This window comes from Mya arenaria, chromosome 4 (genome assembly GCF_026914265.1).
Source record: "Mya arenaria isolate MELC-2E11 chromosome 4, ASM2691426v1".
Lineage (NCBI taxonomy): Eukaryota > Metazoa > Mollusca > Bivalvia > Myida > Myidae > Mya > Mya arenaria.
Window position 1 is genome coordinate 19,518,951 of NC_069125.1, and position 57,200 is coordinate 19,576,150.

General features: G+C 34.0%; 2 protein-coding genes across 2 annotated transcripts; both read right to left on the bottom strand.

The window, feature by feature from the left end:
* Nucleotides 1-8,793: 8,793 nt before the first annotated feature.
* Nucleotides 8,794-32,621, bottom strand: LOC128231377 (uncharacterized). The gene is made up of 37 exons (XM_052944131.1): nucleotides 32,505-32,621; nucleotides 31,299-31,430; nucleotides 30,919-31,047; nucleotides 29,094-29,312; nucleotides 27,987-28,172; nucleotides 26,888-27,125; nucleotides 25,469-25,589; nucleotides 25,135-25,224; nucleotides 24,223-24,642; nucleotides 23,733-23,839; nucleotides 23,432-23,498; nucleotides 22,331-22,525; nucleotides 21,885-22,129; nucleotides 20,958-21,347; nucleotides 20,135-20,246; nucleotides 19,866-19,967; nucleotides 19,481-19,616; nucleotides 19,144-19,278; nucleotides 18,882-19,001; nucleotides 18,315-18,437; nucleotides 17,776-17,907; nucleotides 17,468-17,590; nucleotides 16,288-16,422; nucleotides 15,781-15,915; nucleotides 15,484-15,594; nucleotides 15,149-15,280; nucleotides 14,731-14,857; nucleotides 14,396-14,522; nucleotides 13,818-13,901; nucleotides 13,321-13,698; nucleotides 12,843-12,925; nucleotides 11,917-11,980; nucleotides 11,288-11,470; nucleotides 10,181-10,428; nucleotides 9,724-10,042; nucleotides 9,483-9,631; nucleotides 8,794-8,928 (listed from the first exon to the last, which is right to left on the bottom strand). Exons 4-36 carry the CDS (start codon nucleotides 29,227-29,229, stop codon nucleotides 9,518-9,520), a joined length of 5,418 nt encoding a protein of 1,805 aa, XP_052800091.1. The 5' UTR covers nucleotides 29,230-29,312; nucleotides 30,919-31,047; nucleotides 31,299-31,430; nucleotides 32,505-32,621; the 3' UTR covers nucleotides 8,794-8,928; nucleotides 9,483-9,517.
* Nucleotides 30,365-42,772, bottom strand: LOC128230680 (uncharacterized). Its single transcript, XM_052943125.1, has 11 exons — nucleotides 42,695-42,772; nucleotides 41,895-41,993; nucleotides 41,721-41,789; nucleotides 41,479-41,586; nucleotides 39,518-39,673; nucleotides 37,567-37,696; nucleotides 37,113-37,250; nucleotides 34,583-34,783; nucleotides 34,179-34,358; nucleotides 32,505-32,621; nucleotides 30,365-30,501 (listed from the first exon to the last, which is right to left on the bottom strand). Exons 5-11 carry the CDS (start codon nucleotides 39,536-39,538, stop codon nucleotides 30,365-30,367), a joined length of 924 nt encoding a protein of 307 aa, XP_052799085.1. The 5' UTR covers nucleotides 39,539-39,673; nucleotides 41,479-41,586; nucleotides 41,721-41,789; nucleotides 41,895-41,993; nucleotides 42,695-42,772.
* Between the last annotated feature and the right edge of the window lie 14,428 nt (nucleotides 42,773-57,200).

Sequence of the window (57,200 nt, forward strand, 5' to 3'; positions counted from 1 at the left end):
TATGTATACAAGCATAAATTGCATCAAGGTTATGTAAACGAAATAAAAGAACACAGAAATTCTATGTCATAATTATTTTTCAGGAATAATATGTACTCGTAGGTATATCGGTAGTATGTTCGTAATGGATGGCTGTTTTAAAGGTGCTAAGGCGAGACCTCGTTTATGCACTCCAGAAGAAGCGTGCACGGATTCCCCTAGAACACTTCATACTTCACCAGGATAACGCTTCTCTACATACGGAGGAAGAGACGAAGCTGTAGATCGGCATCCTTGGCTTTGAAACTGTTAGTCATCTTACACACCTGACTTGGCGCCTTTCGGTTTCGCCGTCTTTCCGACATTGGTAACATACATCAATGGCATTGGTCCCTTCAGGATCGAACTACGAAAGGTACCCAGTAATATTATCGAGCAGAACAATCATCACTGGTTTAAACATATATTTAAGCAATTGGGTTTGTTATGTTATGAAGAACGACTGCATGTGTTCTAACTATTTATTATTGATACATATGATATTGGTGAGGATGGTACAGCTCTGACTGCTAGAGATAAACTGACCGCCTGTGTTGGCTGGCCGGCCTTATCATACAAGGTGAACTATAAATAGCGGGAGGAATTAATTCATTGCCGTATAATGTTACAGGGTTCATCACTGTCATCTATGTATAGACCTTAACATTTCTCGTATACTGTGACGTTCCTACTGGTGTGACGTCAACGGCGTTATTGCATCTATGTAGCGACGGGTAGCTGATAGTGACATTGATCTAACCGCTGTATTTGTGTTTTATCGGTAAACTTCGTTTTCGCAAAACACCATTCGCTCGGGTTGAGATGAACCTATCTTTACGAGCGACTATGGAAGATTATATGTACCTTCCATGGCCGAGAGTGTAAGATAGGTTCATCCGAACCCGAGTGTGGGGTGTTTTGTAGAAATGAGGTTTACCGTGTTTCCACAGAACACCCTGCGCGAGGGTTGGGGGGGGGGGGGGTCTATCTTACACGAGCGGCTATGGTAGATGCTTTTTCGCCCACCGCAGTAAACAAAATAAAGTAAAAAAAATGTATTTTTTCGCTGGAACTCGTTTGTGCGTAGTGAAAATATTATATGTGATAATTGTGGGTTTTATGGATATGCGCACAGTGCTTCAGATTTTGTCAATAACCAACTTGTTAGTTCTGAGGAGAGGGCAGCATTGTTTCTTAAATGGAGCGCGAAAACTTTTTTATGGTGCATTAATCAATTTTGATTTTAAATATTGCCACAAGACAAGGTTTTCATGATGCTACAGACGACGGTCTTCAACAAGGGAGGTAATTGTGTGATTACAATAAAAAAGGATTTCCATGCGGATAATTGTTTTATCTTTGCCCGTGGACTATTACTGTACAAACCCGTCGAAACTATTAATCTTCCATGATCATAATGACCGGAATCAAGGTCCAGTTTGGTAGAAAACAATGCCAAGATACGTGTATTCTTTCAATTGTAGGAATAGGTGCGAATGTAATATACAGAAATACGGAGCTACAGTTTAAAGAATATCCGTATCTTGGCTATATCTTGGTGTATATATACAATTGGCGTCGTTGCCATGCATTCGGTTTTCATGCAAACTCCATGAACAATTAAAAGGTAAACATAATAGAGGCACAAGGTATGGACCCAAAACGCCATTGAACAGGAGACACGAACATATAAATACGACAAACAGACCACACACACATCATGATTTTCGAATATAATTAGCATAATTATATCTGACTCATATATTGCTCGGTCCTTCTTTCGGAAAAAAAAAACAACGATGCTTATCTATGTGATCTACATGGAATTAAGAGACTGGAATTTTGAAAATTACTCCACTGTCATTGACCCATAAATAAGTGCGAACGCCAGCCAATAGGCATTCAGGTGCATGCCGCAAGGACCTTTGATTGGCCGCACCCCGCGCTAGCTGTAAAGTATAGGTATCCATGACATGCAAATAGAAAATAGATTTCTACAAAACAAATTGACGGCACCACCTTCCCAGTGACGGGGCATTGGACAGATCATCGACTGTCACTGACCCAACAAAAAGTGCAAACATCAATTGATCGTAAAAAGGGCCAAGAAATATTTGAGTTAATGCAAGTGATACAGCATAAAACTCCACAAACAGCACTGTGCATATATACTATAATTAAAAAATAGGTATGTTTATCAAGAATTGTTAGGTACCGCCTTGGAACGGTCAGTAAAATGTAAATTTACTGGGGGGGGGGGGGGGTAAACCACAATACGCTTGAAATGCAATTCTCTTGTTGTCGTCCTATCTCCCAAATGCACATACACACCTATTGAGAGAAACTGCTGATTGACAACCCGAGATTATTCAAGTACATTACCGAGTTAATGTCTTTTTGACAAATTGCTCAAGTTTTGAGAATTGGAACAGACAGTGGGTGGAAATTGCGTCAATTTTGAATGTCAGTCACGACAACTTTTCGGATTACTCTTATTTGGGCAGCGAGTACATGGATTATCCTGAATACGGAGCTACACATTACATAAATGATAACACTTTGTATGTCCGGTATAGGTACATCAATTGTTAACATCATAACGCTAGCCTTAGAAGACTTGCTAGCTCTCATAATCACCCTGTTATTCTTAAAACTGACCGAGCTTGGCAACGTTGGCTGACAAGTGATTTTTTCAGTGGGAACAACGGCGTACGAGATACGCTATTTGTGTGTTCGTGCTGATTACGTTTGGAAGCTTCGTCGCTGGCTTGTTTCCGTTATGGGTTAATATAAGAACGATTGCCGGAAACGCATCAGCGTCTGTGTTTTGTTGTAAATGTTCGTGTTCTTTTTTTGCGTTCTGTTCACATTTGAGGAAGCCAGCTAGGAAAACCAAAAGTGAAAGTGCCAACCAAATCGTCGGAAGGCACACTTCAATACATACATCTGGTATAGATTGACCGCGCATTATATGCGCTTTTACGTTTTTCATGTGCATACTAAACGAAAAAAATACTTGTCACCTCATTGGGCAAAATAATACTTCGAACAGTATGTATAGACAAAATTGTCACCAACAAAATAGACAACGACTATTTTTGCATTTATTGTAAGAAAACTCTACATTAAATTAGTCGGATAATTAGTTCACATACTCATAAAAAGGCATTAATAAACCGTAATGCATGACATTTCGTTAATACAATTTTTTTAGTATCATATAATGTTGTTGTTTTTTTATCATAAATTCGCATCAGTTAATTAATGGTAAAAAAACAACATTTTCCAAACATTAAACAATTATGTACCTTTGTTTATGAAAAAACGTAAAATATAGAGGGAATGGAAGAAATATTATGTATTCGAAAATATACACTAGTATTGTATTAAACATTGTCACAGTGGTACATGATTTTAACAAAATATGAGGAAAAACAATATAGGAACGCAGACAAAACATATATACATATACAAGTAAAATATATACACTTTGCAACTTTTCGAATTGGTCAGTTTTCAAACTCCAAAGTAATTGAAGACGTATAAAAATGAAACCAAGGAAACCTAATGACTTTGGTATGTTTTTCATCAAACTTACTGAGTTATAAACACTTATGTGCAAACTATTATTTACGTTCATTTCATTGCAAATTTAGTCCGTTAGTTGAAATATTTTATACAATCATACACAAAAGTACTTTTGTCTGAAAAAAAAGTTTGGTTTAGCCAAAACACAGGAGCAGTGTGAACAAAAACGACGTCATATATCAATCAAATAACTGAATTGTCAAGTATAATTTATATTTTCAATTTAATTGAAAATAGAATAAAAATAAATCATAAAATTAACGTTGTCAGTAAAGTCAGCTCAATTAAACTTTCCACAAAGTAACTCTAGGTCAAGTAACTATCTATCTTCAAATTTTTATATACATTATCATTTAAACGTTAGTGATTTTTATGCATTTAATAGTGCTGTGTTAATATATTATGCTATATTGAAAAATAATTGCAAAACTGTGACATGTCTTTGAAGTGTTGTTCAACTTAGTTCATATTTCATTCGCACCATGCTTTAAAAGTTTTATTTTCAGAAAGTGCTTTTATTCATATGCTGCTTTTATACAAATTCAGTCATGGTCTATGCGGTTATCAATTTAATGTTAATGATTCTCATATCATTATAACAATACCATCATGAAAATTCAGCAATATGTTGCAAAGGCATTATTTACCCAAACAAGCTTGATTACCTGAGTTCCATATGTTTTGCTACTTTCATTTCGAAAAAAATGTTAGCTGACACATTGGAAAGATTGTTTGGTGTATTTTAACAATACAATATCCCAATTATAGAATTCCTTTACATAAATGATATTGTTCACGAATGTACAGTTTTCATAACTTACATCACATCACATTATCTTGAATATAAGCAGCAACAGTATTAAGGACAACATAAATTTAAATTATTTACTAATAAAAAATCTAAAACAATCGCGATAAAGTTGCAATCTAAAGAAAGGTTTGTTAATAAACACTAAAATCTGGTAAAACACATACAAAGGTTTGTTTATAAACACTAAAATCTGGTTAAACACCTACACAGGTTAAATAAATAAACACTAAAACCTGGTTAAACGCATACAAAGGTTTACTCAGGGAAAAATCCTCTTGTCAGTCATGTAAACTATAACAAAAGCAATCGTAAAATATGAAAACCAACTTAAATAAAAATGACTTACATAATCAAATTTTTATAAATGCATTTTCTTGAATCTTCCGTAAGATTAAATGCTAACCATCATATTGAAGAAAATAAAATTGGGCGAAAACTTGACTTCTTTTATAAATATGTAGCCAGAATAAACCAGAGAGTTTTTTGAAGAATAAACTTTCTATTATTATTTTTCTCTGAAACGAATTTTAATGTTATTTATGCAGAGGGACAGATGTCTTAAGATGAGGTATTATATTACTATTTTTCTGAGCTTTTTGAAATACCAGAACTTGACGCTGGTGAACAATTTTAAGACATAGGAAAAACTTAACATCTTTCTTGATATGTGCCTTTAGCATAAAATATCCTGTGAAAACTCAATGAAAAAATATATTATATTGTTTAATATGCTTACAATTGTTTTAGTCACGATATAAAGGCCATGTGAATTCATGTTTTGAACTGGAATAAAGTCTTACTGGACAACTTTAAAACATTAGGAATTTTATATATCGCAACGTTTTTTTGACTATTTCCATCATTTATTCTTTAAGAAAAATATATAATAGCATTGACTTCAATTATAATATTGAACATTTGTAAGATATTGTTTTGTTTATAGGATATGCGTAATAAATTTTGAGCTTTTATCGTCGCGTGTTTGTGTTACGCGTCATTTTCATTTATTGACAGAAAACGTTCACTAAAAGCAGAACCGAGTAAGATTTGTGTTGGTATCAGAGTAATTAGAAATATTAATTGACAAACAATTCTAGTAAGATGTTTTGTTTTGTAGATTATATTTTATAATGTAGATAAGTCCTTTTTGTCTTAATCTATTCCTTCATTTAATAAATCATTGTCAATTTTTTGAGAAATTGTAGTTTTCTTAATTTTAAAATGTAGTCGATTAATAAATTATCAACACTATCTTTTTCACTTCATGTCCGACATGTCCACGGAGGATCCAGGCAGAGATTGCTCAACATCATCATTTCCGTAGAATCCCATCGAGTAAGCATTTTTGCGGTTCTTCTCTGCAATGTCAGGGAAGCTACTGAACAAATTCTGCAAGTGATATTCCGTCGATGGGCCGGCCCCTGTATCTTCTGAATCAGATGGATTGGAATCTGCAAATGGCTTATCATATCCTCCGAGCATCGACAACGGAAGTTCTCTTAAGTGGAAGTGCTTGTTTTCATGCTCGTCAAACAAATTGATATCGTCACTATAACGCAAGTAAAATGCAATTAACTATGGGTTTTTTCTTCAAAAATGATATTATTATTATTACAAACATAAACATACAGTTCTCATACAGTAAAATAAACTCATGCATTTGTGCACTGTTATTATCATATTAGTTTTGCCCTTTTTACTGTAAACGTTACTTCTTGTAATGTTTTAAATGCTCGTATAAGCAAAATCTCATATTACAACTAGTTTTGCAATACCTTAAACACCTATCTAAACAACCACATGCATACATGGATCAGAGAAATGCACTAAAACCCAGCCCTACAAACCTCATGGTAACAGCAATCTTTTTCTTGTTGAAAGCCTTGTAGATCACGACACAAACAATAACCCCAACTATTACTGCACACGAGACCGCCAGAGCAACTATCATTACTTTGTTATCAGTCGGAGTTGCTTCTTCGTCTTTCTTACAAACTAAAAGCAGAAAAAAACAAGAGCCGTACGGGTACTATCTTTGCTTAAAAATAAGCGTACATCTTTTATAAAATGTTAATTTCATTTATGTCTAGCCATCGTTAAGCTTGTTATTTAATACCAAGGGTGGATTTTTTTTATACCATTTGTCCATTCGAAGTAAGAGTTTCTCGTAGAGCAGATGTTACAAGTGTCCCCACTGTCTTCGTTTTCTTGGACGCACGTGCCATCGATGTAACAGTAACCAATCTAATTAGGTAATTGAATTAAAATATTTTAAGGTTAAAATTTAATCAAGGGTTTATAGTGTAAGTGATTTGACGATGGTATTAGAAAATACCGAGCAAAACTACGTGTGGCAGTAACAGAAGAAGCAGTGTCGCTCAACGACACTGGCGATATGGAACATGACGTTGACTATATAAAGCACATTCATAGTACAAGCATCATTTTCACAACTTACTTCATAATAAAGGGCAGTCGATGAGACAAAAATAAACTACAAAAGTACATTCGAACTTAATATTTTATTCATGTTTTTTTTTTTTGAATAGTAAAGTATATATAAAAAGCAGAAAAAATATGTCTACGTGCACGCAAAATCGTAATAAAAGATGTATGTTTACATTGTCAACAATGAAATCATGTTTGAAATATTCTGTCGTAAACAAAATCTGCTTATAGTATGAACACAATTGGGACCGTCCAAATTTTTCGTAAAACAATTTGTCTAAAAAACTGTGTTATAACAAAAAATGTCCCAATTATAATGCTGCATACCGTTGCGTTAGTTCATAGATGTTCAACATACATGTAAAAACCCAACATTGATATCATAAAGAACACCGTTGGAGGACAACTTAACGCTGATATAGTTGCTTTATTTGAAAGAAGTTAACGAGAGTTTCTTACCCAATAGCACAATTGCTTATCAATATAACATCTTAAATGTTGTTGGAATTTAAAATTCAACAACTCAAACTAATAGTAAAGCAATACATAATGTTAACCAATCTGCCGCCTACGCACGGAATATTCTACAGAGCAACTAAATTGACCAAACTTCTTAGCATTGCCCATTCTTTTTGTTATTCGGGTAATATACAGACCTTGAGCGTCACCATCGTGGTTCCCATTAAATCCACCAATGTTTCTTGACACGTGGTGTCTAAAATAACCACAGAAGAAGGGATACTGAAGTGGCTACCGTCATTACTGACCGATAACTCAAACATTTCTGAAAATCCGCTTGTTTCATCCGTCCCATTTTGTGAAGAACGCTTCCTCCTTTTGTTCTCTGCTTCCTTGACTGGCGCACATACTTCGTTCAAGTCCAGATAGGAGCATGGCACAGTATACTCATCAAAACGTGAAAATATCCCTGTATTATCAGCCTAATAATAATAATAATAATAATAATAATAATAATAATAATGATAATAATAATAATAATAGAAATTTTAACACTAATAATTGTTATATATATATATATACCATTAAAGTAAAAATGCACATATATCGGATATTTGATATACTATTAAGAACCATCCAATAGTTCCTTTTTTCTTCAAACCACGAAATTAGTAGTCGTTGGCAGTTGCCTTTATTCTCAATTTAAAAGAAAAAGCATATATACTTTGTAATGAATAACTTTGCAGGTGGCGTTTTCAACAAATCCATTGCCGACAATGGGAAGGCAGCTACAGTCACTGTCATCTATGTCACAAGTCCCTTCGTCCCCGGCTTCTTCCAAAATTGGGGCTACAGACAGGGCTATCATACACAGATCCGTTCCGTATCCATCAAAACAATCACAGACACCTTAAATATCGAGATGAGTAGATGCACAAATAGTAGATCATGAATTTATGACAATGGTTATAAATGTGCAGACAACAACAAAAACAACAACAAAAACAACAACGACGACGAATATATTTGCAGAGAGTGGATTCAACCTAATTGTAATCCATTTAATCAATCAAGACTTATAAAATCGTCTGAAAAATCTAAGTTTAGTACACAAGTATGTGTTTCTTTTCAAAGGTATGTATTGTCTTTACAAGTTTATGTTTGGCTGAAATCCTGTTTTAAATAGACTGATGAATTAAGATAAAGCATGAAATATTTATAATGAAAAAAACCCCCTATAGGCCAACTTTTAAAGTTTAATAGAATTAATCTTTGCTGAACAATGACAACATACACACATTTTCGATTATGCCATAGCTATAACCTTGTCCATATTCTTTGTTGTCGTTGTTTCTGTGAATCAAATCAGTTGAAGCACATGATTTCCGAAAACAACCTATTTCTCATTATAAGATACTAGAAATCGACTTACCTTCTATGCATTGCCCATTACTGCTGCAATTTGATCGGCAGGAATTGTTCCTTACAGCAAATACTATGTCGGGGTAAGTGTTAACGAAAGTTTCGTTTTTCTCTATTGTCATTTCAAAATTTTGCGTAGTGGCGTCACAGTGATAAACAACCCATTGGCTCTGTCCGGTCGACTGTTATCAAAAGAACACACACGAGAAAAAGGGAAACTAGTTAGTGTACAATTTGATACAAGTACATTGTATTATGTGCAAAATAGTGAAGTTGAAACCCTACGTCACACGGAAATAAATAGTCCTGTGAAAGGGTGTTGCCGTAATATTGTCCGGTTTATACAGGACTTAGCAACAATATCATGTAATCATAATGTCAAAACGCTTTAAATGAGAATCAGTAAACCGAAAAGATTACTTACAAGTGATTTAAATCTTAACTGAAGCTTCAAAGTGGACTTATATCTTAAGTTTAAAAAGAGTTACACGTGGGAGCTGGAATCATCTCTTATTATGTTGAAAATGGATATAATTTTGAAATGATGCATATCAACAGAACACTATCAGCTTCAAGTTCCTGCATATTACAATAAAATGTTGTTGTAATCGACAAATTTAAAATAATAGTAATCTAATAAACTATTTTGACTGTTATACCATCACATTCATCGAAATTATCTTACATGACAAGGTAATATAATGTTGACATGCATATTCGTAAAGTGATGACGTACCAACACATCCGCTGCACATTCTTGGATTGTTTTGTTTAATCCCGCTTCTGTTTCGTTGTAGAAATGGCTGTTGGGCAGTCCACAAATGCACTCGTGCAAAACTGAACCGCTTCTTCTGTCGTCATGTTTGTACCAAGACTTGTGCTTCTCTGGAGGTAAAGTAACTGTATTATATTCTCCATCAAGACATACCAAACTTTAAACAGTCGTTTAAAATAAATTGGAAAAGATTAGCACTCACCTTCATTCTCTGGACATTGTCAAATGTTTCTCTCCACTGCCTCCGCATTCTTTGCAATCTTTTATTTATTCTATTGTTTGCTGATTTTGAACGTTTATTTCTATTTTTTCGCCTTCCGTCAGAAGCCTCACGAGAAATAATTTCACCCTTTCGTACTATCGGCGTTTTGCAGGAGTCGTCAGAGTGGAGGGTACATATGGAGTCATAGTTTCCATTTGCAGCGTCAGGACAAACGCAATACTTAGTCTCAGGGTTCCAAAGTGAAGGGGTCAAATAATTGTTTTCGCTGAGAAGACTATCGTCAGGTCTGTCTTTAAGCCTGAAAATACACGAATGCAATACTTCCAGAAGATAATCAGTGTCATCTGAATAGTAGAGTTGATTTTTTCACCTCAACTATTTATGTAAATTAAACATCATTTAGCAATTGTCAAGCAAACAGAAATGTCTTACTTACTCCCAAGAAAACGAGAAAGTATCTGGATATACAGCCCAAGACCAGACCCGGTCACTGGAGTCAGTTGGTACCCACAAATCACCGGTGTCTCTGTAAACAAGGTCATCACTCGGGTCGCCGTTGAAATTACCACATAAACCTTCCACTTGTCCAAAATCGTCGGGTGAAGGGTATATGTCAATATTTAAGACGTATTTGCCCCATGGCATTACATAGATTGAAACAATCATTCCAGTGTTGAAAATAACCTGTATTAGGAATATTAAATAATCAGCGTACGCTGTTATAGGTATTTTGTTTCTTTTATACAAGCTCATTACGGAACGCCAAATCTAAATGAACTCAAATATTTGAAAAGCTCTTCAAACACCTTAAGACCTCTACAATACATTTAAAGAGAATTCCAATTGAATTAATGATATCATCAATTGAATAAGATATCTCTCCAAATCATTTGGAGAGCACTACAATTTAATTAAAGATCTCTTTAATAGAGATATATCCAAATCAATAAGAGACCTCGTTTATTCATTTGATAGATAACTCCATACCAAAGTTATATATTGTGTTGTGCAAAATTAAGCCCAATAATAGAATTAAAGAGCAACATTCAATTCATTTATGGATTAGTATGCATTTACTAGAATTGGAGCAATCAACAAATCATTGTTGGCGTCATTAATTGAATTAGAGCTATATTCAGTTCATTTGTAACCCATTTTAATCAATAAGTAAAAGCATCAAATAAATTGTTAAATAATCAATTCTACAAATAATAGAGTTGATGTTCGTTAATCCTTTGTGGCAAAAAATATCTCAATGGTTATTTATAACAGATGAATTAATTTCGGCGTTGATTCCAATAGAAATGGTCAGATTTTGAAAACAGATACAATACCTCAACCAGGATTTTGAGGTCATTTGTAAAAAAATAAACTTTTTGAAGTCAAAACACTTAGTTAAAAGTAAATAAAGGATTAATCTGTTTATTTCTTTTCAATTTTCTAATTACTTCAACAGTATGCCCTTCGGACAAGTACAATGCTCAAATGATCGAACTATTTAAATGTCCTTACCCGTCTTTATACTGATATGCCGCTCGTTTACCTTATAATTTGTCGATCGTTCTCTGTACACCTTCAATGTTCCGTCTAAATTAGATAAGTATTTCGTCACATGACCACCACAGTGGTTTAAGGTAAATATATCTCCTCCCGATTTCATAGTAACGGCACAAGCGCATGTTGGAATTGCACCCCATTGTCCGCAAGGTTCGGTCACCATTTGTACCTAAGGGAATTTGTAAGGGAATAGATAATAAAGGTTTGTAACATTATCACAATGTTATTGTTACGTTTACGATTTTATCAATAAGGTCATATTTTCATTTGAACCGTTATGAGCTTAATGTCGCCTGTTTCAAAGCCGAGACAAAACAAAAAGTGATAACAGAAAACAATTGCGTATTTTCGGTCATTCATAAAGGCAAACACGTTCTTGTTCAAATAGATAAAAGAAAAGTTTGAATAGCACAAAAAACTCCCGTGTCAAACATAAAACATTTATCATAAACTCAATCAAAACTCTTTTCTACATTAGCTGCCCTTTGTATATTTCACCTAGCAAAAAATACAAAGGGCGTAATTATAAGGTTCAAAAATGGTAAACTGTATTTTTTAATTTTAATTCAATGACTGTATACAACTATGAATTTCGTGCATAAATTGGACCCTTACAATTATGGGCAGTCTCGTGTGATTCATCAAGATGAATTCGCCAGTGTTCTGATTCTCAAAATGACTGAAAACAATATGTAGAAATATATCCACCAACATGGTTAATATTAATAAAAAGGAGATGTTACTGAACGCTACTTATACGTGCTCGTTGTGAATTGCTTCTTTTCTATGCATGTGAAGTTCATATACATTTATCGTACACGTTTATATTTGTGGTCTACGTATTACTACTACAAGTAAGCTCGTGATAGATAAACGGCGACATTAGTCTTAAAATCATGATGATAACGATTTATGCAAGGGTCGTTCGGCATATCCGATCACGTGGAAAGGAAAAAATCGCAAACGACGATAACGGTCAACTGCAATTAGTACCCAGAGGCAAGACTTTTATTTTATGCACACATCATTTGTTAAAAACAAATGTACTGTAATATTGCAATGGATATCACATGTACAAACAACCCTAATGCAAATGTAGTGTATATGTTTCATGATTCGAAGATCGATGGCCAAAGCCTAACACCTAATATGCTACAATTAGTTTAATGTTGTTACTATAAATCAATATAATTTAAACATGTTTTAAGTCATTATGTTTCGTCGTTTACAGGATTTAGTCATTATTTGGCATACTGAAACTATTCACCTTACACACATAGCTTATATAAAGCCACACACACGCGCGCGCGCACACACACGCACGCACGCACGCACGCACGCACGCATACACGCACGCACACACACATACCACACGCACGCCACACAAACGCGCATGCGCACGCAAGCACGCACACGCACGCACACATACACACGGAAAAAAGACAATGAATTCTAAATAAGTATAAAATTAAAATGTTTGTGTTAAAAAATAAATAAAGAATAACATTTTAACGAAAGTTGAACAAGTGCTCTTTGCTTACAAGTTATCAAAGGTTCCATGGTGCGGGTCAACATGGGAATAGCAATGTGGTTCTCTCGAAATAGCGTTTTCCTGAACGTCTACCTGCAAATAATGGGAAACTTTTAAAAAGTATTAATCAGCGATTGCTTAAAACAGAACACGATATATACTAGTATAGACATATCAAGATACAATACAAGATCATGTAATATCTGTATTTAGATATTTTTATTATATATTTGAATCTTAAAAAACTTTAACTTAATTGTTCGTTGTTTGAAAACCAAACATGTTTTCTTTTTTAAATGATCTTGATTTCTCACTCTCTATTATGAAATCTATTATGAAATTGTAAAATGATGTTCGTATTTTCTGAAAGTAAGGATAAATTTAAAGCCGAGTATTGAGTGGTTCAGATTAAATAGATAAATATATTTCAAGAATAATTTGCTAATAAATACATGTATGCTACATTTGATAATAAAGCGCATTCGAACCTCTATGCCAGTCGACATCCCTGTCCAAAATGGTTTTGCATTCCCCTTAGGAAGAGTTTTAAGGGTCAACGCAAAACGGTTTTTTAGTTTGTATTGATCGTTGTTCTTTACAACTACCGTAATGTTAACAACTTGCTTAGTCCACACGTTTGTTCTTCTGTCATCAACTGTTACACCATCTATGCGTCCTCCACATGTATCAGAATGTAGAACTGCGAGAGTAGCATCAGTGCAGTCGTAAGAATCATCTGGGTCGTAAACAATGTATTGGAGCGAACATTGAACACGATTGTTTGAGCCGCATCCGAATGGCACATTTTGAATGATGGAAAAAGTCACTGTTCGTCCACGATTAAAAATCAATTTTGTTGTTGAAACCTGCAATACATAAACACGTTAGTACACATCTAAAGTATGTAAGGAACACAAAAGCAATAAACTGTAACTAACTGTAATCTAAAGAATATAGATTAGAACATAGGTGCAAATGTACTTACCTCAAACAAAGTTAAAGAAGAACTTGTCACTGTCTTTAATTCATTGTTACCACTGTCATTGAAAGCAGTGACGGAACACTTAATCTGTATTAAGGTAAAAAAGTAATTTAGATACGTTTAAAATAAGTCCGAGCGCCTAGCGTAAAGCGTTCGGGAACGGATGCTCCCGGATTCGAACCGCGACCGCGTCATACCAAAACACGTTAAACTGTTTGGCACCGGTTACTTTATGTTTGTGACCGTTCCAAGACTATGAATATGAATTGATAATGTTATATGTGCTGCATGTGTATCCTGTCTGTAGTGAGTGTACGCTTTGTGTCTCTCATTTAGTTTCTTTTGGGCTCTTGCGCTGTACCTCTTAACAAGTGTTTTCTTTTTTGAATACTAAATTTCTCCCTTCAATTTCAAGTTGTTTTGGGGTTGTTTGGAATGGCACTTTAGTCTTTTTAGATTTGTTAAAACTCATTGGCTATGGATATCGATCATTTATAACGATCTGGGTTAAATACCATGTGCGTCATAAACGAGAGTGCCTTCAAGAGCATCCAAAATTTGAAAACAGACAGTCTACTTACCTTTGAATCAAACTGGAATGCATCAGGACTTAATGAATGCAGCTCCATATCTTCCAGGATTGAGGAAACTGATGCATTGGTGGAACTAACAATATCTGTTGCATGTATTTTGTTGTCATTTATAAACCTGAAGCAGTAATAAAAATGGTAATATGTCTATTTTTCTAGTACTTTCACCTCGATTTCTTAACCCATCAGGGAAGGCCTAGTATCGCGTTGCTCAACACTGTTACATATCAACAAAAATGTCTATGGCGTGTGATTTTACTCATAAGGACATGTCAAACTATGATTGATACTTAAACAAGCATAATCATTAAAAAGAAATCTTTTACCATTTTACTTGATAATAAAATCCATAATCAATGCTGTAATCGCATCTAAACAAGGCTGTATGTTGGTCATCATCAAGTGTTTGGGAAACAATAATTTCTGTTGTATAGAGGTATAGCTTTCCTTGTTCTGCAAAAGAAAGGGTCATTCCATTCTTATTCATTGCGATTTCACCCATTTATTTAGAGTAAAAATCTATAAAAACAAATAAACATGCGTCAGTAAAGATGCGCGTTCATATAATGTAGCTCCCAACTGCGAAGCTTTGATACGACATTTTATTTTCTTTAAAAAATCCGAACAAAGAAGAATTCTTATACATGCGTCTATCATTCGGTTCTCCGAGTTTTATAAAGCGTACACCTTTACATATATATTATAAACATATTCTTGACGTATGCAAGTAGACATTAGTTTGACCTTTAAGTACACAGTTTCCATCCATCGTTGCATAACGATCGTCGCATATGCACACACGAGGCGTTGCCTGATCACACTTTGCACCCTCAATATGAGCACACTCTTCGTCTGAACTGCATTGACTACCATGTACTGAAGGATAATAAAGACAATTATGAAAACATATATTATTCGATTGTACGATACAACTATTATAAAGATGAATTTTAAAATTTTAAGACATGTTATCTTGAATTTAAGCTGGCACTTTAAAATAATTATATTTACCTGTGTACACACACAATGGAAAACTCACAACACAAACTCATTTGCAAGCACAATTGATACTTAGTTACCTTTTTGCTCACATGTTCCAGTTTGAGAGTTTAAATCCGCTGTTACAAAGCAAGAACAAATATCGTTCTTACACTCTGCATTATGCGAACATTCAGCTGATGAGCTGCATGCTATTAAAGAGCAAAGGGAAAGAAGTGAATATGAAAAATAATTTTGACATACATAATGGCTTTTCAATTCAGAAGAAAAAAGAACCAGTAAGGATCCAAGAGGCAATTCATGAAATCAATATCCCGAACTTCGACTCCATATTGACAAACATTCAGGTATATCTGCGTGTAGGTGAATCCCTTTACCTTTTGAAACACACCGACCATTGTCATCAGCAAATGTATCAGCACACGTGCATACCTCGGTTTCTGATTTACAAAACACCTGTCCACTTATCAAGCTGCAGTGATTTTCATTAAGAACGCAACTGTCTCCTGGCTCTGAATGTAAATAACAGATATGTTTTTAAATATTCTCATTGTTACAGTATTGCAAAACTGATGAAAATAAAAGTGTTCTCTTTTTTAGTCAATTTCCTTTGTTTTCGTATCGGACTAATGACACTTACTAACAGAACGAGAACAAAACAAGAAACGAAAACGCCAAACAATCGTCTTACATAGTAAAGCACAATACAATATAAACATCAACATTACGAGTGCCCACAGTATAGTTGTTAACGTACAATATGGACCGATATGACCATGCATACGCAGAGCTGCCAAATTCCAGAAAAGGAAAACGTCTTTTTGTTGTATAATGAACATAACTTCTACCATCAATACGCCATTAGGTATATATGAATGTTCTACCTTTTGGACTACAACCATTTTCATTTTCTTTGTATTGTTCGTTACAAACACAGTGAAGTGTTTGGTTGACTTGGCCGCATTTCCCTCCAGTCATGCCACTACAATGCTCGTCCTTTGCGCAATCATCACCTAACTCTGAAAAGATAAGGTTTAATTAAGAGCATTCAACACTACCATACTTAATGGGAAAGGCCGATTCAATCAACAATGAAAAGTTGCGTCTTAATGACATAATTTCAGATTAAAAATGTAATACAAATAAAGGGAGGGGTGCCTTAAATTCACTTGCTGGTTGCAGAAATGCAAACATTAAATTTAAAATAAAAACAAGACCCCCATAGCATCATCATATGGTTCATTGGATAGTGTCAAAGATTTTTGCATCTGAAATATTCCTTATCTTGTGGCACCTTTTATAAGCTGATAAAATCCTTATTCGTTAAACTCGCTTAGCACTCAAACAAATTCATGTGTGGACATAAACACAAGCTTTACTCTTACTTAATATCCAACCTTAAAATGACATAAAAATATTTGAATTGTTTGAGGTTTTGTCATTCAAACTCATTTTTTGCACGCTGGAAATGCCTTATATATACATTATATAATAGCATTGGGCATGGCGTATGGATTAGCATATATAACATTATATAAATATCACATGGCAGCATGTGTGACATTGATATTGTCAACCCTAGAGCAAAATGTCACCCGAGGCGATATTTATTTTATTATACCGAACAAAATAAAGTACATAAAAAAGTTTTAAAACGTTTTTAATTCATTTAATTAAGTTTAACAAGGTAAACAAAATATAACATATAAAAATAATTATATCTAGAACAAAAGTGCACTGTTTACTTGCTGACAGTACCTATCGTCTGAGATTTTGTGTACACGTTGAATAATGACGTCATTGCTGTATATGTATAAGGGAGGTAATTACGTCATGATTTAGCTTGAATATTGAAGTAGTTATTTGCCCTTATATGACATTCAAAATATCACTGCGGTCACATGACACTGAATTTTCGCTTGGTCACATGTCAAAAAGATTGAAAATGTTTCTGATAGTCAAAATACCTCTTTTTCGGGTAATGGGATTTTACCATTTTAGACAAAAGTGAGGTTTTGTAATGTGTTTTGTATGACTTTAAGGTCAGAGTCTGACCATGAGTACCTCTATTTTTGCATTGTCCAGTTTCTTGATCGATGTATGCTGAACTTAAACAAGAACACATGCTATTCGTGCAAATTCCGTTGGTAATTCCTTCACAGGCAACACTGTCCGTGAATGAACACGCTGAAACATAGACGTTGATTTGAAATAACAGACAGCAATGAGTTTTAAGATCAATCTTTTTAAATACAATGGCAACCATAGGAACATACCCAAGAAGCCCCGAAAGTAATGTTAAAACCGCAATAGTCGCAAACACTAGACACCTTAAAGTAAAATTAAATAAAAACAATCAGAAAAGTACTCACGAATCAAAACGCATTTGTCGTTTCCAAGCTGGTGTAAATCATCACAAGAACATTGGTGCGTGTCAATGTTACAGAAGGCAGAGTCGATGTTCATACAGTGGTCTCCGCCAGGTTCACACTCGTCGCCAGGAACTTAAAGTGATACTGAGTTTCATAGAACATGGCTTAATTATTGGATGTATTCATAAAATGATTGTATTTTAAGCTTGGGTCGTTTAAGAACAAATAGCCAACCTATTACTTTGTGAATACAGTTGTAATTAATCTCATTTGACTTATGAATACCATCATGCATTTTACTGTTTATTCCGAGTCATTTATCAATTAGTTTCCCCCCTGAGGACCCATTGTTATTAGACATGTGGATCTACTTGCACAAAACTATGCCCAGGACTCTCATTTCTGGCTTTGAAACTGATTTGAAATATATTTGTCTAAAAGATGCATTCAAACTGATTTCAAAATGAACTACTGAATGATTGTCTGAAGGTTACACGATGTTTGCTGTTTTCTATACTGGCCTTGGGGTATGTCCGCACCTTTTGGCACACATCCGAAGTCGATTTCCTTAAACTGATCTAAACACGAACATTTTCTATCGACACATATGGCCCCGTTAATATGGTCGCACTCGGAAGTATGTTCACATTCACTTCCCGCGCCTACAAAAGAAACAGAAATTATTTCCAAGTTGTGTTAGTTTATGTAGTATATTATCAAATGGAAACAAGCAGCATTAACTTCAACAAAACGCTCATTAACACTGCTTTAATTTTTAAACAGGTAGGCTAGCTTATGAAAAGTTTGCCTTCAAACAAATACCTTCATTTTTCGGTAGTACAAAACAACATCCTAAATATAAAGACAACTTGTTACAGTTTGATTTAATTATTTATTGGCAGTAATGAAATGTACACATTGTAAACGCAGGAAGCGTTTACTTGAGCGGTATTCTATTTCAAGAATATTCAAATACATTGTACCAAGAAAACCCTGTATATACCTTTGATGTGGAGTTAAAAGTCAATCCTTGTGGTTTATTGTTGGCAAATGGACTTACCTCTGTAGTTTCTGTATTATTCACTTTATAAAAATAGCACACTTACGTTTCGCTTCACACTGGCCATTGACGTTGTTGAGGTCTGTCCACGGCTCACACACACACACACCACCATTGCACTGGCTATACAAAATCTCCATGCAAATATCAGTGTCATTGACACATCCTGCAATACAAATGCACAATTTGTTCACTGTTCCGGGATATCGCTAAGTCTAATCTAGAATGGTATTTCAATTGTGTGCATGTTAATCGTTTTTATGCTTGAACAAAACTTATTCTATTTGAAAATATGATATGAATTGTACCTATTTGTGTACATGTTGCATTGATCTCTTCAAACGTGTCAGAACATAAACAGACGTGGGAATCAACGTCACAGAAGGCTTCTCCAGGTATCGTTTCGCAGTGTCCAAATCCAGGTATACAAATATCCCCAGGTGCTAATTGCGAATCATTAATTATTTTAATGAATAGAATGTGTTCAATACGGTGTTGTTATTAACAATGCATAACCAGCTATGCATAAAGTGGATGAATACATTATAAGATTGATTTGCACTTAATAACTCGATGCCTTGAGCGCATTTTGAACAGATAATCAATTATTCTTTCGAGCTAAAGACACACAACTTCTAGGCGTACCTCTAGTTAAAGTTAGATTCAATATCCACGTTTGAAAATCAAGATATGGATAGCACAGGTACGCTCCATCAGAGGGATTTGCGTCAAGTTCGTGGTAACATTTTCCATCGATAACACACACGTCTGCAAATGGTCCCTACAATTAAACATATATAGAATACTTACAGAAAACAGACACTCTTGAAAGAGAAACCAGTTGTCTCAACGTATAATAAAAAATATAGCTGATAGTTCGAATCAAGCAAGCACTCCAACGCACAGGGTACAGAAGGTAAATATATCAACTCTATATATGCTAATCAAATATTGCTCTCCCTGAGCCATTTTCGTACCACTGTGCGCACGGGTGTAAGGAAAATGCATGGTAATTTTTTTTATATCACACCTGTATTTTTTCCCTTTCTGACAGCAAAAGAGGTGGACTATAAAAAGTTGGACCCTGCTGAGTTGATCCGTCTGAACTGTAGATTGTCACGGAACATGTTATCTGAAATAATCTTTAAAATGTAAAACTAGTTTGATACATAATTTACAATAGATAACACGACAGTCGTATAAATAATACTGTTTACGTCAAAATTGATTTTTCATAGATGTTTCATAGCATGTGTCTTTATTGCGACTGTACTTAAAAAGATAATTATTTGTTAACACCTCTTTGTCTAAATCACAGGCACTCCCAGACGTAGTAAATATATCATCCAATTCCAGGAACGGTTCTGCAGGGTCCATTTCTTGGTCAAACACTGACGAATCACCAATAAAACTGCAACATTTGATTTACTATTAGCTGTTAAATAAAATTGCTCTGAATAGAAAATGCGAGCTGAAGACCGATTTTTACTTGTTGAACCATGATGAAGATAGGAGAACCGCTTTACATACTTTACTTTTCTTTTACCAGAGGAACCGGATCATAGTCTTTCAGGTTATACCAAACTTTCTCATAAAAGATTCCAGTTGAAATTAAAACCCCCATAAAACAATGTAAAATACAGGGACAACAGATCAAAATCAATTATTATATATGTACATTTTGTTGCCGCTCAGAAAAGAAATTTGGTTTAAATAAAACTTTTTAAATATCAGACTTGCAAAATCATGAATTACAAACTGTTATTCCTGTTATGGTCTTTAACGTAGATGTTTCGATGCACGTGCTGTCTATCTTAAATTGTTACTTGTTTTGAGATGAGTGTTCTCGTGAAGTGTCTGTTATGCTTTAACCTAGTGCAGGATATTCGTTTTATAACCTCTCGACCTGTTCCTATAAGAACTTTTATTCTTACAATATAAAAATAGACTTGTATAGATACATGGAATAACATGAAACACCCCCACCAAAAAAACAACAACAAAAAACAACAACAACAGAACTCATTGAAGTTCTTTATTAAAGCCTATTAATAAACTTGTAAATTACTTCGAGACACACTACTCATATTATTCTAAGAAGTCATTGCCAATTCAGTTATACCATTCTACTTTGTGCATCCGTTCCGGTAATGTTGTAAAAGTGCATGTGAGACCAGCAGCATCCGCAGAAACAGCAAGTTGCTCAACAACCTCTACTGCAAAATGTGATTTTGGCCAATCCAATCCTAGGGTGTCTTCCTGGCATTCTGTTAACAGGTCACATTTAACAACACCAGTGAATTTCTCAGTGTGCTGTATATTATCATAGTAATATCCTGCTGGACCAACAGGGCCGTAGTAGTTGGAGTATTCATTATCTGAGTGTTCGACAGTTATAGTTTCTTCTTTTGGAACTTCAGAAACCAGAGGGCATCGGCACTGGTAGTAGGTTTCAGTTTTTGCGTAGGAAACATGGTTATTCGGATTGAGAAGACTTTCAGTGTACTGAATTCTGTAAAAACAAACACAACAATTGTTATTTTATTTGCTGATTTACATGTGACTCAAAATTTATCTGCTTACTGAAAGACACAGTAACATTTTTTCATTTTTTCTTTTTTTATCACTCAATGATTATTTTCTGCATATATGTTTATTTTGCATTTACATATAAAACAGTTGTTTAGTTCCATTGCGATATATACATTTATGATGTATTTTGATGTATTATTTATAAATGCACTTATCCTTAAATAACAACCACATTAGTATATTGAACTGCCTTATACAGAAGAAAATGATCTTTATAAGCTTTTAGCTTTCGATCAGATTCTTAAATATTTAGAATATAATATATGTTGTCATTTGTATATTTTCATGAAATAAATATGTTTAAACCAAACACAACAAACATTTCACGAACCTTACGATTGGCAACATAATTAAAATGTGCTTATAAAACTAAAACACATCTTAAACAAAATTTTATACTGATCTTATGACACTACCTGTCCACTAAAATATGCTAAGTCATGATAATATCACAAACCTCCAGCTTTCAACAAAGCCGCCATTTTCTGTTCTATATGTCCCGTCATTAAACCGGTACTGCTTATACATTATCGCACCAATGCCATCCATTTCGATAAACCTCTCACGGCCAGGGGAATCCTTGAATATGGCCTCTAAAGTCTTGCCATTTCGCCTAATGGTCAAACTCACTCCGTTCAAAAGCCAAATTGCATCACTGTCATGTAGCGTTTGAGGCTCCATATTCCACCACCTATATCGATTCTAGTAAAATCATTCGAAAAAGTATCTATTTTAGAATATTAATATCGAACTTCTAGCGCATACCCGTTACAACTGAGAAACAAGGCAATAACAAACAGAACTACACAAATAATAAATAAAACATCTTCGTTTGTAAAATATTTTAAACATGTCTTCGTTCCGATTAAAGAAAGTGCAGTTATTTTATTCAAATATATTTACCGTGTAAAGATTTGTTTCATTAAAAGAATACGCTGTTTTCAATATGCCATTTTCCAATCGGTCGACGTATAAAAATCCTTTTCGATACACGGATTCGCATAAATCAACAGTGAAAATTTCATTGCCGTTTCTCACAGTCACAGCACAAAGTCTGACCTCGCTGTTCTGATTACTGCTTTCCAATTTAATATGTACCTGATAATATAACAGAAGCTTTTAAAGGATGAAAATGAATGATTACAACTTTGTAAGTAGTTGATTTTAGAATACTTTCAGTTGTACTTTCATGCATATGTAAGAATACAGTTCAAGCTAGCATTTGAGAGGCGGGCACTGCATACGTTATCATATAACAAAACATCCTAACTATCCTTTTATTTGTAAAATAGTTAATTCCACGAAGTCGAATATGGCTATAAAAATAAAAAGTCGTCCAAGGGAAATTCAATTATTAACAAAGATAGATGCTAAAAAAAAACATTGGACACTACTACACTTGTTAGTGGTATCACTAAAACAGACGGATTCGTTAACTGCACGTTCGCTCGGCATACTTCAGTAGAGCTATAATATATAAATATATATATATATATATATATATATATATATATATATATATATATATATATATATATATATATATATATATATGTAAATTGTATGCAAGGCAAGCGACTATAACTTCTCAATCGTGACCCACGAAAATATACTATTCATTAGTACAAGCACATGTAAGGTATACATAGCATAATTTGTTTTGAAAATACTTCAGTTGACACAGTAGATGTTGAAAATAAATTCAGGTGCACAAAATCTAATCTGTACGATGGATAGTGAAAAAATATTCAAAATAACCACCAAAAACATAACTTTTAAAATGTTACCCCTTTTGTGAAAAATAGAAGAAGTTTCGTGACAATGCAATTTGGTGTTGCGTTGATTTAGTGATACTAAATCACAATCATATTCACAATGCTAAGTGATTTTCATTGATATGCTCAGAAAAAACATGTTATCATGGCGTCAAATATGTATGGTAAATAGAGACTACTAACAGATTTATGAGAGGTACTTTCGTATAGCAAATAACAAAATATTTACCTCCACAAGATAGTTATTGCTCTTCAGAAACAAAAACTCCCCGGTGTCGGAGATAGGAAGGACTATCCTAAAATATATTTTTTGACATTAAAAGGAATCCGATCCACACAAAAAATAGCTTTCTGATACCTCCATTTACCTTATGTTATTTTTATGCCGGATTACTTCATATAATTATGGTTTTTACATAAATACCATGCTTTAACCATAATTTCCTATGAGAGCAGACCAGATCATTTTTAAGTGAAAACAATACTCTATTTATGAATACATACAAAACTACACAATATAAATGAAGTACCTCCTCCCCGATGATGAAGTTTTTGAAAGTGTTGTCGCTCCCTCGTTTTCATCAACAAATAGATGAATCATTTCCAGAATTTGCAAATCTCCATTGTACGCTTCAACCTACAAAGTTACACTTATTGTTTAGCATTAAATCATGTTTCTGGAAAAGAAATCTGTTAGCTTAATTATTTTAAACACTATTGTAAATATCGATTCAAAGCTTAGCTTTTTGAAAAATCTTCATATATCATCCTTTTATCATAATATTTCTCTGAGCACTACATCTAAGTATGAAGCTGTTGTCGTGACTAAAACCGGTGTTGTTTATCAAACAGAATGGAAACATAAAACAATAGAATTACGTTGAATTTTAACCATTTTAATAGAAAGGTAAATATATTATAAACCTATAAAAGGGCTCATTTCAACACTTTACTACATAATTTACTGGGAAACAAACAAACATATACACAATGTATTTGAAATACATATATTAATATTACCAACACATCCGGAATAGCATATCTGTCCCAAATGCTATGATGTGTCTGAATTGGTTGAAAGTGAATCTTATAAATATTGCTATTTTCATAACCAGTATAGTCTAGCAACAACTTTAAACCAGATGTTTCAACATTCGATGAAACTCCTGTCCAGTCCCAGTTTGCCAGAATATGTTCGTTGACTGCATTTTGCCATGAACCGTACTGGTTAAGTCCAAATTCGGTAAGGCCATAAACCGCAACCCCACACAAAGTATGCTCATCTTCTTGTGCAGGGAAAGGACAAACGCTACTGTCTGCAAGCTCCCATTCGACCAAACACGTGGTATCTGTGGTTGATGATGGCGTTCTACATCCTAATGGTGTCCAGTAAGTGTTCATCATCATGTGCGTTCCTTCTGATACAGTGTTGATTGCCCACTGAAATAAGTAAAAGCCAATACAATATGCCTATATATTAACCATATGTATCAATAACGATTGCACAACGTACGTTTTTTCTCATTAGTAATCTTTCAACCAAGAGTTATCAATATGAGCATACATTTGTTCAAATTAGCGTTTACAGTTACCGTGACCTTGAACTGAGGCTTCCAAAACTCAATCCCAAACGCATATCTTAGTACATGTACACATGTAAATAAACCTGCTTGAATTAGGATATACATATTATGTTTTATTTCAGTATAAGTAATGGTCTCAAATGGCAAAACAACCGAAAAGCCAGTTTTAATAAAACATCAGTTGTAAATGGTGGTATAAATCAGAAACTTTGAATTTGAATATGAACACATAAAAAGTGACAAGTCTTGGCATGGCTAAATAAGTTTTAATTATTTTACATTCCTGCTAAACACAGCTTTAAAAATAAATCATTTTAAAATAAATCATTTTAAAAAGATATAAGTATACCGAATGAAATCCTGTTTGTTCGATCTCACTGAAGATCGGAGCAGAGTTTTGTCCAAAGGGTGTTTCTAGCCACGAATAAGAACATTGGATCTGAAATTTAGATAATATCTCTTTTAGTTTAAAAAATACATTTCATGGTTATCTCTGTATGCCAACTAGTAAGGTATTTTAAATGAGAGCATTTGAAAGATAAACTCCTCGCAAATGAACGTTTTCAACCAATTAAGTGTGTCATTTACGCAAGAAAAGAGATTTTATAACAGTCAATAAATATGATATCCAGCTCCGCCACTTAATAATAGGACCATAAACACATGCTTATTGTATTTCTTACATTAAATCCAACAGTTGATTGTCCACACTCAGTCTGTAATGTTGTCTCGTTCAAGTCTGTATATTCCAGCATGTACCTTCGATAGGGACCAAAGGACTTGCAATGTTTTCCATTAACATACCTTAAAAGCGAATGAAAACAATTTATTTTAGCGAGCAAATCAATAAGTTGGATCGTTTTGTTAAATCGCATTTGATTAAATGCAATTAACGGATCAACAGTCAATCAAAAGAAGAGCTATCAACTCCGTCAAACATTGCAGGACTGTAACCAAAGTAAAACTTGACCTGTATATTACAGCGTAACAGAAGAGTACAAATCAAAGTTTAAATAAATTGTATTTGAAGAAGTTATAATCCAGACAAAAGGTTTTGGCAAAGTTGGAAAGTTGGAAAGGGGCCATACTTTCGTAACACAAGAGGCTCATGAGAGCTTATGCTTTACAGGCAATGTGATTTAGCTGCATTTTAGAAACAGCTTTTGCAATTATAATTAACTGATAAGAAGTTATCGTTCTTTTATTCTGATATTATTGGAAATGAAAATCCTCAGTGCTAATTCGTTTGTTTTTTTCAGAAATCGTGTGGCAGTACAAACGTTTATTGTGATACCGTTCCTAACATGTCATAACGAATAGGGTATTTACCAAAATCATAACAACCTTACTTTCCCAATGAGAACAGACGAACGTACGAAACCGACGAAAAACTATTGACAAATAATAATGTTTAGACATGCCAACTGAATGAAAAATAGATCAAATGAAATACTGGCAATAATTTGACGTTTAATAGTAGATGTAATCATTTACTTTCAAAGTGTCCTAGCCACTGAGATGTTGACCCCGTTCATTTTTTATTCTCCGTCTTTAAAAGTCATTATTGGATGCACTCTGTTGAAAAAGTACTTTTTACGAAGTTATAAAATGTTTAACACTCACACAACATAATTAATTAATGAAGTTATCAAAATTATAATTAAATGTCAACGCTTTTCAGCTGGCCAATCGCTCCTTACACTACTTAAATAACTTTTTTAAAATTAAACGTCGTGTGAATTAAAGATGCAAGAATGCAGATGAAAACCATTTGAACATTTTTTCAAATACCTTGACATTATGGCGCTATATATCATTTTATTGAAATCACTCATTCATTTAGCACAGTTAAGTGGCACATAAAATAACCCAAGAAAACAATTGTGAAGACATTTAACACAAAACAGTCAAATCTTGTTGATGAAAACCCATACTCTATCACTAAGCCATACCTGTTCAACGATTATAAAACGTCATTTAAAGCACAACATTATCTTGGGTGATATGTACTATGTGTTACGCTTTAAAATGGCTACTTATTTATAATATGTATTCTTATGCCCACTTTATTCGTACACAGTAAAAATAGAAAAAATGATTACCAATTTATCGAGTAGTACAAGGCGTCATTTTCAGAATAGTAGTATCGATCGCAGCCATAACAATATAGATCATTTCGGTAGGAGTTGTAATAATGATCGAAAGCATAGCATTTAAAATACAGATGTGGAATTGACATCTCCTCCTGTGTTTCAGAGTCATACTCTCGGGTGTAGAACAACTCTGGGACGACTTCAGCCCATCTGTCTCCAGATTCAACAGAGGAGTTAAAGCCAGTACCTGATAACACGAAAATAAACAAGAAGCATGCAAATGCGTTACACCAAATGCGGCTGTTATACCATACGATGTATCAAATATGTTAAAATTACAATAATCGCACACCTAAACCATTTTAAAATTTTCTTAAAATGCGAGTACAAGCGATATAAAGTATTGAAATAACTGTGCATGGAAACCCCTACCGAATATGTGTTAACCCAGTGATTAAGTCTAAACAACACGCAATCATATAACAATTTAAGGTTGTTATTTTCAGACAAACTCATTATCATCTTAAGTTTTTTTTCTACCAAACAAAAATAATAGTTTGTGTGTCGTTAATCTCATTATGTTGTATAACTTAAATCAAGGACAGAAATGATTCTAAGACACAATTTAATTATATGGTTTCCGGTGGAGAGATTTATCAGTGAAATAAAATTGATATTTTACTTTTCGTAGCAATGAAAATATCAAATTGACATTTTTTCACTCTTTTGAAATGTTTTCCCGCTCTCGGTTCCAAATCAAAAGTCAGCGCGCACAGGGCTGGGACTCAATTGCAACGACGCCATTTCCGAAATGACGTTACGTGCGCATACAAATTAGTTAATTTTCTTTTAGAAAATGGAATTAAAAACGACTTTTATCTCAAGTTTTAGCATTTAACAAAAATGAAAAGAAAATGCTTGTTTCAGTAGAAGATAGCAATATATACCACCTCATCACCAAAACTGAATATATCACGTGTTGCTACGCTAGGCGGGAAATTTATATTTTGGTGCTCACTCGGCGAATTCTATTACGACCCCTTACTGAAACAAACAATTATTCTCAATATAATTGTTGGATACCAAACATTAAATAGTTTTTATTTACCTAAACAAAATGCCGAAAAAGCAAAAGCGAGTGATGGAAAGTGAAGTTGATAATTCTTGCTACAACGCCGCAGTTTAACATCTATTTCTTGAACGATATACTCTGCTACCAGATCGGCGACTACCGCTTGTGTTTGCAATTCTTCGCCAGAATCAAGAACTACTAAGTCGTCTACGGTAAGCGATTCTATAAAACATTGGAATGCATTGGAAAACAAACACATGTTTAATATATAAAAATATTATAATATACTATGATATGACATTTTATTCATCAATTACATTTTATGCTTGTGACAGTACCATTTGTAAAGTCTGCAACATAAGTAAAACAATGCACCATCTGTCATAAAAAAAACAGCACCATATGTGAAATATTATAAAAATCATACTCCACTTGTGTTTTTGCGTCAAATGTGAATTTATGTGTGCCGAGCACCATACTTAAAATGATTCCGCGCCATCTGTAAACTTAAGAAATCAACAACGTACATTGAAAGGGATAAGGGAGGGGATTAATGGTTGCAAGGTTTTAAAGAAAAAAGTTGCAACAGTTAATGAATGACATATGTACGACAATATTTATCGAAAGGGAATAAACGTAAACAATGAGATTAGTTTGCAGCAATGGTTCGAAGCGGTTTTACTGTTAAAATGTCATTCATCAAATAACAAATAGATTCAATATTAAAATGTGTATGAAGAAATTCAAACTTGCAAGAAAGTGACCACAAGTTTCAAGCTATTGATAGGTTAACATCCCTAACAATCAAAGTTGGAATTTACATTCAAGCACTTACAGTAGTGGGAGAAAGAAGGAAGAAGAATATTCCCACTTCAACAATTCCGATTTTTTTTATTTTTAGAAGTTTACATAAGATGCAAGGTTGGTACGTATCTTTGTTATATACATCACATAAAATACACCGTTTACGACAAATGATGCAGCGTTTTACATAAAGTGCACTTTCATGTTTATAACTTACTGTAACAATGCTGTTTTGTACATATGGTTATACTAAGCATTATACAACAAGACAGGCATATTTGTCACTATTATTAATTTTTATCTAATTTTGAACAAATACATTCACGTTTAATTAGATACCTTTGAGAGAGATTGGGTACTTTGTTCCACAGATTCCAGACAGTCCGGCAGGAAGATGAGCCGAAGAGCTAATTATATATGCTCCTAGCATGTACCAACCCTCTGGCAGTAGATCATCCCGTATCGGTGTTTCCATCGAACCCAGACTATAATTTGGTGATCGCCTGTTCAAATCCGTTAGTTGGTGCACGCTAGCATAACATCCTCTGTCAACTAGTTCTTGTATAAAAAGAAAACAACTCGGGTTGACGTTTGTATGTCAATTACGAATTATGTTAGAACTTATACATTTCAATAAAAAAGAGTCTATGACAATCAGGGTGGTATTTGAATTAATGCGCTAAGACTCATTTGGACCAGCTACAAACATTGTTTGAGTCACAGGGTGGACAGTGCTTATTGAACAGACCGTTCAAACGTTATTCCAGGGATGGAATCACTAATGGGCTTAGTATGACCGGTTGATAGCTTAGCTGAATTCCCGACAGAGATGTACTTGGCATATTTAAACTGATCCCCCCAGCCTCTTGAAGCCTATTTGCACAGGTAAATTAAATTTTTGAATTCTTCTGCGAATTTATCGTATTATTTTAAACCAATATTCACGTGTTAAACTATTAATATGGTCATTGCTTTATTCAACGAATTGACTTTTATTATCTCGATTAGTTCCATAGCTTTTGGTGAATATGTTTCTATGAAATCGAATACCGGGTCAAATCTACAACAAAAACGTGTTTTATTATAAAGCATATGACTTTAATCTCATTTCTATGAAGAGAAAATTGCTGCCGATAGACTTACAGAGGCCGTGTAGTGTGAAGTATGTCTGTCAAATGATAGGACATGACATTCATTGTCATAGGAATACTACATTGGAAACTACAGGAACAAACCCAGCCGTCAAACAATTTTCAATTACCCAGTTTAGCGCTAAAGGATTACATCTAACAGTCATTTTACTGCAATTGAAATTTAACTGAATTGTAAGAAACTGTTCAAAACTCAAAACTCACATTAGTTAAAGTTTGTTAATTTATCAGGCCAATGGCAATATTGATAAATTTGAATGCCAAGTAGAACCATGAAGTATTAGTATTACATGTATTTGAAAAGGTATTAAAATATTAATAAAGTGCACATACGCGGTATTGCAAGATCGCATCACTCATGGAAACCTATCTACTCGATATAATAGTTAATTGTATGTTATATTCATGCTTAAATATTAAAGGCGGGTTAATGTATGACAACGACAGATGCTTGACTGTTTACGTCCCTACAAAAAAGGGAGGGGCATATAGATTTGCCTGTGTCTGTCCGTATCCATGTGTCCGTCCGTAAGTATACTGCGCAGCAAACCCAGAGATTTTGCCCTTGATTTTGCAAAACTCAAAAGCTATTTCACCTAGAGTAAAAAGACCAAGGCGGAATATTATGTAGGTGATGAAGTTGTGCACCTGGGGTTTCATTTCCCGCTGCACTAAGTAAAAAGAAAGTTTGGCCCTTAAAAAAGCAAACATGACATTTCTGGACTTGTTTATACATGTTCTTCCTGTTTTATGGCAACGTGTCTGTTTCAATGAATCTAAATTTGGCAAACATACGCGTTCGTGGTTAGAAATGACAAGGCGATAGAAAACATAGTAATTAAAAAAAATCACGTCGACGTATATTTGGCCGTCACAAAAGTTCACCATTAGATTACATTGTAGATTTTATAAACTATTTGTTCGATACATTTATTTACTTACACTTACCAAAACAATGAATTTTGTAGAAATCAATTAAGAACAATAAAACAGTGAAAACTACAAGGCCAAACCTTGTGAAATACACTCTGCGCCCACTTCCACAAATCCCTGTTTGCAGGAGCACCTTGAATTATCCGCGCATGTTGAGTCTTCAAGATGGACCAGGCAATCTTATTCTTCGATGCAATTCATCCCGAGAACTACAAGAGTCCACCAAGTTTAGTTCGCTCATACTCTCATGTTGTGTTATTCGATCAATTGATGATTTTAATAATCAACCCCATTTTATAAACAACTTTTGTTTTCTTTAGTCAATTTTACTCTGAATTAATGCTGTTTGTATACTAAATTGAGTGACATTTTATATAATATAAGAGGATATTTTATAAGCGTTCATAAACCTCTTTGGTATGAGGTATCAAAGAAAACAAAATATATGAAGCATAATTACCAGGAGAGCAACTATCTGAAGTATAATTTTCGCTAAATCCATTTCTGCAGCTGCACTGATATGAACTATTGCATTCGGCATTTTGAACCAGTTTGCACGCCTCGCTGTTCAGCTCGCAGTCATGCCCAAGTACTGAAGAAATAACGTGCATAAACATGTGTATTTGATGGTATCAAATTACAAAATGGCGAAATGGTGATTGGTGACCGCATGTACTTCTCAAATCATTTTTATCGAGAACAACCTCGGATGTAAAGGGACGGTTTACATACTCATAAATTGGTATATTTAAGTCCGCTGCAAGTAGTTCGCGTAGTAATTTAATTTACTGGTAGCAGTTAAACTTAATGACTTTCAACTCTTGGAAATCTTGACTATGTTTGCAATTTCACACTTCGCTGGCACTAAATTTGAACTTAGATCAATAGATACTAGCTAAAACGCTAAATTTAATTAATGATACAATTAAAAAAATACTAACTACTTTTACTGATGTACCGGCATACAACCGAGGTTGATTTCGATAAAAGTGGCCGAGGAGCTCCGAATGACTGTTAAGACAGTAATGATACATTAGTGAGTTCTAATTTGTGATCTCTACTTAAACTTCATGGCTTCATAGCTTATTTCAGTATAATTTTTCGCATATTCTTTATCTATCAATAAAAACCCTTTCGAATATTTTAGTCACCGTGTCCCAGTATCTAAAACCTTTTCTAGTACATAATTTCTCCTATGTTTCTTTTAGTAAGGAATTGATACATTCTGGAAGAGAGATTCGTTGTAAGCACAAACCACAGGCAACATTTTAAACTAGCAGTTGCGGTTTTATTCAAAATGATCAATGGCAACCATGAAAAATTCAGAACAACTCCGCCAATGATCCTGTATTCTAAGCTCCTATTCGGCTATTAGTTATTATTTTTTCATCAATTTCAATTTTATAAAAAACATTAACCGTAATTCAATAAGACTTGAAAACAAATATTTCTGCCCGGTGTCAGGATAAAATGGCCATATTTCACGAGGAAATCATCAATTATTTTAACAAAGAGTTGTGCATAGATTGTATAGCATATGTCCTATCAGTTACCGCTATGAACCTGGACAACTGACCACTACAATACATATAATGCCGGTATGATTGATATCATATATGTGGATACCAACATATATAGTCTTCTGTTTCATGACATTCACTTATACCTCTGGTGCACTGTCCATTCTCTTCGATACCAACTTCACAATGAGTTAGCAAACTTCCTTGAATTTGAAGACATGTTGTACCATTTACGCTGGAATCACACTGCTTGGATCCAATTTCTAAAAAGAAATGTTTAACATTGCATTTCATTAAATTTTCTGCTGTGAATATTTTGATGTATGTTTGTGAGGACATGTTTTTAAAGTTTATTTCAGTATTTTGATATCCCATTAGACACAATACAAGAGACACTCGTTTGCATTCTACATTGGGACTGTTTGGAACTTTTTACCTGAGGGAATACGTGAATTTAACACGGAAAAAACATTTAAAGCCTGCTGCAAGATTGTTTTTATACATTATCAATTGCAAGAAACGTTGTAAGAATTCAATGCATATAGTTTACACATAATGTATATGTAGAGTTTTGGTGTTAGTACATGTGTGACTGTCCTACTTACTCAGTTCATTAATTTTAATGAGAATTCTTGTTAACATTTAGGTATAAATTGATGTATTGTTAGGTATTGATGTGTTAAATTGATGTATTTTATTCATGTTTCTTTAGATTTTCATATTATACCAAAACATATTTAGTTCAGTTATAGGTCATGATGAAAAAATGTAATGATGCTTTTTAACAATATGTATTTTTGCGATAGTGAAATGTGTTTTGTCATTTGTGTTTGATTTGTATTGCATTACTTCTTTAAGTGTCATTTTTTTCTCTGTGTGTGTATGTTCTTTCAGAAGGACACATTGTAAATAAGACGTGTGTTATGTTTGTTTATAATATGATGCCTATGTCTTAATGTGTTGCCTTCTTTAAATAAAGTTAGTAGTAGTAGTAGTAGTAGTAGTAGTAGTAGTAGTAGTAGTAGTAGTAGTAGTAGTAGTATAGCTTCTGTTGAATTGTGTGTGTACGATTCTACGTAAAATATTCTCTTATATCAATGCCAATATCTGGTGCATTGTCCAAACTGGTTTCAACAAACGACAGAGATAATTTACACGTAGGTCAGATACAAATGTGGTCAAGACAGAGAGCTAGCCATTTCAGTGGGCGATGGTTAAAATATGCACAAATATTCATATGAACGAACATAAATATTAAACGTACTATTCTGCAGTCCTCTTCAGGCATCGCAAGAATAAACAACATTGGAGAGAACTTCAATATCGGTTTACATCGTAATGATGCATTGCATAATTAGGAACAGGCTTAGTAGCCACTAACGTACTTAAAAGCAATTACATATCAAACGCGAACAAAGCAAAGACTGTTTCGTTAGCGCAGCTCTAGGTAAGCGCAGTCGCTTCTCATCATGACGACCCAGGTTCGATTCTCGGCATGGTCACCAAGCCGAAAAAGTCGGTTTTCAAGTTTCCTGAACACCACAAGACCACACTCTCGCACATCATTTTGCCAACGACAGAAACTTAGCATAAGTTTATGTACTTTTATATCAACATTGTAAAAAAAATAACGTTTAAACTAGACATTAACTAAAATACAATATATAACACGCAGCCAGCACCAATTTCACTAAATCTTCCATTAATACATTTTCTTTGGAAAGGTCAGTGAAGATTGAAAAGTACGGCTTAAATTGGGAAAAAGGTAATTTAGATACTTTACATATAATTCTTACAGATCACGGGTATAATGTTCTTACTTGGTTTACAAATGTAATGGTAGCTATTCTGGTAACTGCCGTCTTCAGTGTTGTACCAGTAGCTTTCAGCATAGTACATATCGTTGCATGCACATATCCCGCGTTGACATACATGCGCTTCAGTATGGACGTTCTGATCTCCCTGACAATCACTGCTGTTAGTACATGAACCATCATATACTGAAACATTTTACCTGACAGTCACTACCGTTAGTACATGGAAGATCATATTCTAAAAAGCCCGGCAATTATATTAAATACGTCTTATACAGATGTTTACTGCTCAAGATTTGAAAATGATGAACAAATGATAATATATCTATTTGCTTTATTTTCGATATATCATTTTCGAAGAAAAAATGTATTTACCACTCTTTTTTACAATCTAAACCGAATGAACATACATTGCTGACATCTAAGTCCATCAACTGATCTAATAAACCCAGTTCCACAAGAACAGGTTCCCTCCAGATTACAACGGTAGCCAATATGCGGCCTTCGTTCCCATTGAGACGACAAAATATAACTACTGTGGTAACTACGCCAGTAGTTAACTTGTTCAGTATCGCCACAAAGGTGGACGTCCGTGCACCGACTATCCAAAACTGTAATCAAGAAGTATATACAGTTGAAGACTCTCTCAATATATATATATATATATATATATATATATATATATATATATATATATATATATATATATATATATATATATATATATATATATATATATATATATGTATATGTAGAGAGAGAGAGAATAATGATAAAAATTAAAAGTAATACATGATATATTTACATAAATACCTTTTCACAATGTGGTATTCTATAACTAAAAATAACTTGTTTATAAAAAAATAATTGTAAGCGTATCATACTTATAGTTTAATTGATCAATACAAGACACAATCTCAAAATAAAAATTAATAAATTCATGTAGAAGCATACAAAGAAACATTATTATGTAGACAACAACAATTGTCTGTGTATTGGCTGAGATTATTGCCTGTTTTGTTTAAACCCTGCCAAAGAAACAATATTTCTAAAACAAGTAGGAATATATTTCCATGTTTCCATTCCGATGTATAAGAAAGATGAAGTACGTAATTATGCTCCTCTTTGAAGAAGAGGGGGTATATTGCTTTGCACATGTCGGTCTTTCGGTCGGTCCGTCGGTAGACCAAAGCCTGTTCGTGTGACCGCGTGAAAACTCAGCAATTCTTGGTCCTTTTGTCAGCAAACTTTATTGAAAGGTTGGGCTTGATCGGTAGATAACCCCTGCTGATTTTAGGGATCATCGGATCAAAGGTCAAGGTCACAGTGACCTTTAACTGAGAAAAATTGTCAAAGCTTGTCCGAGTGATAACTCAACAATGCCTGGAACGATGGCCATTAAACTTGGAATTCAGGCTGGGCCTGACCAGCAGATGACCCCTATCTATCATCGTGTTAAAGGTCAAGGTCACAACAATGCCTGCATTCATGGCCCTCAAACTTGACTTGGAGGTTTGGCCTGACCTGTAGATGACCCCTATTGATTTCATCGAGTCAAAAGGCAAGGTCATTGTGACCTTGAACACAAACTAGACAATTGCTGGACCTATTGTTATCTAACTTGACAAGACGGTTGGGCCATGTACAGTCGATGACCCCTATTGATTTAAGGGGTCATCGGGTCAAAGGTGAAGGTCACCATGACCTATAAAGCGAAAAGGTTGTCCGAGTGATAACTCTAAAATGACTGCACCCATGGCCCTAAAACTTGACGTGCAGGTTGGGCCTGACCAGCAGATAACCCCTATTGAGTTAAGGGGTCATCGGGTCAAAGGTCAAGGTCACAGTGACCTTGGACGCCAAAATCTTGTCTGTGTGAAAGCTCGATAATGCCTGCACCCATGGCCATCAAACTTGACTATTAATTTGGGGCTGACCAGTAGATGACCCTTTGGATTTTGTAATCATAGACTCAAAAGTCAAGGTCACATCTTATACTGGTCACTGAAATTACATCATATATACTTAATCCCTGCTGCTAAAAGGATACATGTTTATCTGCAAAGATCAGTCTTCTTCTGAACATAATTTAAAACTGTACCTACTACCCCACCCTTTGAATGGTCATAATCTGAAAACTGCCTCAAAGGCATCCAACGTCAATGACAAATCAGCTGTCATTTCGGTACATGCATATTTCATTCAATTGTTCAAATATTCTTGAGAACATGGCACTCAGTGGGGCATAACGTTCGAAAATCATCTCTTGTTGAAATTTTATTTTCACATGAGAAATATCGTTATTGGTGGTGGATCTCGATGTCTATGATTTGTTTTTTTTCGAAGTGCACAATATCTCGTAAATAAGAAGGCGTGTGCACCTCTAAGTACTTGTAAACAAGCATTGCTGTGCGATATTAACATCGATGTTCAAAAGATACACATTCAAACTCTTAAAACAATGACGTGGACGGTATGCGAGATTAATATTTGAGAAATGTGGGATTTATTTTTCTTTTACAATGTTTTAACCAAAATTTAATGGACTAGTGTAGAGGCAACTACAAAACTTGTCAACGTTGTTTGAGGGTTTATATGGATAGCGTACAAAATAGCATAAGACGTACTTAGTATTCAAGTTACTCAAATGCGGTCATTTTTAGCGATGACATAAAAACAATATATAGTGTGCTTAAATAAGCATTTGTTTTGAAATTATTATTCTTGATATCGTCAGGAAAATCATATGGTTGAACAATAATATCCGGCATGGCAATATACCCTAAGCTGACCAACGGCAAGGACAAACCGACTGTATGTACATTTACTTCGAATTCAACATAGGTGGTACAAAAGTGTAAGAGCAATGCCTCAACAAATGAAAATGTTTTTTTCTTTCATTAATTCAGGATAGAGAGTTAAACAGTTAATTTGACAAACCTTTCGAACACGTTAAATCGTGAGCGCTTCTCACAGCATAACCAACAGGGCATCGACAGAAATTGCCCAACTCCGTTAGTCTACATTCCAGTCCAGTGTACAGACAGTTTTCATTTGTGCTGCAGCCAATATCAAAAACTGAAATAAAACAAAAACGTTTTCCAGCTTAACATGCTTCGATTAAGTTTTATCAGCTGGAATACATTTTTTTTAAATAAAACGTGTTCCGCTTTAAATAGTGATGATACCCTTTCGTTAAATATCTATTTTGACAAAGGTGTGCGAGAAATAGATAAATAGTAACTTATCATCAGTCTTATGGTATTTTGCGATTGGTAAACAGCAGTCTAACTGATAGTTTCTTAATTTTCAGTCATGTTACATAATTATCTACAAGTGTATATTTCGAATGCATGCTTTTCCTTACATCAGCAATTTAAGCAGCACAACTTACTCCATATGCACCTGCCATCACTTAAGACATAACCCGGCTTGCAGTCACACACGTTGTTGACACATGTGGCGTTTGAATGAGGTCCGCAGTCTTCGGATAGTTCACAAGTGTGACCAGGATCTGTGTCAAACTAGATAAACAGCTTTTATAATTGGTCAGTTTTCAAATTCCCGATAATTAAGAAATGACGTCACCATTGCGCCATTCTACTTATTTTGCAAAATACAGTGTTGGTGTCAAAAGTAACGCGAAGAATTCATTATGTATCAAAAACTGTTATTATTCTTGTTTTAAGTAGCTATGCCAGCAATCGTTTTCGAGTAATTATCCTTAGACCAAAAAATGAATAATGTCCGGTCGAAAATACTTACTAGTGAGTATCTTTTGAACAATAATGTTATTGACCTACTATTATTCATAAATATATTTTCTGTTAAAACGTTTGCGATCTGCATAAAAAGATACAAACGGTTGAAAATTTCCAGGAAGCTAGAATTTAATCCAACATTCAAAATCACAGCCAAACTTTGTCTTGGGGTTCAAAAGATGTTCATATTTATCTGCAACATGCTTAAGATATGCTTGATTTTTTAACATTTGCTTAAATTGAGATTTGTTTTTATTCAAATTACATGCGACGTTTGATTTGCTGGTTTTGATTTTACTGTCAACGAATCTATGAATCACAATCAGGCTTTAAAACATAAACGAAAACCCTGTTTTAGTCACAAAAAGACGCTTAACGAGAGATAAACACTGTACAAAACAACACATACATACAACATACAAAACAAAAGAGATATACCAGTCATGCATGAAAGATATTTATAAGTCAATGTTAGGGCTACTGCATTCAAACGTTCAATAGAACAGGAGCTCACTGAAGGTTTAGGCTTCTATTTTTTTGTAATTATTGTGCCATTGAACGAGGTTTATATTTAAACTTTCATCTACTGAGCTTGTTTGTGTAGTTTTTCATATAAATATTGATAAATGTTTGGAGCCGTGTGAGTTTGTGAACACAAAATTAGCCATGCGCCTTTAAACAGGTCCTTCGTTAAATGATTGGCTTGTTTGTCTGTCACTGTAATTTCCTTTGAATTGTTACTTATGATAACCTGAATTTTAGTGGGACCGTTCTTTAATTCCAGACACAACAATTAGATGGCCATTACAAAAAGGTGCTCAGTGTATGCATGACTTTAAGAAATTAAGGTTAGAGATAACTTTTTCCACCATCATCTTGCTAAGGCTACTGGGCTTGTCCCTGTACTTTACATTGTTTTATTAAAAGGTTCATTAATTTATTCTAAAGTTTAAATAGATTGTTACCATGAAATGCTTTCAAATAAAAGTATATACATCTAGCAATTTAATAATACTTGAAACGGACATATCCACAAAAGAGTGTTTTCGTATACACAAAATTACAAAAAGAAAACAATATAATAAAATTCCGTAATTTAATCCAATGTTTACTAGCTGTGCCTCATAACGACAAGACTACAATTTTGCAACAGTCGCATGGTCAGATTTAAGAAGGATAAATCAACTTTTATAACTGCATTAAAACTTTGCATGCATTTGAATAAAAGCGCTGCTGTTTTAGTTTTTATAGAAATACCAGTAAAGTTCCAGTTCGTTAAGCTTGAGAACAACTGCGATCCTCTTAAATAAGAATCAATAATGGCGCGTGCCTAATGCGAAAAACTTAACCAACATTTCACGAAGGGACTAGACCCGTCACTGGTTCTTAAACATCCACATTACATAACATCACTACGGCTAAAAAAGCTAGCCTTGCACCAGCTAAGTCGCAACGTTTCGCTTCCGGCGAGTAGTAGCTCTTCATATTGAAAACGTTGTTAGTTTGATACATGCTTTGTATTACCGTTGGTCATTATCAAAAGTATGACATATACAAGATTAACGTTCAATGTAAAATACATACATGGAACACATAAGTCTCCATCTGGTCTTAAATATTTGGAATTGCAACCGCACTGGCTACTTTTGCACTCGTAAGCCTTTTGGTAGTAACCGTTGATTTCTTCGCTCTGAAAACTGCAGCTTCTGTCCCACCGCTGTAAACAACTTCTTCCTAATGCTTAAAAACAAGAAAATACCATATGAACATATTTCATTTATTCCAAATTGATTTAATTGAGTTCAACAACAATGCATATAAATTAGTCAAACAACATGTTTTGACAAATCAGACTACAACAGGCATTTCATTTTTATATAATATATCATGTGTATTTATCTATGGTCCAATGTCAAGGTTGTAAAGTCAAAGGCCAGGCTGAGTATGGATGAATGATAAACACAAAAATAAGGCTGTGAATGAAAAGTAGGCATTTATTTAAAATTATTTAACGAACTAAAATTAAGTGAAAAACAAAACGAAAAGTGGGAGTTTATTAAAAATATGTGACGAAATAGAATCCAGTGATAAGCAAACTGTATTGTAGATAATTCTCGAAATAGCATATCCGGCAGAATCCGCCGCGACCCAGAGTAATGGGTTCAACTAAGCCATGCCTGTACAAAATTTAAAGCTCTAAGCTGGTGACGTTCATAAATGAACTTAGTCAAATTGTGTACAAAGTAATTGTAAGCAATGGTAAACAAAACTGACTCAATGGCATAACAAGAAAGTATACTGATGTGCACATGTATGTTTTGGCATTGACTGTCAACATAGAAAGCCATGAAAAAGCAGAAGTCAAATTGCTGAAAACATGAAATGTTAGGCAACATGAACACGGTACGATATGAAAAACTCTTCAACAAGGTGTACTACAACAATTATTTGCATGTTAAATAAATCGTGCCTAAGTACTCGAAGCACGGACACCAGAAAGTATGATTCATGTATAGCTGTTTATCACGTAATGGGACATAATACAAATACTTGTTATGTTTCATCGACAGTGTTTTCACATACTAGCAAAGCTAAATATCATCTAGGGTTATAATATAGAGAGATGGGGATCATCTCATTTCACGAAAAATGTCAACGCCCAATACAAACAAGAATACACACGATATAAATGTTAAACATACGTATATGTCGATTTCAGTGCAAAGAATATTCAAAACTACATCTAACAAGCACATCAATCTCTTACCGGTAAGTCCAAATAGAGGCAGAAATCCGTTAAAACAAACACGCACGCACGCACGCACGCACGCACGCACGCACGCACACACACACACACAGTCGGCTCAAAACGCCATTGCACGCAAATTTTCGGTAACTTCATATGTTTTTAAAAATGAAATCAAAATTTCAAAAACTTGTTGAGAAGATGCGATTATGCTGTTGAAGTCATTACCCGACCTGCCGAAAAGGGCCGAATATTAGCTCGATAACTTCCGTGTTGGTTCTATTTTTTAAATAGCCGAGCGCTGTTCAACCTCCGGTCACGCACGGCGTTTTCACTAAGTACTATATACCGAGATTGCCGAAGATAGCCGAATATTATCTCGACAATTTCCTTATTTTATTTAAAAAAAAGTTACCGAAGATTTGCGTGTAAGTCTGGTGTCTGTGCCTCGAACCGTCAAACTTTGTAATAATATAAACATGTAAAAGAAAATAATTGTCGTAAGTTTCTTCTGAGATCCATACTATGGCCTTATCTAATTTGATACAATATCTTAATAACAAGATGGCTTAATTATATACATATTGACCAATCGATAATGTTAGATAACTTTGACCAAACCCAAAAATTAGTTGTATACAATTAGCATCTTATTGTGTTCCCAAAAAGGTGAAAATGCGGGTCCAGAACATAAACAATTACATGGGTTCAACCTATTTTTTGGCAATAGGTTTCGCCCTATAGATGCTTATCTGGGAAAATCACAATTGGAGCTGTGAGTTTGAAAAAAATCGTTTACCTGGTTTGCAGAAAAGGCCTTCTTTTAGATATCCGTCTTTGCAGTTACAATTGTTGAAATAGCATTCTGAATTGGCAAGCCCACATTCAGTATCGTTGGTACATTGCTCTGAAAAAAATGGTAAGCTCAAATAACCTTGCTTTGATTTAAAAATGACAGCATGACGTTCAATGGAGAGACTAGACAAATAGTATGTAACTAGAGTAAACCAAATCTGGATAGCAATTATATTAATAACTTACTTTGATGGCACCGTCCGCTCTGACAATTGAGTAAAGGAAACTGGCAATCGTTGTCGGTATCACAGGTCTCTACAAAATAGATATGAAAATATATACATGTATTTAACAAACATTATTAAATGTGAAACTATGTCAATTGGTTTCCGGAAAATAATTCAAAATGAAATTGCTCACTTGAACTGCAGTAGCCATTCTGTTCGCTGTCCAAGTGGCAAACCTGTGTTATGTAATGACAGTCGTTATCAGTCGCACAATATACGTCATGGGAGCACACTGAAATGAAATATAAATGAATGAATAAAGCAAGTAGAATACGTGTATATAAAAGACATCACATGCCATTGCGTCTGCAAAATTGTACACCAAATTCACCACACTAATATAGTTTTAAATTTAAGGAAGTGAATATTTAATATACAACACAACTTACCCGATTAGGATATTAACAATCATTTGAAAAAACTCTACATAAATCACGTTTTTATGTTTATTGCTGTAGCATAAAGGCTTAGTTTAATGAAGATAGGGTTAGTAAATCCCTAGATTTTTATACAACAATAGACCAATATACGAGCAAAAATTGACAGTGAACAACAAACACGATTTCTATGTAAACATTTTTGGAAATTAATTTTATTCATGCAGAAAACGAAAATTCGCGGAAGCACACAATTTATCGAAATCAGTAAAACAAGCAGTTTCGGTTTGAGTGAAAATGTAAACAGTAAAGTGCAACACCACCAGCACACTGTAGAAGCGGCCTCACGGGTATTCTTTTGTCAATAAACAACACCATTAAGGCACAAATAACTACACTTGGTTTGTCCTATTTTGTTTCTTGCATCTTCAATACATCACTAAAATGCATAATGTCGTGTAAGAAAGGATGTAATTTGATTTTAACTAATACATATTATTCAAAATTAATGACATTAACTGCTGAAGTATTTACTTAAAAAAACATTTGTACATACGTCCATAGTCCACTAAGAGAAACAGTAAAATGGACAGGAAGATTCCAGACTTCATCGCAAAATCACGATATTTTCTTCTGAAATCAAAGAAAACCAAACCAATAAATAAGTAAATTTTGTCCTCATTTAATAAACATTTTTGTTGTTTCTATTAAAGGAGGTTTTATCTAGTGATTTTGATATTTACTTTGAACTCCTAACAGATCAAGTCAAGTTAATTAAGTAATTTACGGCCACCGGCCATAATACAAAAACATATATGCATCAATGGCGTACAATAATATCATTTTCATGACAATTTTTTCAATATTATGTAGACACCTTTCAAACTATTTAGTTAGTGTGCATAAATCGGCATGTCGTTAACAATTTCTTATATTTTTTGCAGCAAAGTTTGCTATAAAAAAGAATTTGCAGTTGTAATATTATAAGTAAAAACATATTATATCACATTTCTTGGATTCAAAGAATTCATGATACTCATCTTCAACTACATCTATATCTTTATCCAAACAAAAACACAAAGTTTATCATCACGTACAATTCCTAGATGTCTATCAGTCTAGACTAGAAAGTCTGAATTTTGCAAAGCTTTTTCGTAAAAAGAACAGATTTCTGTCACTAAGATAGTATTCAATTATCTAAAACACGACATGTGAACGTTTCAATGAATATCTTGACATCGCCAACTTCCTGATAACACAAACGAAGCCGAAACCAAATTTAAACAAGGTTTTCCTAACCTCGGAAGCCCTCGTTTGCCTCCCAATACCATCTAGCCGTTTTAGCATACAATAACAATTCTTGGGATATCGATAATTCGGCATTAAAAGTAATTTGTATCAATACTTAATTAATATGCATGTATAGTCTAGAAAGAAATGGTAAACGACCACATTCCCCAAGAGCAACACCATTATTAACAGACTTATTGACGCCTTAAAACATTTTACAATATTGCATTGGAACCCATTGTACTATATTTTATCCCCCGTATTTCGGATCCATAAAACAATACTGGTTTCAACATAGCTTCAAATATCTTAAAGCTTTCAGTAGGGTTAAGACATCCAAATTTACGCTGAAAACCTTGGATAAAATTAACCGATTTGGTAGCTTGCATAGCTAACTTATTTAAGGTTTGGACCTTGACAAATTTGGCGTAAATATCAAGCCAATAACTTATAAAAAGAAGCAACAATAATTGGCGTGACACGCCACTTCTCTGTGCTTTTAAGAGGTCCATTGTTTCGAAATACTATAATTTCAGTTTTGTTTGTATTCACTGTCATCCCGGTATCTTCGCAGAGTGTTTTAATAGCATTTACTTGTCGATGAAGTTGTTTATCCGTTTAAGCTGGGTTTGCAACGTCACCAGAGAACAGTAGCATAAGTATGACAGGTATTTCGTTCGATACAAAGATACCTGAGTTACAGTGTTCTTTTAAATATGTGCAGAGGTAATTTATATACAACACAAAAAATCAGATGACTACAAATGTCACCTTGGTGCGTTCTTTTCTAACAGCGGAAGCTTTGTGTAAGGCCATGACTTGTTCTGACTCAAGCCACAATGTTTCCATACATAGCTTTCAATGTTAACAAAAAATGCATGTTATACCTTTGCGTGCTAAACATGAAAATAAATCTGGATAATGGATGTTATCAAAGGCTTTTGCGAAGTCAACGTATCAGACATATCCCCCACCCCTACTTTTTGAAAGCTATATTTTGTATCATTGCATTAAGATTTAAAATATGATCGATCGTTGAATAATCAGATCGGAAGACTGCCTGGACCTTATCAATTTTACCATTATTTTCTGCCTAAATGTATAACCTACTGTTAAGAAAAGAAGAATAAATTTCACAGATTGAATTTAGCAATGATATTATTCGGTAATTTTTAGGCTCATACTTTGAGCCAGATCTATGAATAGGACAAATAATACTCTCAGGCCATTTATCAGGAAATTGTCCCGATTGAAAGACACGGTTAAATAATCCAGTTATAAACGGCAATGTCACATCCTTAGTAGTTTTCATAAACTGGGCAAGTAAACCATCTGGCTCTGGAGCTTTATCTGCGGCATTAATAGCCCAAAGAACTTCTTCTTCAGTAAACAGTGTACTTATGTATTATTAACGAATTAGCCCGATTTCTCTACTCATTTTCTATTCCACTACCGTGAACATTTTCATTTCAAATCACCCACAAGTTTTAAAAAGTGCTCAAACCAAGCACCAGGAGACACTTTATCGTTCATATTGCATTGTGTAGAGCCTTTCAGTATATTCCCAAACTCCTTAGGCTTACTACGATGTTTAATAGCTCAGATCTTTTCCCCCTGGTTTTGTAATTTATGGCTTAAACGCAAGATTTAAAATCGTTTTGCCTGCTTGTACTCCATTAAATCCGAATTTTCGTTTGATATTCGATCTCTAAGATTTCTGATCTTAATTCACTTTTTAACCTCACATCGAAACATGTAAATGTCTGTAAACAAATTAGAAGTACAAGTACTGTCAATGTCTGTATGTAAATACGCGATCAATGTGTCATACATGTATTTAAATTTAAGCGTAAACTTTGCAACGTATCTTTCCGCTTTAGTACTTTCCCACGCGAACGCCTCGGGCACCGAGAGTATTTGATGCCCCATTTTCACTTTAATCAACAATATTAATTATGTTATGGGCACATTTAAAAGAGAATGTACTATGAACCGGGATTTGGTCATATTCGTACCTTTCAACAAAAGCAAAATATGATACATTTTTAAAAGCTCTGTTGAAGCAAAATCATAGTCAACCAAGGATGCCCCTTCCCCTGCGGTACAGGATGTTCCCAAATACATCGTCGAAAAGTCTGCCATTAAAGATGTGTGCCCCAAACATTCAACATGGTTTGCCTCAAAACTTGCCGAAGTCCTTTTTATTCCTTGGCAAATCAAATGTGTTCGATGTATCGCCAAAAAATATTATTATTGATTATTATAAGGAATAAAATCTATAAAGTTCTAAGAACGGGCGTTAAAATCCCCTGCAATGTACACAAAGCTATCCGGATGATCGAAAATTATATAATGTAAATGTTGGTCTATTAACTGAATGTCATTATTTCATACTTACAAGCGAAATGTTAACAAATAGCCATTAGAGCCAATGCATGACTCTTAAATAAGTGTTTAGGAAGAAAGGCGTATTTAGAGAAATTCATGTGAAAACCTACGATAAACTCCGCTTTGCGTGTGCTAATTCAGGGTACATTTCCTTTTGCTTCCTTATAAAGCGGCACTAAGTATATATCAATAAATAAGCGTGAATTAAAATATTTTTCGAGATCTTGTTTGCATCATTTTTTTCTTTCTTACATTTCACTGCCCTTTAACTTTTGTTATCGCTTGACCAAAGCCAATTTTTATATTTCTTTTCTGAGAGTTTTTTTTATTTACAATTCATCATTGCAGTTTCTAGCACAATGAGACCTAAACGTTTAGTTGTGGGACTCATCGACTGAAGATGCTCGATTTAATTGTATTACATTTTCTTTAAAAAATACACCTAGACAGTAACGTATCTATCGGAGGAAGGGGGGGGGGGGCACGGGGTCCAAGCATCTTCTGCATGGTGATATCGAACATGTAATGTGTATGTAATTTAGTACAGTATCGACCATTATTGCAGTAAAACATTTTATATATCATGATACATTCAATCTTATTGTTTGTTAACTTTTTAATTTTGTTATATATTACCTGAAAACACTATTTTGTATGCTAATTTGTTCACATAACCCATGGCCTTCTGGATATTCTTTATATAGATCTATTATCGCACGGACATATAAGCAAGGTGATTATCGTTAACATATTTGTCAAGATGACAAAATATAGGTTTATTTATGTCGTGTATGGTACAAACAGAATCCATTTTAAATTTTAATTTTTTAGAAGGGTTTAAATTTCATAATTATAATATTGTGATAACATTTGTTTTAGAAACAATAATTTATAGGAGCGACAATTATTGTTTTACATCAGATCAAATAATGAAGTGGTTACAGAATGAATGCAATCAGACATGAAATTGAATAAATCTTTGTAATTCCCCATTGGGAACAGCATTTTCTCCAAAACTCAATATTTTCAATCATAGGTTTACCAATACCTTTTTTATGATTTTGGTTTTACAAAAACAATCATTCATATCAAAAGGGACACAAAGAAAATAAAGAAAGAAATACCTCAATTTGTATTCACAAAAAAACTTTTTAGAATATGTGTTCATAACATATAATTTTCGAAATTAAATAAAAATAAATAACAAATATAGTGGTTGCTCATTAATTTGATCACCAAACCATATTTTAAGTTATAACGATATTCTAATTGTTTGGCCTGGTCATTGCTTCGCAAAAGAAACGAAATGGAAATCGCCTTGATTCCAATTACCCTTAAATAGAATCTTGATATTGTAGTCTGGGCTTGTCTCTGTAGTTTTCATTATCTTATAATAACTATTATCGTTATTTATTATTATTATTATTATTATTATTATTATTATTATTATTATTATTATTATTATTATTTGTAAACATTTCGAGTGTCATTTCTATTCTACAAAATAAAAAAAAACTTAATACATTTTACATCGCCAAACAATGAATTGAGAAAATAATGATGAATTATGCTACTTTATTTGCATTTATTTTAGTCGATATATGTATAAAGTAAGAGTATAAACTTGCCGTTGACTTCAATTAAGTGTGTTCCTCATTTCCCATTTAAAGAATTCGTGCACTGTAGATCAACGTTAAAACTCTGTCTGATAGTTGTCCATCAAAATCTTCATCATGCAATTCTTATTTTACAGAAGCCCAGTTGTGTCATTCACCTAAAATATAAGTGCACAATAAGTTATACATATTTTAGTCGGAAGGAAGGAAGGTATCGAGAAATGAATGTCTATATATTACTATTACTACAAATAGCGCTTAATTTGTGTTTGATGCAAGTTCATTATCGCGAGAAGTTTCCAGGCAAAGTTTTCGGGTATGCTGTCTAGGTAGGTGTCTACGAGACGTTCATGGTTTTCGCGCACAAGTCTCTTAACTCACTCGTACATTGTCAAGTACATGAGGTGCACGTGGTCGCTTACAAGTTACCTGTGTCCACAACACATGTCCAGTCCTATTGATAACGTTCGAAACAAAGCATAGTACTAACTGCGGAATGCTACATCGAGGCGTGGCGGACATCTTCTCCATTTATGTGTGTATTTTCTTTCTTAATCAGGTACGTAACGAGAGAGTTTTAGTGTCGAAAACGGGCAACATACCCTGACAGTTTTAGAACGCTGCATTTTTCTCCATTTAAACACCGAATTTACAATGATGTAGTTTAGATAAATCTCATGATCGCTTTAAAACTACTTCCATTTCTTAAACAAAGGTGGTTCAAAATTGCTTGGGCCGAAAATATGAAGAGGAAGTGTATGGCCTGGTTTTCTCACAGAAATGTCGTGCCAATATGAGAAGTCAGTTGTGTTTCGACATTTGACATCAATACTGCCTATATTAAGACCATATGATCAACGATCGTATCGAACAATTGCTTTATTCCTATTATTCTTTTGAGTAGTCATACTATCTATTCCGAAACTTACAGCTTTATTGGTCAGTGTGTAGGCAGCGTTTATTTGATCTCGCAAGTAAAACGTTCACTTTGGTCTGTGTCATTAAATACTTGAACTAACGATATGTTGTCGAACGCAATGTAGTGTATTTAAAATAATATGCAATCAGTGTGGCATTAGAACGTAAGTAATGATTATTATGACCATATGGTCCCGAAATCAGGCGTACTAATTATATATATCTAAAGGGTATCACCATGAATATTATTTGCGCATCGTTGTATAGTAACTGAAATAAACTCGACAGTTTTGGAATTCTGGAATTGCAATCGTTTGAACTGTTATAAACACTGCTGAGAATATATAATATCGCATGTCATAGTATTTGTTTCAATTGCATATTATTGCTGACCGTGCCTTACTTCGGAAACATATTTTTCATTATTATGTTCAAGTATATCCTCTTTTTTTTTATACATCTCAAGCCTTTTAAACATGTATTAACCTCATGTTCGGACCATAGAAATGATAGATCGATAAATCTAAACAAAAACCGAATAAAACCGAATAAAACAATATAGTTGTAACATTAGTAACAAAACCTGGGCAACCTTATCAACGCGCGTACGACAATATTTCGTATGGTCAAGAAATTCGGTAAGATAGCGTGTCAGTGTTTGAAATTAGATTGAAAGTTTGCTTTCAAATTCAAATCAACTATGTTTAAACCGACAAAAACAACAAACAAATAAAATATTGTTTAACTAGATCCACAGAAATATCGACTCGGAAACATACGAACCGATTGTTGACCAGATGGTGTAATATATATATTAAATGATAAAAAACCGCAAAGATGGGTCGCACAACGTTAAGGATGTAAAATTATTATATACTGTGCCAATGGTATAGCAATACTTCAATTCATCAATAGTGTCCATATTGGTATAGCAAGTACTCCGTAGATTAATAACATATTGTCCATTTTGTACCATACACGCACTTTAAATGCATCCAATCAATGATCAACAATAGATTTTATTTCAAAAACAATGCCTCGTTTTACGACAAATGTCAGTTGTCAAAGATAAAGTATGTAGAGGTTTTCAGTCAGTTAATAAGCTAATAATCTGATGGTTCCATATAACATTATAATAAATGTTCGTTTCTGGTGTCCAATAAAGAATTGATGTTACTTGCAAATGCTTTGCTAAGTGAATAGCAATGAAACTTTATTTTAAAAAATCAACACTCACACAAACATACATTGCAAATAAAGTTGTATGTAGATACATCTTTTTATCTATAGTTCAACTGAAAAACGTAAAGAGCCTTTTTCAATCTTTTTAAAGTCAACACGTACGTGCTGTTAAACCATTTTGGTCAAAACTTTTCATTTTTAACACACGTAATGATTACAAATGATGCTTAACTGTTTTGGATTTTCGGTCATAAAAATGACATATTCTGGGTACTTAAACACTTTAAATCCTTTGTCCGCTCTACTTCGCATGTGGTTTAATGCTATGCTAATCTATCCTCTTCAAGGTCATGTTTCAAACACTATAGTTCGAGTATTTGTTTAAGAGGACTTTACCTATTATTTAGCAAATATGTCCGCTCTACTTCGCATGTGGTTTAATGTTATGCTAATCTATCCTCTTCAAGGTCATGTTTCAAACACTATAGTTCGAGTATTTGTTTAAGAGGACTTTACCTATTATATAGCAAATATGAATAACATGAATTGACAAAACAATCATCTCTTCAACGTGCGTTTTAATCTTGAAGGAACGCGGAAGAAATGCGATTGTTTACGCTCATTACCAATTGGTCAAAAGCGTTATGCTGATTAACCAATAAAATTGGAAACTACAAAAATAATTCATAAACATGTCTGAAAATACAAAATAATCAAATGGCATTTACATGTAGTCGGTTACAAGTATACTACATTAAGTGCAAATTAAAATGTTTTTTAAAGTTTTGGAACAGAGTATAATGGACAGCATCAATACCAAACATCAATACCTACATTCTTTTATTTCTTAAACGAAGCCTTATTTAATTCATTTCTTTAGATAAAACGTGACATAATTCGAATTGATTTGCCAATATTTGCAAGTTTGAGAATGAATTGACGACTTAATTTGAAGAAACAACTGAGGCAGAAGATTTATACTTGATTTCGTTTTTTTCTGACTAATTGACACGCGAACGCGCTGCTGATCGATCATGTAGAGGACACATGAAGGTGAGGTCCACACCAGGGCTTGAGGTTAACTTAGCCGGGTTGTAAAGTCCGATGGTTTTGACTTGTGAAACATCTCAGACGACCCTGGGACAAATCTCTCTGCTTCAATCTGGAAATTAACACTTCCAAATTTGCTTAGCCTAAACCCTCTGGGAGCGTATGGTTATGACGTATACTTTTAGACGTTGAAATATTCTGCGTCTGCGGCGGATCATATAGTAGCAGATTCTGCATTAATGTCTATATTCTACGTTCAGGTTATACTGTATAGGTAACATCTTAAGATACTGATCGACGGGGACGAATAATTGAAACGGAGTATTTATTGGACAGTTTGGGCTATGTCTATTTTTTTATTTTGCAACTAAAACTTTTAATTTCATTTGTGACACTCACTAAATACTTAAAATCCTTCATCTTACATTAGCTTGTGGTTTGTTCGTTGATCAGATTCATCCTGACCATATCTTTTACAGATGATCCAATATCAACTTGGCCTACAATAGAATGTCAATGATTGCTTATATGTAATTGTTATGATCGCTCACTCAAAATTGATAAGGCGCTTTACTTTGTATTAACTGTTCAATTGATGTTTACTTTGAAGAGATAATAATTACATTCTTCAATTATTAAGATAAGATAAGCTAAGATAAGATAAGATAATCTTTATTTTGAGTCGGTTATGATAAACATAAATAACACGAGCTGGTAGCTGTTTTCCGACATAATGGATTATCCAATAACATACAAACAAAATACCTGAATAGATTCAAGATCATAATATCACATGTTAAAATATGAATATATAGGTTGCAATTAGATTACAGGCTTCATTATGAAAATACCATATACATCAGAAATTACAAGATAAAATATATGTATGATTTAAAACCTAGTACTGTACTATCAGAAAACTTTAAATGAAAGCAACAGTACGACACAAAACATGTTATTGAAACAGCAATAAATATTACATGTGCAAAGAAAGTAGTTGGTGGCTAATAAAAAGCAATTCAACATACACAACATATATTTTACATATACACAATGAGACGCTAGATGTTAATCGTTTCATAAAAAAATAATTAAAACGATTTTTTTTAAATTAAGACACTGAAGAAAAACCCCACACATTATGATGGATAGACAGAAAATTGGTATACAAAATCCTTTTATCACCACGGTCCGACCTTTGGTGAACTGATTAATATTCACTTCATGCATGAGAGAAGAAGTAGACAACAGAAAAGCATAGCATTTACTAAAAAAAGAAAAAGGATGAATTACTTACATATTAAAACATTTTTCTAACAAAGAAAACAGGAAAACACAACAAAAATATGGCTATTAGCTCTAAAGAGGTAAAAATATCGGTCATGCACATCACTTGGAGAAGATATAAGCATTTAACAAAAGCACATAGTTCACATTACGTGCATGAAGCAACTAAGACACATTTCAACTAAACTATACATTTAGTATATAAGCACACGCAGTGGTTAGTAAAGCTTACAATCACAAAAGACAAAGGTATAACAGAGAAACGGCTAAATTATACACACATAGGGCATTTACATTTGCTGCCACTTCAAGCATGGATCAGTCTCTTAATCTCTTTAAAGTCAATAGTCGTGCGTAACTCGTTTGACAGACTGTTCCATACTTGGGTGGCCTCTAAACGAGAACTTTTCTTACCATATGTAATTGCATTGACATTTGGAATGTCGAGCATGTTTCAATGCCTGAAAGAGTAATATTTAGATTTAACAAGGACAAGTTCTTGAATGTAAATGGGCGATATCTTAAGTAAGCATTTGAAAACTACAACAGCGATTTGTCTCAGCCTGCATTTATGAAGGGTTGGCATATTAACCCTTTCTAATAGATGTTTATAATTAAACGTATAATCGTTAAAACACTAATTTCAATGCTCTATATTGCATTTTTTTCTAGTTTTTTCAGTCTTTTGTTAAATACAGAAATGCCAAACTAAAAGGCAGTAGTTAAAGTTGGAACGGAAAAAACATTTGTAGATAAGCATTTTTGTATCTTGTGTGAGATATTAAGACATTTTAGGCAAACATTTATTTGACGGGCTGATTTCTTACAAATAGTTGCAACATGAGCATCAAATTTAAACAGTGAATCAATCTCTACTCCTAAAAGCTTAACACTTTCTTCACATGGTATTTCTGAGTTTGCAATTTTGATGGAATCTTTTTTTACTTGATGTGAATTTTACGATACATATTGTTTGAAATCTATCAGGATTTGCTGGCGTGAGACTATCTTTAACCACTTGAATAAAAAAGCACTTTCAGATTCAAGAACTTTTTTAGGGTGTTGATGTTGGAATCACAATGAGATAAAGTATTGCCATCAGCATAGTTTTAAAATTTGGCTTGATGAATGAAGTAAAGTATGTCAGTGATAAAAATATTGAAAATCAATGTTCCCAAGATCGATCCTTGTGGTACACTCACTATGAAAATCACCCAGTTTTACTCTTTGTTTGAGAGTTGTCAAATAATCATGCATGAGGTCAGCAGCTTAGTCGGAAAACCTATAGGCTTTAAGTTTTAGAACAATGAGATCACGAAGGAGGCAGTCGAAGGCCTTAGACAGGTCCATCAGTATAACTGCTACATACTCATGATTTTCCAGGGCCCTCTTTAAATCCGCCATTAATCGAATTGGAGCTGTTTGCATCCAAATTAAGCTCTAAAAGCAGATAGAAAATTAAGAAAAATATTTTCAAAATGAAAACAGAGATGCTCACTAACCGACTGCTCAAAAACTTTGGATATGGTAGGGAGAATACTGACAGGTCTATATTTTTTTTCTATTGGAATGGGTCTTCTTTTAAAATAAGGGTGTAACTTGAGTCAATTTGAGAGCATTTGGGCATTTTTGCACCTGCTTTTATAACCCGTGGTGGGAGATTATCCATACCAGTGGCTTTCTTAGAGTCAATATTGCATAACAGTTTAAGAACATATTTGTTGTCTACTTTAACATTATGATTTTCTCTTTTGATTGCTTCTATGCTGGTGTGAGTATTACAATTACAGAACTGTTTACACCAATATTGTTTGCTATATTGATAAAAAAAATCATTAAAAAATTTATAAACTGATTTTGGATAAGATATGAGAGTGTTGTTTCCATTCAAAATTACTTTTGCTTCTGATTTTTTGAACATTTTTGTTTGATAAAAAGGGTTTGATAAGTGCGTTAATTTCGGTCCAGCCCCACACCTTTCTTTGAAATAAACCTGCAAAGACTTTATTTTAAGGTTTGTTACTAGAATTCTTTGTTCTCTATAAGCATAAGCATTCCAGTTAAAATCAGTTTTACATTTGAAAAAAATATATCTACGTTTGTTTCTTTTTAGAAATAGCATATCTCAGATCTCCATTCATGAAAGTGGGTGACTGTTTTTTTACCTTAGGTTTGTTTTAAAGGAACATGCTCATAAATTTTCTTTTATTAACAATTCATTGACCCGGTAAATGCCATCAAAGTCATCAAAAACATGTGCCACATGAAAGGGTACTCTATTCAAATCTGGATTAAAACTAACTGAGTTAATTAAGATGTTCGTTTGATCTAAAAAAATACATATTTTGTTTTTACAGGATTGCACTGTCCGCAGATTTGAGCGATTGGTAAGAATAACATCTAGGTTTGAACGAACACATGAGGTTGTATGTGTCACAGATTTGTGAAATTGGTTTACATTTCGCTGGCTTTAATTCAGGTCAAAATTCAGATCTCCAATATAGTTTATTAACATTTTTTCAAGTGAAATTGAGATATCTTATAAAAATATGGTTTCGATTGTAGCAGGGGTCTTAAACAATGCTCAAATACCCCCATTTTCTGTAAGACATGGACAACTCAATACACATAAATTCTAATTTTGTGTCATCTCCGGAGTTGCTGTCGTACAAACAATTTTAACTTTCGACATTCCTAAAAATAACTTTCAAGATATTCAAATGAAACGAATTTCGGGGTTTCCGTATCGAACCAAATCGTCGAGTTTAAAACTTGTTTTTTTCGATGCCTCGGAGCGAATCGTTGCAACTCTAATCATACCTCAACTTATTTCTTATTTCAGGAAAACGACGGGCTAATAAAAATAAAAGTTATCGCAATACATTTGAATAATTAATGACGAAAATCGGGATGGTAAATGTGACCTGTCGGACAGTCATGGGGGTTCACATCGACAAAGATTTACAATGGAATTCACAAATAAATCAAGCATGCAAAACTCTTAACAAGAAACTTAATTTCCTGAAAAGACTGACGACTTTCTTTACGAGTGATAAGAAATTTATATTACAACACATATGTCCCAACACAGTTTGATGTCTAGAGTATTGTTCGGGCGAAAGGTACTAACTCTTGCTAAATGTTAAGCTTATGAAATTCTTTCTATGCTACTCTTTAATAATCTTTATGAACAAAACAAAGATCTTATGACTAGTGCCCATATATTAACAAAAATATTAGCCTGTATATATGGTGTCTTTACATTAATAACCATGTGGCCAGTTATTCCCCAGTTATAAAAGCGCAAAAATATCGCTAATATTGTTTTATCATGGCATCTTCTTTTCTACATAATTATTATGAGTCATAAACGATATGTAATTTATATGATAATGAAGTACTTTTGATCTAACACGGGACTGTAATGAATAGCTAGGTGTGCCCCCTTATCATTGCCTGACAAAAAGAAACGTGACTTATAATTTATATCTTATATAATACAGTTGATTTCTTTTTATGAAAGGACCCTTATTCAACAATACAATTAGTCTTGTATTACACAACTGGACAAGAAATTGAATACATGTTAAGTTTATTTAACCAGGGATGTAACAGGAAAAATTCGTAACCAGCTGAAATTCTGGCCTAGAGAGCAGGGGGGCGTATCAAGAACCTTGATTGATCCAGTAGGGATTTCATTTACCTGTTTTAGCTCTTGTTATTTATTTGTATTATTTGAATACGGATCAAAGCCATACGTTGCAATGATTAACATCGGTGTATTCGACAATGTGCTTCACTCCGCATTGTTTTTTAAACTCAAGGGCTATAATATACGCTGGACGACACTAAACACACTCATTACAGTTACACCCTCGTAAACGGTGTTCTATCTGCACCAGTTCCGGTTTAATAGAGACCGACATTGTGGAATATTTTCTTAATGGCTCTTCATTATTGATATACATATTTTTGAGGGGCCGCTTTCGAGGTCTCTTCTCACGGCAAATGAATCGGCACCGAAAACCGCAACACTATATGATGACCTCACATTGGTAGCGCCAAACAAAGCCGCCCTCCAATTGCAAATACAAGCCACCACCAATACAAACACATGGGGATATACACTTAATGAAAGCTAGTGTGCATTATGATATTTTAAAGCAAGCTTGATTGACAAGATTTCGTGAATATAAACAACACTGTGTTGTATTCAAAAACTCTGCAATGCATGTCGGTGTTACTATCCGTTAGCGGTATCAGGCGGGTGAGTACACCCGGTGTGCGCCAGCCCCCCCCCCACCTTCCCTCAAATTCATCAAAATTTAGTAAATTTAAAACGTAATATAATATGCTCAAAATGCACCCTTTCGAACAATAAATTGTTGAAATATTCGTTTGGGAGTACACCAACCCCCCTGCCAACGTTTTAAGCCATTTAAATTTCGGTTCTGATGGCGTGGCGAATGTCAATTGGTTGTTCCTCTGAGATTTGCTCCTCTCACGCCAATTCCTGGTTTCGCCCATGCTATCCACAAAGTAATTAACTATACCCATGCTGTGAACTAAATAATAAAAAAGGACAAGCATCACCTTTTTGCCGATGATAATAGGAGATCACTACCTTAGACATCTTTGCTCTGTTTATCCGGTTTGGGTGAAAACCGTACAGTATTATATGGGCAGAATTGTGTATATCGCTGACAATGACAGATATCCGAAAGGTAGAACGCTTTTATACGACTATCAGCAAAACTTAAAATCTATCCATACCCAGTCTAGCAGACATGGCCGTGAGTCTCTCGTCCAAGTGCGTGAACTATATCATATAAAAAGATTAAGAGCGCAAAATGGATTCGTACCGAACATGCATATTACTACGGTGGTTTTGAACAGTAACTTTGTGTTTACCGAGACACAATGTGCTTCCCTCTTAGTCTTCATCGGAATGAACCGTGCAAACAAACCACATTGATTAGTCCGCGCAACCGGTGACCCTGAAATATTTAATCGATTCATGGACTTCCTGAAATACGCCCGTTTTCCCTGTGGTCGTGTGCCAGCCAAAGAGATCACACCCGTAACGCTTTTACAGTCGTGCGGCTAATTGTGGATATAAGGATACCTATACAAGACGCAATTTGCCAACATTGTGGTGAAAATAACAATGACAATGTAAAGCATGTCTAGACAAAATGCACTATTTTAATGCAGGGCAATTGACGTTTGGTAAATATGATATCCCTCCGAAAAAATTAAAACGTTGATGTTATATTGAAGTTATTGCAAACACAAACCAAAATATAAACAGTCAATTAGCATGCATTGTGC

What these genes read in the sequence shown, in the direction of transcription:
- LOC128230680 (XM_052943125.1), bottom strand. Translation starts at nt 39,538, where the DNA reads ATGGAGACTTATGTGTTCCAT. An exon ending in TGATGGCAGGTGCATATGGA is followed by an intron (nt 37,251 to 37,566) that starts GTAAGTTGTGCT and finishes GTTTTATTTCAG; the next exon opens with TTTTTGATATTGGCTGCAGC. An exon ending in GAATGGACAGTGCACCAGAG is followed by an intron (nt 30,502 to 32,504) that starts GTATAAGTGAAT and finishes TTTTTACTCTAG; the next exon opens with GTGAAATAGCTTTTGAGTTT.
- LOC128231377 (XM_052944131.1), bottom strand. Translation starts at nt 29,229, where the DNA reads ATGGAAACACCGATACGGGATGATCTACTGCCAGAGGGTTGGTACATG. An exon ending in ATGAAACAAATCTTTACACG is followed by an intron (nt 22,130 to 22,330) that starts GTAAATATATTT and finishes TGATTTTACTAG; the next exon opens with AATCGATATAGGTGGTGGAA. An exon ending in ACAATGTCCAGAGAATGAAG is followed by an intron (nt 9,632 to 9,723) that starts GTGAGTGCTAAT and finishes CTTTACCTCCAG; the next exon opens with AGAAGCACAAGTCTTGGTAC.